The 52247-nt window shown below is 46.5% G+C and overlaps 1 protein-coding gene across 1 annotated transcript; it reads right to left on the reverse strand.

Moving 5' to 3' along the window:
* Nucleotides 1-4162: 4162 nt before the first annotated feature.
* GAD1 (glutamate decarboxylase 1) lies at nucleotides 4163-46233 on the reverse strand. The gene is made up of 17 exons (XM_055308208.1): nucleotides 46128-46233; nucleotides 44552-44696; nucleotides 40978-41040; nucleotides 35259-35417; nucleotides 33609-33851; nucleotides 27799-27889; nucleotides 20289-20401; nucleotides 18791-18906; nucleotides 18634-18713; nucleotides 18356-18410; nucleotides 16524-16640; nucleotides 15297-15361; nucleotides 11850-11928; nucleotides 10570-10719; nucleotides 8573-8680; nucleotides 6351-6440; nucleotides 4163-5560 (listed from the first exon to the last, which is right to left on the reverse strand). The coding sequence occupies exons 2-17, from the start codon at nucleotides 44631-44633 to the stop codon at nucleotides 5387-5389; spliced, it is 1785 nt and encodes a 594-aa protein (XP_055164183.1). The 5' UTR covers nucleotides 44634-44696; nucleotides 46128-46233; the 3' UTR covers nucleotides 4163-5386.
* Between the last annotated feature and the right edge of the window lie 6014 nt (nucleotides 46234-52247).

The raw sequence follows: 52247 nt of genomic DNA on the forward strand, positions 1-52247 counted from the left end.
ATTAGGACTTGGAATGTATGAAGAACTTCTAAATATTATAAGAAAAAGACAAACAACTCAATTGAAAATTGGACAAAGGGCATGATTTAGGCATTTCATAGATGAGGGAACACAAATGATTCATAAAAACAAGAAAAGATGCCTCATTTTAAATCAGGCTAAGACAAATTAAAACCACAATGAGATACTATTTCATACCCACTAGACTGGCAAAATTATTAAGCCAAGTGATGGTGAGGTTAGGGAACAATGTGCTGTTGGTTGATGTGCTACTTGGTATGACCACACTGCTTTACTTAATAAAGTTCAACAATATGACCCAGTGATTTCACTTCTAGATATAATCCTTAGAAAAATAATTTTTACATGTGCACCAGCCAACAAGTGCAAGAATGCTCATAGCAACACTGACCCTACAGGCAGGAAAATTCATACACCCACCCCCAATACAATGGATAAACCAATTGAAGTATATTCATGCAGTGAAGTCACCATTCAAATGAATGAATCCCAGCTGGAACTATCATCAAAGGTAAATCTCAAGAACATGAGACTACCACGTATGACTGTGATTGCAGGCTGTGGCAATGGGTTCAGTAGGCACTGAGATCTATTCCATGTTCCATGTGCCAAGCCTTGCACACTGGCACAGGGATGCCTGTCCCTGAAGGGAGGGGTGCTTTTTAAATTTTTAAAAACTGCATGAAGACCCTCTATAGGTTAGCTCTGGTCCTACAAAATCATAATGTTGAATAGAAAGATCACAGAAGTACATATATTCTGTATTACTATATTTCTAGGAAGTGTGAAACCAAATAAAGGGCAGCCTGGGTGGCTCAGCGGTTTAGAGCCACCTTCAGCCCAGGGCCTGATCCTGGAGATCCGGGATCGAGTCCCATGTCGGGCTCCCTGCATGGAGCCTGCTTCTCCCTCTGCCTGTGTCTCTGCCCCCCTCTTTCTCTCTGTGTCTCTCATTAATAAATAAAATATTTTTTAAAAGAAGAAGAAACCAGGTAAAACTAAAGAATAATGACTAATATATATGTCGTAAAACTATATAGAAAAACAAGAGAATGATTAACACAAAATTCAGTAGAGTGATTATTTCTTGGTAAAGGGGAAGTGTCCAGTTAGGAAGGGCTCATGATGGGTTGGACAGCTCTAAGGTACTGATAATATTCTATTTCTTTGGCTGAGTAGTGGGTACTCAAATACTATGTTGTCCTGCTTTATCCTTTACATGCCTGTTCTAAAACAAACAAACAAACAAACAAACCAAAAAACAAAAAACTCCTCCTTATATATTCCACATAATGATTTTAAATCAAAGGGACTCTACTCAAGGCTACTGACTGAAGACAAGGGCTTCCAACATAAGGTTTGGACAGGGTAGATTGCCAAGAGGCCCAGAGCTGAGGGTCAGAGTCCTAAGGGGGGGGTCACAGAAGAGACACTGACTGCCTCATGTGCGATGAGGTGGGAGGACCTCAATGGGATGAGCCAAAGGTGCTTCATGTAAAAGCAAATTAAAGTTACAGTAGGATACCACTATTAGAATGAAAACATATGTTCATTTAAAAACTTGTAGCCGAAAGCTCTTAGTAGTATTATTTGTTAATAATCAAAAAATGGAAACAATGCCAATGTCCATTAACTGATGAATGGGTAAATAAAATATATCTCCAAATGGAATATTATTCAGTCATAAAGGCAATGGGGTATCGATAAATGCTATAGCATAGATGAACTTTGAAAACTTGCTCAGTGAAAGAGGGCAGTCACAAAAGACCACATATTGTGTTATTTCATTTCTATGAAGTGTCTAGAAAAGGCAGATTTGTAGACAGAAAGATTAGTGGTTTCCAGGGGCTGGAGGAGTGTTTGTGTGGGAATGAAGAGTGACTGCTAATGGGTATAAGATTTCTTTTTAGGACGATGAAAATGTTCTAAAATTGATTGTGGTAATGGATATACAGCTCTGTGAATATACTACGAGCCAGGGAGTTGTACACCTTAAGTGGATGAATTATATGGCCATGTAAATTATATCTCAATTAAACTATAACCAGAAAAAAAAGAAAGCCTAAAAGTCTTTAAAAAATTTTTAAATACCAACTATCAGTGAGAGTACAGAGCAACTGGAAAATTTGTACATTGTTGGTGAGAATGCAAAATGGTACGGCCACCTTGAAAACAGTATAGGAGGGATCCCTGGGTGGCGCAGCGGTTTGGCGCCTGCCTTTGGCCCAGGGCGCGATCCTGGAGACCCGGGATCGAGTCCCACATCGGGCTCCCGATGCATGGAGCCTGCTTCTCCCTCTGCCTGTGTCTCTGCCTCTCTCTCTCTGTGACTATCATAAATAAATAAATAAAAATTAAAAAAAGAAAACAGTATAGGAGTTTCTTATAAAGTTAAAGACAATACCATATGATCTAGCAATCCTGTACATAGGGGTTTACTTGGTTAAATGAAAGCCTATGTTCACATGCAAGTGAAAAAAAGAAAAAAAAAACATTTCCCCAAAATGCAAACAACCCAAATTTCTCTCTGTGGGGAAATGGATAAACACACTGGTACATCCATACAAATAGAACGCTATGCAGTAACAAAAGGAACCAACAACTGATGCAGACAACAGCAAGGATGAATTTCACAGGCATTGCAATAAGTGAAACAAACCAGACTCAAAAGGTTGCATAGTATATGATTCCATTTACATGATGGTAAAGGCAAAATTCTAGGGACAGAAAACAAACCAGAAGTTGCCTGGAATTAGGGATTGGGAGAGGTGTTTCATATAAGGGGACATGGGGAAATGTATTGTTGTGATGGACTGTTCTAGATCTTGATTGACTCATGACTGAATGACTTCATCAGAACTCACAGAATACTATACACAGTATACTATAAAGAATGAATTTCATTGTATCTTAGACTTACCTTAATAAAAGAAAAAGCCCCATCCCCCTTATCCCCAAATGGTCCCATTAGAAAAAAAAATCTCATGGACTAGAGGCCCTAATGCTAGATGAGAATTTATCAGCTACCCAAATTGTTCCTTTCTTGCTTAAACCTCTCTACCCCTTGGGGAAATGGAGTAGCTAGGGAACAGAGATGAGCTGAAAGAGTAAAAAAAAAAAAAAAAAAAAAAAGCTGACCTCGTCCTACTGCCAGCCTATCTCCCCCTACCACCATAGGACTGCAGCCTCAAACAGTGCCCGACCCAGGGAGGGCAGAGACTCTCTGTTGTATAAAAACTTAGTCTTCCTTATTACACTGAGCTGGACATTTGACTGCTCAAATGAAACTGTTCTTGTAACAGAGAGACCAGAAAAGCTATGGGATTAACCTGAATTCAAACTGGGCATGGAAAGAATCAAACCACAGAGGGGATTGGAAGGGACAGCGGCAGAAAGAATAAAGTGACTTTATGATCATCTCCCTGTGGAACCTGCTCTGTATACTATAACAGCTATGTGTGCAATTAGCACACTTATTACAAAGGACTAATCCCTCCACATGCTGAATAGAGAGCTCCTTGTATTCCAAATGAGTGAAATAATATTTTTATAACTTAATAGAATGTTGTAGAAAGTGGGACCTATTTCCCAATGATCCAGCACCAAGACATACGTCCTGAAAAAGTGAATCAGGCCCACTGTGCAAGCATGAGCAGCAGCGGCAAGGCACGATTCCATGATCTTAGAGGTATTCAGACACCACGGAGGCCAAATGCTGCAAGATCCCCATCAGAAGGAAAATTTGTCTGCCATGCACATCGCTGTAACCCCAGGGCCCAGGACAGTGCCTGTGACAGAGGAAGAAGACAGGTTTTGAATGGCTGCATGAATGGAACTCCACAAAGCAAATAGGAAATTATAAACAAGGATGGTTTCCCACCGCCCCCCACCCCCCAGCTTGAATTGCAAATTTTATTTAATTGCAATTATAATGATTTTACAGGTCAGGGGTTTGGGCACCTGTAACAGTGGGGTAAGTCTCAGCTTAAGAAGGGTAGTTCCCATCACCTAAAGGCAGCTGGTGGAAAGGGGAATCTGTAACCATCCCTGGAAGGCTCTGTGTCTGAAACACAAACTAGAAGAAAAGTTTGTTCAAATTCTCCATGGAGAATATTTTTTATTTATTTATATTCTTCTTGCATACTCTAAAACGCACAGTGTGAATTTCCTTTCCTCAGAAACAGTTGTGAGCCTGGTCAATTTATCGGAGCTCTTCAGAAGGTCTTCGGAAACGGTGCCTTAGGTGTGAGCTAAGCGAGTCACAGAGATTGGTCATGAACTACTACAAAATTACAGGAGATCTAATTATTATCCAACGGTTACTAGAAAAGCATTGAGAACACCGGACATACAGCCAGACAGAGAGGGTAATAGAAGAGCAGATGCTATTTAAGTCAGGGATTTCCATATAGATGACTCTATGTACAGTATCAGAATTCTCTTACAGACAGTAAACTGATGCTTGGGTCATTATTTTAAGGGTACTCTAATATAAATACAAGTCTCACTAATTTTAATCTTTTTTCTTTGGCTCACAAATGCACGAAAATACCATAAACAGTTTTCTGAACTTACTGCATTAATATATATAAATAAGATACATTACAAATGGGAAGAAAATACAAGACGCCTCTTTAACATGGTAAATCTCTGAATATAAATAAGGAATTATTTCATTTGCCTACAATTTAAACAGTCCTTGAAATCATTACATGTGTTCTTCCCCTACCCCCAAAAGGTCAGACAACAGAAATATACACAATTCTGCACAAATTAGTCTCTAAAAATACAACAACAGTATACCTGTAGCAATGACTCTGCTATGATTTTCCCTTAACAGGGTACTAATGGAGAGGGTGTGACTCTTGTCAGCTAGTGGTACTTTGTCTCATCTGTCATCACCTCAGGCAGGAGAAACACTGACAACGAGGTCAACTCTCCCCAACAGTATGTTCCTTGGTCCCTGTGACAATGTCTTGAAAAACATCTTTCCTGGGATTGTTGGGCAAGCTGGTTTACAGCATGTTTGGCCCTCAGTAACTGCTGAAGGTAAAGTTAATTTTCTTGGAGTGGGAGACATGCTGTGATCTATCACCAAGCCACACTCACTATACATACATATACATATATAGAGAGAGGTATATATAACTGTACATATATACTGTGTTCCTAATGTGCAACTTTTTAAAAAGAACGTTATTTCCTACTAACTATAACAAGCTTAAGTAAGGTTTAAACAGTATTCTTCAAGATATTATATTTTCCCTCAGTGAGATAGCCTATGTGTTTCAGCAATTTATGGAGGTTGTCCTAGAGTGCCGGAAGGAAAGGGGACTCCCATAAACTTGTGTTCTGTAGAGGCCAATTACAGATCCTGGCCCAGTCTTTCTATCTCCTCAATGAGGAAGTCAATATCAGACTGTGTAGCAGCTGGGTTCGAGATGACCATCCGGAAAAAGTTGGCCTTGTCCCCCTGAGGCTGGTAGCCAACCATCGTTGTGCCAGACTCCATCATCAGGGCTTTGATTTTGGGAGCCACCTTGTGATGGAAAACATAAAACAAAACTCAAGACCAGTATTAACACCACTCTCTTTTCAACAACGCAACCCATTTCTTAGTTGAAAGAAAGAGCAATTGGCTTCACTCTCTGCATTTATACTGGCATAAAGGCAAATATTTTATACAAGTTTCTTTTGTGGTTAATATCCAATGACTGAGTCTATCTACCCAATCATAAATTCCCTCAGAAACTACAGTGTGACTGAATTTTGAAAGCCAGTCATAGAACAATGATAAAATGAAAAACAAAAACAAAAACTTCTTATGGGCTACAACACAAATTAAGTCTTCTGAATAATCCAGAGCCCAGGATACTGCCTGGCACACAGACTATGCTCAGTGAATATTTTGTTAGATGAATGAGATATTATATAAATTAAATACTAATACCAACATCTACAAATAATAAACTGGATATAGAAATCAATGGCTAGAATGAATCAGCATTAGAGTGGACTTGACCTTAGTAAAAGACATTTTAATAGACAAACTTAATTTGGAAGTTCCTAGGAATAGGTATATCATTCAATTGCCCCACATACAGCCCCATCAACTTAAGGCAGGGATGCGTCCTTTAGAGGTTCCCCCTATGTCTGAATCTCAGTAAAGGGATAATCCAGATTCAGAGAGAATATAACAAGATGGCTCCCTACCACCCCAAGTCTTTATTTTGTTATTTCTCCTCCATAAGAAGGACACATTAAAGTATGGATGTTCTGACCAGTCAGAAATTGTAGAGGGTTAGATGAGACAAGGAGAGATTCCATACCCTGTGTAGTTTTTCCCGTCGTTCAGGGCTATCTGGAATGCCCCTGAGGCTTTGTGGAATATACCAGAAACAGACGTTTGTATGCTCAGGCTGCAGAGATTTTCAGAAACAAACCAGAAAATTATGAGAACTTGAAAGAAATCTGTTCCCAAACCCTTATGTACCTTTGGTGGGAGGCTCTCAGATCAAAAATATATATGTGTTTTAAAAAGGGCTTCAAGGGGCGCCTGGGAGGCTTAGATGGTTAACTATCTGCCTTCAGCTCAGGTCATGATCTCATGGTCCTGGGATCGAGTCCCACGTCATCTTCCCTGCTCAGCAGGGAGTCTGCTTCTCCCTCTGCCCCTACCCTGATCATGTTCGCTAATAAATAAATAAAATCTTAAAAAAAGGGGAGGGGCTTCAAGTTCATCTTGAAGGCAATGTTACTTCTATACTAGGGAGAAAAATGCCTAGTTACCCAGTCATATCTGACAAGACAGCTGTTTCCTATAGCCAATTTTCTAGATGACCAAAGACCACATTTTTTTTTAAAAAAGATTTCATTTATCTACTTTAGAGAGAGAAAGAAAGTATGAGCAAGTGGGGATAGAGGCAGGGGGGCAGAGAGGGGAGGGGCAGCGGGGGAGGAAGGAGGACAAGCCCACTGGGCTGAGCACAGAGCCAGATGCACAGCTCACTCTCACACTCCAAGACTATGACCTGGATCTCAGGACCATGAGACATGACCTGAGCCAAAACCAAGAGACGGCTGCTCAACTGACTGAGCCACCCAGACACCCCATTCAGGGTCTCAAAATTACCACCTTTAAGCACTGAAGTGTTAAAAAAACTATTACATTTGGGTAGTTTTTTAAAAAAGAGTGTCATCCATCTTGCCATTTTGTAGTGCCTCTTATATGGACGATGCTCGGCTGAGCATAGTAAATATTTTATGAGAGTATTATTTTGATATTGAGTCTTCTCTTGATGACTCAGGATTACTATAATGAACTTTAATACGACATCTAAACCGTAAGACAGTCTCACTGAGATGCCTAGAACTGTTTAGTGTCCTTGCTCTAAAAACTCCTATCCTTTTCGAGTTCTTCTGTATTCTTGCCATAATTTTTCAATTTCCTTCCTAGCTGCTGTTTGCCATCACTCTGCCTGCCTCTAACTGGCTGGACATATCACATTTATCTCTAATCTGCTAGAATGTTTAAAATAGTGTAAATGATCCAAGTTTGGTCCCATAGGTGAAAGGCATGACCACCGTATCATTAAGTTGAACTGCTCAGGGCTTTTTCTTCCTCATTTCGTAACTCTCTAGTGTGTTCCTGATAGTTCAGGTTGCCTGATGAATAGACCAAACTGAATGTAGGTGGTGTTATATTATACTGGTTTATGAATGGATTTTCTTTTATTGAACGCTGGCTCCTATTCCAACTTTCTTTGTCCAACTGTGAGCTCTATTAGGGCAGAGACAGTGTCAGTTTTGGTCACTAATATATAACCCAGTTTATGGCCTGGAATCCGGCACATGGCAAGCATTCAGTCAATAGTAGTAAGACAAGGTCCTTATTGTGTGCAATATGGATATGAACTCAGGGCTGAAACAACAAAAAATTTTTTGAGGTGAGGGGAGGAGGGGAAGGGCAGAGGGAGAGGGAGAGAGATCTTAAACAGGCTTCACGCCCAGCAGGTGAGCCAGATGCGGGGCTTGAACTCACAGCTCTGAGATCATGACCTGAACTGAAATTAAGAGTAGGATGCTTAACCAGCTGAGCCACCCAGGTGCCCCAGGGCAGAAACAATTTTATCTTGCTCTCCTCATAATGAATTTATGTAAAGTAGAACTTCATTTTAGATCCAGTCTTGGGAGACAAAGATACATGTGTCTTATGAACTTCCTGGAACTGAGAAATAATTTATCATGCAGGTTCAACATAATAATAAGACATACCCAGGAAAAATAAAGGATTCAAATACGCCAAGCAAGGGCCTCTTGTCTGCAAAGGGCTGGTCAAGAGCTGTACCATTTTAGAAAAGACCAAGGGCAAATGTCATCCCAATGCTATCAAAAGAGAAGCTCATAGACACAGAGGGAATTAAATGAAGAGTACATAAAAAAATAAAAATTCAGAAGCAGCTTCTGGCAATGTGGGTAAATATGGCTTCGGGAGCATCCCTCACGAGATTTTCTGGAAATTCTGTGCATCTAGTCTATGATGACAACTTACCTCACCGTCAAAAACCATCTCAAATTCTTCTCTGTTTTTAATCTTGGCATAGAGGTATTCAGCCAATTCCAAGCATTTGTTGATTTGATTTTCAAATCCCACTGTGCCCTGGTTTAGGAAAAGAAAAGTCATGTGTGTTGGTAATGGGTTGCATTTTCCTGTGAAGAGCATTTGAGAAAGCTACGCTGACCCTGTCTATTGGAAATACCTACCAGAGTATCCTTGAAGATGGTTAGAAGAGCTACCTAATTCAATGAGTGCAGTTTCTTCAGGCCTTGCAAACGAGAAGATGAAGTACGTCTATTCTCTTTTGAAGGTGCTCTAGTCTCTGGGCAGTAAGTCTCAATAAGGCTTGTAGCTTCCCTCTACTTACCCACAGCATGGGCCTGAAGCCTATTGTTAGTTTGCTTTAGGATAGTGCTGCTCAAAGTGTGACCTATGGAATGAGGCCAGTCCATAAATTACGACTGGCGCATGCATGATAATTTGAGAACAGAAATTGAGATTAAGCAGTAAAAATCTTTAACAGCATTTGACAGTAATTTTATGTCTACGGATTCTAGTTTAAAAAATTAATGTTTAAGCTTTAATGTTTCTGTCAATTCCTCATCATCTATTGTATTGGTCCATGATTGGTTAAAAAAAAAAACAACTGGTTCTTCACCATGGAGTTTGTGAAATACTGCTTTAGCACCCACCTTCCCCAGCAGTAAGTCCTAGCCGAGCATGTCCCCATCCTCCCTGGGAGGCTACCTTCCACATAATACAGTATTATCCCTTTCTGGTGTCAAGCAGGCAGGCAGGTGGGGAAGCCACCAGTCTCAGGACATGCCCTAAGATTGCAATAGCTCCAGCTATTGACAAACTGGTTGAGCATGAGTTTCAAAAGCCAGCATGGCTGATTAATAACAACAGCATGGGGTTGTTGAATGGGTTGGTGTTAACAAGGCGAGCAGATGCGCAAGGCTGGTTTGTAGGTTGTTAATGGGCCAGGGCAGGGTCCAACATAGGCAAAGCATGAGCCTCCCCAAGTAGTCACTGCTGAGTGTGATTCCTTGGCTAGTCCACTTTCCACTTGAGAAAGAAGCCAGCACCAGGGCCCCACCTCAGCCATCAATTCACTATGAGCCAAACTCCTGGCAGATGGTTCAAGAGGTTATTTTGGGCAAAATGAATTCATGCTATTTATATGTGTAAAATACCCACAATTGCTTTGTGCTAGAAATCAGGCTATATCTATATTAAGACAAAATGACTTAATGAGGAAAAAAACTAATAATCCATCAAATCCTTCCTACAGAAAAAACATCTGACTAGATATATTGCTGGAAAACCTTGTTGTTTTGGTATTAGTAGATACAATCTTAAATGTGGAAATTATTAAAATTTACAGGAGGTGAATCAAAACAATGGTTGCAATATAAAGCCGTGAAATCAAAATTGCCTTAATTGATTGCATACAAATACTTTTGAAACAACAGTCAAAATCCTCTCCCCTACCCATATTTAGAGGGAAATTTCAATCGTCTGCTTTTTTTTTCTAGATACAGAAATGCACCCCAAAAGATTGATAAATATAGATGTGGCATGCCTTAGTCTAGCAGTAGGATTTCTCAGCATAAAGCATGCGATTTTCCAAAATAGCATATAAAGTACAAATAATCTTACATTCTCTGTATCTGCGCTATATAATTTCAGCATTCCTAAGGATTACAGAGGAAGTCTCTATCTTGGCAAAAGTTTTAGTTGTTATAAGAGAAAGTTACAAGAAAACTTCATGTTAATTCAAATTGAGGAGACTGAATGGAAGGAGGGAGATTTTGACATAAAGGATAAAGTGATCTCATTTGCAAACAAAGAAAATATAGTTAACTCAATTATCTAGATATTGATTGCACACATATTAAATTATCTGTGATATATCTTTGCCTCTCTTTTGCCAGGCAGCCTGTGCAGATTGCATTTCTGTTCTATTTCCTGAATTCTCTCCTTCATACCTTTGCTTTCCACATCAGCCAGAACTTGAAAATGTCCACATGGCGACCACACTGGATTGCCTTGTCCCCAGTGTCGTAAGAGACATCATACTGCTTGTCTGGCTGAAAAAGGTATCCTGCACACATCTGGTTGCATCCTTGGAGTATACCCTATTGTGAAAATCAAGATGAGTTTGCATCTGTATTCATAGCAGAGATGTAAATGACTTTGAAACAGGGCTGGTGGAAGGAGGGACTTGGGATCACATGTGACCTTTCTTCTCATGTCTTTAGGGGCCTTCCATTTGTTCTGATGTCTTTCTTGAAAACCACCCCTGGAAAACACCTTTGCCCCTTTCTCTCCGGTTACTCTGATTAGAAAATGATTTTTTGTTTCAGATGCTTACAACAAGGGATCCACTGTCCCTCTAGGGGGCATTTAGAAATGTGTGTGGGAGTGTTGGGTTGTTTCCAAGACCAGGAAGTGCTATGGCATTCAGTGGACAGGGGCTGGGGATATAAAATTCCTGCAGTGGCTGGAGATAGTCTCACGCTGTGAAAAATTTTCCTCCCTCCAAGCACTGCCCCACCACCCCACCTAAAGTCTTCTAGTCTTTTCCAGGATCTCCTGTACTGTTAACAAACACTCTATTAGGAAAGTAGTAAAGAGTTTGGGCAGGTTCCGGCTCCTACAAATTGGAGACAGATTTTTGGAATAGCCTCAGTGCACAAACATTTTACCAGAGCAACAGTGCTTTTGAGAGCAGGGTCCCATTACTAGATGCTTAAAGAACTAACTCATTTACAGAAGCTTTTTAGCCAACATTCCTTGTTGCTCTAAGTTGACATTTGCAGTTATTCCACCCAACCGACCTCAGCTCTTCGGACCACAAATTCATGCTAAGGACCTATAGTATGTTCCAGGGAGAGCTCTTTGTATTCACTGAGATGAGAGTTGGTGGCTCACCCAATGGCTTTCACTTTTGCCTGTCCAAACACGAAGGAATGAGCAATGAAATGATGCCCTTATAGTTTTGGTCACAGGCAGGGCCCTGAGACTGAACAGTAGTAGGAAGGGCAGTGGAGGGCGAGAGCCCAGAGGAGGCAGGAGCTGGCTGGAGGCTGAGAGGCAAGGGCAGGAAGGACAGCAATGGTAGTCTCAGTGGGGCTGTCAACCTCAGTGTCTGGCAAGTACAGTAAGAAAGCAAAAAAAAAAAAACCCCCAAACCCTATGCTCTTCTCTTCTTGTGCCTCAAAAAGGACATTCAGGCTGCCGGCTCATCTTTGGAGGGAGCACAGACCTTTTCCTTGACAAGAATGGCAGAGCACTGCAACAGCACACCCATCATCTTGTGAGGGTTCCAGGTGACTGAGTTGGCCCTGAAAGAAGCACATGATATGCTCTGAGGAGAAGGCGCAGGAGTCAGCAAGACGCAACTGTCCTCTTGAGGAAAATGCAACCCGTTGCAACTGGAGCCAGTGTATGTTTTCGATGCCTCGCCCCCTAGATTGGCTAGTCTCAGGGTCCTGGGTTGCAGACTGCCTCTTCTAAATAACAGCTATTAATAACAGCTAACATTTATGAAGAGTGTTTATGACGTGTCCTGTTGTCCTGAGAGCTTTGCAGGCATGATCTCAGTGGTTAGGAACTCAGGCTTTGGAGCCAGACTGTCCAAGTGTGAATGCTGGCTCTGCCATTTGCTAGTTTGGGCAAGTAACATAACTTCTCTGTGCCTCGGTTTTCCCATCTGCAAAATGGGGAGAATAGCGTCTGCCTCACAGAAGTTGATAAAGGATAAATACAAAATGCTAATAACCATTCTTGGAATATCTAATTCTCACAACAACCCTGTGAGGCAGGGACTACCATTACCTCTATTTTATGTGGAGAAACAGAAGCATGAAAGGGTTAAATACCCAAAGTCAAACAGCTGGGAAGTGCCAGAGCCAATATTCAAGTCTAGGGAGTATGACTACAGGGCCAGTGCTCACAACTCTTCTGCTAGCCTGCCTCCCTCTAGGAGCCAGGCCCTGGCTTCTTTCTATCTTCCTGTTCTTATTTATAAAATGGGCTGGCAATGCTGACCTACCTGCTTATGAGGTGGTATGAAGAGTGACACCTAAAAGCAAGGATCATTTAGGTAATTCAAGGTTTTGACTACTTAGCAGCATTGTTTAAGTGCCAAATGAACCTGATATTGCCAGTGTAGGCTGCAGTGGTAGCTGAACAAACATGGTTTCCTAGCAACCACAGCAGTCGTTCAGACACAATAAAAGGGTTAAGGAGCAGGCTAGCTAAGCCATCACAGAGACAAGTCGGTACAGTCTATGATGACAGGAACGGGGGTAACTTGCTCCAGTGGTTTCCAGACTCCTCCCAATATGGGCCGGCCCACAGCTGGCCTCTGCACCTTAATACCTGTGAAGGATGTTTTCCCCAGGCACAGCAATTGGCTCTGAACTATACTGCCTCTGTCCTCCCTAGAGCTAAATCCTTGCTGTGAATTTTTAACCTCTTCATTCTGCTGAGGTCCTTTAGGCAAGAAAATAATTTAGTTGTCTATGTGACTCTAGGGTGTGTACTGTGTTTCGAGAATAAGTAAGGCCTGAAGTACTTTCGCCCCTTTGCACATAGTAGAATAACCTTTGTGAAAGAGCCCTGTGAAGAATTCTTTGAAAAGGTGACTAAATGTTTATCTCAGTAAAAATCATCAGTGTCAAGTCATATTTAAAAGGCAGGGCATTTCATCAATTTTCTCATAGCTATCATTCACTGACTCTTTAAAAAAATGTATTTAGGTCTCAAAAAATGTCTTAAATGGTTTTTTGAATGTCCTAGAGGACTGAAGCAAATGATTCTTGGCTGTTACAAATGTAAAATCATAAAGACATGATATGGATTCAATTTCTTTCAGAAGACATATGTGCTTTAAGATGTTAGAAAAAGCTAAACCTTTCAAGTTTTCCTAGACTCAAAAGATGGAAAATGAAAATGGCCTGAAAAATCTAAAGTACAGTTGGATTGGCTCATCTCCATTTCCTATATTATCTGATGATTATGCTTCAGAGAGTCAGCTCCACTCACCTTGACACTGGCCTTTCAAGACCGAGCCAGAAGGAAAGAGGCAGAGTAGAGGCACCTAAGACTCAAGCTGGAGTCCTCGCTGTGAGAGAAGCCACTGGTGCACTTTCCCTGCCCCCCCCCACCTCTTCCCTCCGTCTGCTCTCACCTCTCTCTACTTTGCTCCAGCCACACCGGCCTCTTTGATGGTCCTCCAACTTGCCAAGAACAGCCCTACTTCAGGGCCTTTGCACTTGCCCTTTTACCATCTGGAATGCTCTTTTATGTATCCTTGCTTCCTGTCCCCCTTTATCCCAGGATCTGCTGAAATGTCACATCCTCAGGAAGGCCTCTGACTACCCCGTCTCAGATAGCATGCCTTTGTCCGCACTGTTACCCTAACTCTGCTTTGTTTTTCTTTACTATGAGACAGACTAAATATCTGTTCATGGATAAACACTGATGTGTAACTTTAAACAAGTTACCCCCGTTTCTGTCATCATCCTTCCACTGGACAGGAAGCTTCAGGAAGGTAAATCCCTTCGTTGATAATGCTTTTTAGAAACTGCCTTATTTTTCCTACATGTACCAGATACATATTTTTTCTTAGAAAAGTGCCACAGGTGGCTGGACTGAAGGCAGGTAACTGAGTATTCACATTCATGGCTGCCTGGCTCGTGATAGGTGCTCAGGAAATATTTGCTAAATGAATGAATGAATCAAGGTGAGTTCATTCTGGATCAATATTTTGGAGCCAGGTTAAAGTCATATTTGGCTTATGACTGCATTCTCTCTAATCAGAAGCTTCTGTTCCTGATATGAAATGTGCCAGGTTAGCAAGTGAACACAAGAAATGATCCTTCTTCTAGCTGGCGGGGTAGGGGCCTGGTTCTTCTGGGTGGAGGTGGGAGTGTTGTGGCAGCAGTGAGTGTCTTGGGAAAAGCCCAGATGGGTTTTGATGCCTCAGTGCTCCTCTGGGTAACCTTCTTTGCCTCCTCAGCCACTGTAGGTGACAGCAGAGGGGACTGCCATTTGCAATGGGTGCAAGATCCAAACATGCCAGAGGATTTGACCACCCACCAAGTAAACTCAGTAATTGAGGACAGGAAACAAAGGGGTGGGGGTGAGGGTTTCATGTTGGGAGCTTGTGCAGAAATGGCTCAGGTACTGGGCCAGAAAAAATAAAAAGTAGAACTAGAAAAAACAATCATATTTGGCTTAGAACCACCTGCTAAACTTAAACAGTGAGCAAAGAAAATAAATTAGTTAGATCAACTGAGTGTCCTATCGCGTTCTCAGCAGTAAATTAAATGAGAAAGAAGAGTGGACTGAACCAGTGCCCATTTCTGTGCCCTTGGCTAACTCTCATTTAGCCCCTAGGTCCCCTCCTACCTTCTCTTCTCTACCACCCGGCTTCCTAGCAATCACACCTGTCATTGTGCTTATCACGTTGTGTTGTAACTGTTTTTCCTCTATTGTGAGCTCACTGAAGACTCCTTTGACTGGGAATCATGTTTGGTTCCCCATTGCCTCGAATACAGTAATTGCTCAATAAATGCCTACTGAACTAAAGTGGACTTAGATTGAAATATGACGTTGGGAGTCGGGGTAGAGAACATCAGTGGACTGGGCCGCGCAGCATGTTTGATGGCCTGAATGGAAGGCAGCCCTGAGCTCAGGCCCTTACCTTTCTATGCCGCTGAGTTTGTGGCGGTGCTTCCGGGACATGAGCAGCCCACCGCCCCAGGCAGCCTGTGGGGGCAGAGACAGGAGGGGGAGGGGGAGCAGTGACATTTTAGAATCCCCAAACAATCACTCCACACCCCTAGTGAAATGAGAGAGAAGGGAAATGGTGAAAAACGTTGAGTTTGTTTGACAAAGGGCACCCACACTGATGGTTCAACCAGGGGCAGTTCTATTTATCATCTGTCACTTCTTCTCCAAAAGTTCCTCCAGGTTAACCTCAGAGCAGTGGTGTGAATGATGCAGGTAAATCGGGCCTGAGCCTATGGTACCAAGACCCAAAGGCCCAGAGTACTGCGGAAAGCCAGGGGCACTCAGTGAGCCCCAGCATGGCTCTGGAAGTGACACAAAGGACACAAAGGACAGGGCGCACCATCTGATTCTCCCTGGGGTAGAATTCTAAGGGCTCCTGATAAAACTCAGAAGGCAGCAGCTATGCCGGGCTTGGGGGTCTCTCCACAAGAGTTAGACATTTTTGTGGGTGCCCTGATGCTAGTTGACTGAATAGCTTGGGATGCCACATGACACAAGAGCAGCCTTTGGTGATCATGTGCTCAACAGTTGGGCAGATTACCCAACTGTCCAGTTATGAGAAGTTATAGCCATAAGATCATGGAGAGAGAAAAAGGAAAAAATACACCCAGTCTCTATGTTCCTGGGAAAATTTGGGACTAAATCTCTTGGTTGATAACACTTTCCTCATAGGACTTTTTTTTTTTATATGTACCAGATACATGTTTTTTGCTTTGTTTTGTTTTGTTTTTGAGAAGTGTCATAGATGACTGGATTGAAGGCAGGTAGATGAGTTTCTGGATTCATGGCTACTTTGTCTACATCGTATCTCAGACATTTTTCGCTCTGAAACCAGCTAAATTCCACTCTGCAGCTATTTTCTAGACAAAAGCTTCCTGGAAAGGTGGTGGGGACTGTATTCTCACAAGAACCACAGAAGACGGTGGCGGGCCAGTGAGCAGCTAGGTGAGTCCTAGAAGATGTACAGGCTCGTAGTATGTACTTGTCATGGATGGCCAGCTAGAGGCCACAGAAGGGCTGAGCTAACGTGATGTGTAGAGAGCACCGGCTGGGGCACTGGGAGAAGCTTGTGGCAAATCATAAAGCAGAGCTGTTGCCACCCCCAAATGGACTGGCTACTCTGAGTTCCAGCACTTACATCGACATGCAGCCATAGGTTATATTTCTCACATATATCTGCAATCTCCTGTATCGGATCGAAAGCCCCATACACAGTCGTGCCAGCAGTTGCATTGACGTAAAGAGGAACATATCCCTGTAAGGGAAGAGAGACAGGCTGATTAGTCTTTCCAACCCTCTCCTTTCCACATGAAGTAGAAGAACTGCCATGGCATTTCTTTCTGACAGAGATCAGCTAAACTGACGTGATGTCAGACACTGTCTCTGGGAAAATGCTTTGTTGGTCCATTTACTCATTCATTCAACAAACAGATTTTGAGGAACATTTATGTGCCAGGCCCTGTTGTGGAGCTGCAAGGGAATTCAGCCGTCAGCACTACAGAAGGAGATTTCTGTCCTGTGGAGTTAACATTCTAGTCAGTGTGTGTGTGTGTGTGTGTGTGTGTGTGAAACAACAAACAAAATTAAATAAGCAAAATACACAGCATGTTCAATAGTGATAAGTTTCATGGCAAACAGTAAAGCAGGAAAGAGTAATAATAAATGTTTGGGGGCAGCCCAGGTGGCCCAGCGGTTTAGCGCCACCTTCGGCCCAGGGCATGATCCTGGAGACCCGGGATCGAGTCCCTCATCGGGCTCCCTGCGCAAAGCCTGCTTCTCCCTCTGCCTGTGTCTCTGCCTCTCTCTGTGTGTCTCTCATGAATAAATAAATTAAACCTTTAAAGAAAAAATAAATGTTTGGAGTGATGGGCAGATAGCTCTGAACATCATCCGGGTATTACAAAGCTCTGTTGCTCTAAGTGTACTGGTGTAATCATTATACTGAAGCATTATTTATTTTTTATTTTTTACAAGATTTTATTTATTTATTTGACAGAGAGAGTGAGAGAACACAAGTAGGAGGAGCTGCAGAGGGAGACGGAGAAGCAGACTCACCACTGAGCAGGGAAGCAAGGAGCCGGATGCTGGACTGAATCCCAGGACCCTGGATCATAACCTGAGCCAAAGGCAGAAGCTTAGGTGACTGAGCCACCCAGGCGTCCCTAGCATTGTTCGTTTATTTAAAACATGGTAGAAGCAGAAACATTCATAAATAATGGACACAGTAAAATTTTGATGTGAACAAGAAATACATAAATAAGTGGAGTAACAGGGCTAATACAGGCTTAAGGGACTCTAGCAGTCCTGGGTTTTTTCAAGCTCAGCTTCACCCATGCCCCTTGCTCCATCCTAGTGGAATTTCCATCCATCTCCTCTACCGACCAGCAAACAGCTATAGCTAGAGAATGAGGTACAAGGATGTAACCAAAACAAGGAGTTGGGAAATGCCTGACAGCTACCTGGCAGCATCTTGTGGATACATCTGTTCTGTGATATTTTTTTTTGTTTAATAGAATTTATTGAGGCTGGATTCACCAAGTACCATGGGCCATCTGCCAGGGCATGGAAGCATTTTGCCAAACAGAAGCCTAAGCTAAAATGGTATTTGTTAAAATGAGATTATACCTAACAAGTAGCAAGTAAAAAGCTCAATTAGGCTGTATCTTCATGATGCTTGGGTAGTGGATTTATTGAAGTACACCAAACTAATCACTTGGCATAATAAAGATAGGACAAGTGGCTTAATTAAGACTGAATTTCTCATTTTTCTACAAAAAAGACATTGTATAGACAGAGCTTTAAAGTGCAATCATCTCATAAGTTGGAAATAAGCAAATACCTGAGAATATAATTTTAGAAACATAATAAAATTACCTCTTATATTATCAAAGACTTTTATTGGCAGAAAGAAGATATTTGTAAAAATTTGTATTCACTAGAGTTTACGTGCACCACAGAGTACATACATACCTTTTGCTTGGCTTCAAGAATTTTTGCCTCTAAATCAGCTGGAATTATCTTCCCCCTGTAATTATTATAAAGGAAGAGAAATTAAAATGAAGAATCAATGAGATTGCACATGAAAAAAACTTCAGCAGCAGCAAAAAGTAATTTAATCGGATATTTTCAACAGACCATTAGCAGCTTGGCACACTGTACTGAGTCAGTGCTTAAGCACAATAAAACAAATTTAACAGATGAACACATTTAATACATCAAGAACCTAATATTCACTTTCCTCTGCCTACCTTTCATTGCACTTTATCAAAATCACATTGTCAGTTCCAAAGCCAAGTGCAGCTCCAGCCTTCTTTATGGAATAGTGACTCTGCAACAAACAGAGGATGGAGGTTAGAAATCAGTCCCTTGTAAAACACCATAAACATGCGAGAGCACCTAACTCACGTGTTCTGAGGTGAAGAGGACCAGTTTGGGAACGGCCGCCATGCCCTTTGTCTTAACTTCCGGGAAGAACTTGTAGCGAGCAGCCATGATGCTGTACATGTTGGAGATGGCTCCCCCTATGAGCAAGCAGATACACTGGGAGGTGTGAAGCTCCATCATGGTTGTTTCTAATAACAAAAGCTGAGCTGGTGTCTTAAAAGACAAGGGATGCAGAAAGGGGAGGGACAATATCCTGATAGATCTTGCTGGCTTCTCTATTGCCAGGGCTTCCCTCTGGCCCCTTTGCCTTGAGAATACTAGTAGTCACACTCATTAGCAAAGCCATCTAGGCAATCTGGCTAGAGGTGATTCGTGTACTCCAATACCCATGCCACCTGGAGCCTAGACAGAAATATAAGCGGTGGCAATGGCAGTGGCTGCAAAGAGACAGGTGAGTTACAACTTTCCTGCTTTCACTTTCTGCTCCATCTATTTACTGAACAAAGATGAATCTATTCTCTGAATCAGAAAGACAGAAAAAGAGAGAGTAATGGAGCCTACAGAAGGAAACAGTGACATTGCCTGGATACTTTCCTCAAAGAATAGGTCAACTGAGTTATTGATTCATTTAAGGGAGCTCTAAGTTTATTAAAATAAAACCAAACTCGTGTTTACTTAAATAAAGGTCAGAGGGAGAACAGAGGTAACTAAGTAGGTATGTCTGGCCAACACAAACTAATCACTTTTGCATCAACTCCTCAACAATTAAACAGGCAAGTTCATGGTCAACTTGGGGATGCCTGGGTGGCTCAGGGGTTGAGCACATGCCCTTGGCTCAGACTGTGATCCTGGGGTCCTGGGGTAGACTTCCGCATCAGGCCCCCTGCAGAGAACCTGCTTCTCCCTCTGCCTATATCTCTGCCTCTCTCTCTAGGTCTCTCATGAATAAATAAATAAAAACTAAAAACTAAAAAAAAAAAAACAAAAAACAAAAACAAAAACAAAAAACATGGTCAACTTGAATTGCCTGGACAATTGTAATTCTTATTTCTTCTCTTCCCCTTGTATACAATCATACTCTCTCTGACACCATCCCACAGTGCTTCTTACTTCCAAGAATATCTGTCCTTGTTTTAAAGATTCTTATTGTATCCACATCAAACTGGAGATTCAAAGTAGATGCACTATTTTGGCTGAAATCAATTAGTCAATTGATAATGCTGATTCACTGATCCCCAGACTAAGCCAATTGTTGTTGACAGACTAGAGTTGTTTAGCATGATTTGAACACAACCTTTGTCCGTTTTTACAGGTGAGGCACAGGCTCTGTTAGATACTACACATAGAATGCAGCATTCTTGCTAGCCTTCACCTTGACAAAGATAGGGCAGGAGTATTGAAAAAAATATTTTTTAAGGTCATTATTCTTCCACAAACTCACTTCATGTTTAGGATAAGGAGCTCAATGATCTATACCACAAATCTGGAGGACAGTCAGGGAAAGAAAAGAGAAACATACCAGGAGAAAATATCCCATCACCATCTTTACTTGACCATCCAACTATCTCTCTCATCTTCTTAAGTGTTATTTGCTCCATGAGGACAAATACTGGTGCAATTTCATATGTAAACCTGAAAAGGTGGTGAGAAAAAAAAATGAACGTAAACAAGTCAAACCATTTGTCCAGGGAACACAGATGACTGGTTTAGTATTTGTACTTGGGTTCTAAAAAAACGTATTCAAAACCGCTAAAACATTTATTGGAAATGCATTAAGTCACCAACCATAAAATATCAGAAACCAGCCTGGGTTACCTAGAGAGGTGGTGGAAGTTTCTGCTCTGTGCTTTCTCACCAACAAAATAGATTTTTATCTGAATGGAATGTCTTAGATGTGGTCCACCCAGAGAAATAGAAGAAGAAAAAATGACTTTCCTGGGTCTCCTTCACCTCTAAGATCTAAGATGATGCAAATGTTAATTGAAAAAAATGTATTCTAAGTTCTACATAAAATTGGTTTGCAACTGACTGAAACTGCCAGTTTCATACTTGCAGAATCTAAAACTCAGAGCCAAAATCTGTTTTTTAAAAACAATGTAAACATCTGAAAGCTAACTGTGAATCTAATTGGAAATATTGAGCCACGTTTTAAAGATCTCAATATAATTATCTACATGGTTTTTCTACTGATAATCCTCAAGGACAGCTATGTTTCTATAATTCTCTGAAGTCAATATCTGTCAAGAATAATTATAAGTGATGATTTTCTAATTACCAATTATAAATAATAAGAAGATAGTCAACTGGCTTCCACAGCTAACTGCAGGCACCAGATATCCTGATAGGCTAGCTTTGTCTTCTAACAAACTGATTTAGAAGTAGCAAGCCATACTTCTCTCAAAGCAATTGAGAACAGAAGCACAGTCAAGTAGACCAGTCATTGAAACAAGATTGTGGTACCAAGGATAGGGCTTAAGAGAAATCAAAGAAGGTCCATCCATAGAAAATTAGGCCAGAAAACCAAAAGATATTTACTGACTCTGAGGATCTCTGTCTTTCTTCTTTTTGCTTGGTCTTCTTAAGCACTAGAGCCTGTGGGCTCAGCTCCGACCATGCTTGCTGAAGAGAGATTCCTAGATTGACTCAGCCAAGTGATATGGGGGGACTTTAACATTGAGTAGGGTGTTTGGGCTGAACGCCAATGCTGAGGACTAATGGGAATTCTTGCTGGCTTAATGATTTAGAAAAGCTATTTGCAAGGATGAGATAACAATTGTACAATAAGACACAGGTGAAGCTACTAAGTTTTAATCATGGGGTGGGGGGAGCAATTAAATTAATCACTTGTGGTAAAAGAGGACAAAGAGATCCTGGAGGATCTCCAGGAATATCTGTTGGTAGAAGAATTTTGTTTCCAAAAAGAATATGTCCATTTTCCTTGGGAGGACCCTTGAAATTTAGGAAGAAGACCCTTGGAAATCATGTGTTCAGTTACCATCACCTCTGGAGGTCACAATCATGCTTTGGTTCTGCTCTGAGCCCCATCACCGTAGCAACCAACACTCCCTCATGTCTGATGGCCTGATAAAGGAAGAAGAAGAGAAGGATTCCTGGTTTAGCCTGTGCTGCTAAGTGTACCGAGAGGCAAACTCATGATGTGCTTCCAACCATTCTTGAACAAATGTGGTATCAATAGTGCCACTGAGTTTTGGAAATGTGGAATGGCAAAAATGTCTGCATGGTGGAGGGGTATTGGTGGCAGTGTATGTGCTGTGTATGTGCTGGAGTTTCATGATACCAAGTGAGAAGTTTCTCTGGGAAAAGGCAAGGAACAAATGGAATCACACATCATAATATCAGAACCTTATCAAGGATTAGATGAGAGCTGAGTTGGAGTCAAGTCAGTGTTAGATGGCCAGGCCAGGAACCACATGGGAAAGGGAGAAGGGATGGCACTGAAGGACAAAGGGTTGGTCCACTTCATGATTCAAATCAATTTAGGTCCCAGGTTTGTATGAACTAGTGATTCTTCTTAAGGACCAGGAACATGGCCATTACTCTCAGGACTATGAGGAAGAGTCTAGAGAGTTTGATCATCTAGAGACTATTCGATCTCATCTCTTTCAGTTTCCTTATCTGTACCAGGTGCCCAGTTCCTAAAATCGTCTTTCAGTTTCGTTCAATGAATACATATGGAATGACTATTCTCTGCCAGGTGGCATCTTATGTCCTGAGGAGACAAAGATGTTATCAGACACCATTCCCAACTTGAGGAGGAAGCTTTCTAGAATGAACCCAGCATCTGTTTCTTGGCCTTGCTGCATCCTGTTTGACAGTACCTGCTGGGGTCTGAAGGACCAGTTTTCCCACAGCTAACACCAAACTTATCCTGATTCATTACTTTAGTCCTGACATCCTCTGCTGGAAGCTGATACATTGGTCCATGGCTGCAGATCCTCAGCCAAGCCTGACAAATGGGCTAACGTAGCGTTCCCTGTTTCTGACACTTCTCTGATCCTGCCTTCTCATCCTGGACCGTGGAGTCTAGGAGTCTAGGACTCTAGGAGTCTGCCTAGACACAAAGCCTTATAGAAGGCCTAGAAGTTAACCCTGGAGCAGTTGTTCTTAACTGGGGTCATGGAATCCTCTGGGAATCCTAGCAAGCTATGGTCCCTCTCTCCAGGAAGAAAATGAGGATATGAATATCATTTTTGTATACAATTATAGGAGATTCTCCTCTTGTAACCTGGACTCCAAGTTAGGTGCTCCTCCCCTAAATGACAGATAAAAGTAAATAAAGCCAAGAGATCAAAGGTCAAATATGGATTCAAAAGACCTGGTTAGATGCTAAAGTCAGAGTACAAGATGACATTTCCGAACCGGAGAACAAGAAGCTGAGACTGCAAAAGGCTCTGGGGTGAAGAACAGGGGATAGGAGGTAAGGGTTCAAAACAGGACGGTGATGATCACAGTGACACTAGTTCAGAGCCGTTCTGTGTTCTGTGTAGGGTAGTGAGTCAGCCCCTTTTTAGTCGTTCAACCCAACTTCCTAGTGGGATTTACTCCAAATCAAGGCAAATTGGTTGTTAAGAGGCTCTATTTCTCTTGTGGCAGAGTCCACTGGTTGTTAACCAGTATTGATTTTCCCCTGCTTCATTCAGTTTTATTCAGGGTTGCAATTCACCTAGATCAAAGACTAGACTTTCTAGCCTCCCTAGGTATGGCCATGGGACTAAGTTCTGGCTAAAGAGATGCTATGGCAACTGCTGCTTGGTGCTTCTGAAAAGGTTTCTTAGAAGGAAAGAGCATGTTCCCCTTTTGACTGCTTACCCTCCCTCTCTCCCCTCCTTTCTTTCTTCTTCCTTCCTTCCTTCCTTCCTTCCTTCCTTCCTTCCTTCCTTCCTTCCTTCCTTCCTTCTTCCTTCCTTCCTTCCTCTCTCATTCCTAATTCTGGAACACATAAGTGATGGCTGGAACTCCAGCAGCCAGCCTGCACTGTGAGGTGACTCTGAGTATGAGAGTCACGTGCTACAATATGGATTGGAAAGTCACAAGGACCCTGGATCCTTGGTGACTGTCAAACTGGGAACTTCTTTAATGAGAGAAATAAATAATTTTCTATGGTGACCCTCTCGCTTTACAGTCCTCTTAGAGTTCTCCTCCTCACAATGGCTGGTGGCCCATCTTCACTTTAAAAGAGAACATGTCAAAGGGGAAGCTTAGTGAGCCCCTCTGGTGACCAGAGATGATGAGATACAGAAACCAAAGAGCTGGGAGGCATCTCAAATGGTGATAGTGACCTATGTCATGGCTGCCTCTGCTAGTGTGTTCACTGCAGGTACACACACTGGGCACTAACCCCTGGTGCCTTCAGTTTTCAGAGCCACTCTGTAGGATGGATATTATTATTTCCCATTTTCTGAAGATGTAAATGAGGCTCAGAGAAATTCAGTGATTGCTTTAAGATCTCAGTGTGTTTCAGAGGCAGAGTTCTCAGGCTTCTTTACCTCACAGCTGCTTTCCTATGACAAATGAGAACTGCTCCCTGCAAGTTCTCTCTAACAACCTGCCTAGCAGTATAAAATGACTGATAACTCCCACTGAAAATGTCTCCTGTGTAATTTCTATGAAAATAAAGCCCTGGATACTTGAAACCATCACCTCATAACAAAGGGCTGTGATAGATCTTTGCCATTAAGATTATGAATTGTCATCAGGTGCTTGAGGCAAGGCTGTTGTGTGCGCTTGGGCACTGCTCAGCCTGCACAGTTGGGTGTGGGAGCCCTGTTTTGGAAGAAAAGAGCTGGACATGCCATGGACAACTACATATTTGTGAAGTCTCCTTTGGGTCTTCATTGGGTCCTTGCTTGGAAGAATATATCTCAAAGCTACATGCACAGGCAGGTGTAAAAGCATGACCATCGGCGTTCTTTCTTTTCTTTCTATTATCTGTTAGCACCAGATACCTTATACTTTGCCACTTGAATTAGGAGACCAAAGAGTTCTTTTTGAAAGACTACACTGAGGAATATAGTTATTATTCTCTATTACCAGTTCCACCGAAATGCAATGATAGGGCAGGTCATCAAAATGAGTATATCACTAATTAAGTCCTACTTTGCCAAAGAACAATCCTTTTGTCATTCTTTCCCATGGTTATTTTGATTTTTTTTTTGTTTGTTTGTTTATGATAGTTACAGAGAGAGAGAGAGAGAGAGGCAGAGACACAGGCAGAGGGAGAAGCAGGCTCCATGCACCGGGAGCCCGACGTGGGATTCGATCCCGGGTCTCCAGGATCGCGCCCCGGGCCAAAGGCAGGCGCCAAACCGCTGCGCCACCCAGGGATCCCCTCCCATGGTTATTTTGAACACTGTCCCCAGTTGGAGAAGCAAGTGTCCCAAGGGAACACATTTCTACATAAGCCTCTGACAGTGCTGCCACATTTCATGATCTCGGGGAAACTGACTTAGAACAATTTCCAGATAATAGTTATTGCTTCTTCAGACAATGCCTTGTCTCTAGAGCTGACAGAAATTATTTCACTGTTTTAAATAACCTTCTCTATTGATCTGTTGGAATCGGTCATATTTTATAAATATCCACTGTGTTCAGTACAGCTGCAATTACTATGTGCCATTTAGGTGGACTGGCCTTGACCTCAGATGGCTGGGACATATTTTAGTGTTTCATGGCTGAGCTGAGGTAAGGAAAGATAAGGGACTTGATTTTATGAACACACACAAAAAGGAGAATTTGTGAGATCTCTCTGATGGAAGAAAAGCCTCTTAGGAGAATATCTGGTTATGAACAGCTCAAAAGAGTGAGTTCCTTTTATTTACCTTGAGATTGGGCTATATAAATATATATGGAAACTGCAGCTGAGAATCCTATGGAATACACACTTAGAGACCGCTGGGTGAATTCAGTGTCTATGTCAATATGAGTGCCTATGTTAATATTGATTAATATGGGCCTTAATGGATATATACCTCTTGCTCTATTTTTCTCATTCCAAAAAAAATTTTTAAAAGCTGTACTACCTAATTTAAAATCATTCCTTAGCATGAGATGCTCCAATTAAGCATTAGTGTCTTCTTTCGAGTTATAATTAGCACATTATGATGTCTGGGTTTGCTGATATATTTTTATCTCACAAATCATACCACAGTAAAAATTGCAAAGGTAAGGTTTTTGTTAGAGGAGGCCATATAAGCAATTGTATCTTTGACCCCAATTCCTCTGGGCTCTTCATAGCTTCGATGTACCAATACAGACACCCCGTGAAGCTAATCATGACTTGCAAACAGGGAGCATGGAAATCATTTTTGTTTTCAATCAATTTAATCTTTTGTGCCTTTTAGCTCTGAAGGCTTCACTTGTCACATTTGCTTTTAAAAATTTGCGACTGTTGTTTTAAATTAACAAAGCAGGAATCCTTAATTAATAGAAACTTTTCTGAATGTAGTTAGATATTTTGAGTTATAGCATTAAATAGCCTTGGAACATACATGTATCAATGTATAATTTTTAAAAAGATTTATTTGAGAGAGAGGATGCATGTGAGGGGAGGGGGAGAGGGAAAGACAGTCTTAAGCAGACTCTGCACTGAGCGTGGAGTCTAACTTGGGGCTCGACCTCATGACCCTGGGATCATGACCTGAACCAAAACCAAGAGTCGGATGCTCAACCAACTGGGTCACTCAGGCACCCTACTATATAATTTTATAGTGCCTTTTCAGGTTTTGTGGCTGGTAGTAGTTTGTTTAAGAACTTGATCCTTGGGGCAGCCCCGGTGGCGCAGCGGTTAAGCGCCGCCTGCAGCCCAGGGCGTGATCCTGGAGACCCGGGATCGAGTCCCACGTCAGGCTCTCTGCATGGGGCCTGCTTCTCCCTCTGCCTGTGTCTCTGCCTCTCTCTCTCTCTCTCTCTCTCTCTCTCTCTGCTCTCTGTCTCTATAAATAAATAAAATCTTTAAAAAAAAACTTGATCCTTAATAACTTACATTCTATCTTGATGTCAAGTGGAATTTCTCATTTTAAACAACACCCCACTTTCACCTAAATTCACTTTTCAAATCTACTTTACCATGAACTTTAAAAGTGGATGGTTATTTTCTAAGTATTTCTACAGTAACTAAAACCCATATCATTCTTACACAGTTATTTAAAAATTATTGTTAGAAACTTGTGTTATTATTTTCCCCTGGAAACTTTAATAGAATGTGGTGCCATGGACTGGGTGTATAGATAGAGCTAAAACATTATCACGGTGTTGAGAAAAAAGACAGTACACTATAGTGACCCTCCATCAACCTGTAACCTGTCCTTGTCTCCAAAGAGGGCATGTGTATATAGAGTAAAACGTGGGTTGACTGCAAGACTACCCAAGGAGAACTTGTATCCCAGAACCTTAGAGTCAGTTTCATATAAATTTATAAGAAATTGGAAACAAACGAAGGCTTTGCTGACTCAAACAAGTATGGGGAAAAAATGTCAAATTCAGAAAAACAAGGAGTTATTTTGAAAGGACTATATATCACTACCAGATCAATTTTGTTTTAGAATTTTTAGGTAAGCAATAGGTTGATCAGACTGGCCTGTGTCTTTCTGGCAGCTTTAGCTGTGAAGGAAATATGCCCTAAATGATGAGGACCAGTGGGCTTAGATGGGAAAATGGACCAAGATCATATTTCAAAATGTGACCTCTTTAGACACATCATTAGGAGACAGTGAGTTTTTTAACATGAAATTTCATACTTAAAAAAAAAAAGAAATTTCATACTTAATTCTGAAAGCTAGAATTATTCTATCTCTTGACCATGCTCTCATTAAATTGCATTATTCATTAAAAATAGCTTGAGTATCTACTATTAAATCAGAACTCTGATAAACCTAAAAGACTTTAAGAGAAAAGATGATTAGGACAACTGTAATAAGGTTATTATAGAACCATTGGAAGTGGACTTTTAAAGCAACAAGCCATAATCATACATCATGGTTGCTCGTATGAAAATAATATATGGAACTTACATATTGGTATTGGCAGTTGACGTCAGCCATTCGCCAGCTAAACCAATGATATCCAATCCAGTGGAGAGCTGGTTGAAAAATCGAGGATGACCTGGAGAGATAAGTAACAAGCAGGCATCAAAGCAAACCCAAATTTTTCAAGCTGTCTTCAAAGCAAAAGGCTGGCCATATTGATGGTGCCTCCATCCCAATAGTCTAACAGGACTGCCCAAGGATATTAGGGAAGGAAGGGCAGGTTGACCCACACTATACTAACCTTTAGCATTAATGATGTTCCTCAAACTTATGCTTCTGAAGAATGCTCTTAAAGTTAAAAAAAATCTTATGTCATGAAACTAATAATCTTCCCAGTGTCTAGTGTCTAATCTATTAATTTTCAGATGAACTTCTCTGTCACAATAATTTTTTTAATTACAAATCAAGATGTGGTGGTCCTAGTTTCATCTATAAATGTTTCAGTGTTTAACATCTCAAGGATTCAAGATCAAGTGAATCAACATTTATTGATGGAGGAGAGCTTGCAGCCCTCAGAGAGGGTTTGTGGCTCTGTGGACCAAACCAAGCTCAGGGAAAGTGCCAACTCCGATGCTGATGCTGATGGCATACCATCTCTGGATCCCTGTGTCACTTGAATATGATGTCAAGCATTGGTATGTTTTGTCCATATATAGTCAGGTGACCATTAAATCAAATTTATTGCTTAGATGACCTCGCATCTCCTCTGTGAAAGAGGCAAATACAGCCTCCTTCCACTCATGAAATTGTTGGTAAAATAATTGTTGTTACTATATAACTAAAACCCCTTGCAACACACAGTATGCTTTAACAGGCTTTGTTCTCAGCAAATTCAGGACTGTTGCCAAGTTTTGGCCAACTTGGCGTTCACAGGAAAACTCAATCCCACATCAGCAGGCTTGGCTAGGCTGTCATGAAGGTGTCAATGCAATAGATCATCTAAGGGTGTGTGACAGAGAACTGGTGTTAGAGAGATATGCTGACTGTTGTGTTTCCAGTAGAAATTGCTTTTGCCTCTGAAATAATTGTCAGAGAGCTAGTGTTTGAATGTTCCTGGTCTGAGCCCCCTCTCTGAAAATGTCTATTCTTCCTTGGGTGTGATGGAGACTCATTTAGAACATCCACACTATGACTTCTTATATCAGAATATTCCAATCACTGTATCTAAAGAGTCCTCAGAAAATAATACTGATCTTCAGGGGAAAAAATGAAAATGCATAAACAGTAAACTTAGTGTATTTATGGGACCAGATTCCAGACATTCATGTAGATTACTCTAAATAGCTTAAACTAGCTCACTTTATTCTATTTTGCTCAGTGCCAACAGAATCTACGCAATCTCCTGCAACGTAACAAATTTTGTTGATATCCATTAAAAATATGCAATATCCATTTGAAAGCTTTTAAAAATAACCATTTCAAGACAAGACTGAATATATATATTTTTTTCATAAATAAACGGAACCACACGTTGATAATATATCAAAACCACCCAATATGGTGGAGACAAAGGTGGACAAAGATAGGTAGAATGATAGAAATGCCCTCAAGTAAATGTGAGATAGTATCTTTTTGTCCAGTGAGTATATAAAAGAAACAAAGTTGTCTAAAACCTTACTTTTATCTTATGACTACAGCCTTATGCCTCCAAAATCTTATACCAGAATTTCTACCAAGTAACAAAATGACCTATTTTAAATTTCAGCTTCAACTCTCTATATTCAATGAAATAACAGATGAGAGAGGTAGTACTAAGCAGCACATGGCCTAAAGTCACGTAGGGAGAAAAAGAGTTGTTTTTCAATAAATAAACTGGAAGGAAAAAAAATGGAGGGGGAAATGTATTAAGAGACATACCAAGCAATTACAATGTTGGAGACTTGCTTGGATCCTGACTCAAATGAATTATAACATTCATGAAACCATTGGGAATTTGAACACTGACTATTTGATATTAAGGAAGTGTAAATTTCAGATTTTTTTGATTTAACAATATTGTGGTTATTTATTTTTTTAAGATTTATTTTTTATTTTAGAGAGACAGAGCACTTGCACAAGCAGGGGAGGTGGGGGCAGAGGCAGAGGGAGAGAGAATCTCAAGCAGACTCTCCATTGATCATGGAGCCTACCTCATGCTAGATCTCAAAACCCTGAGATCACGATTTGAGCTGAAATCAAGAGTCGGAGGCTTAACTGAGCTACCCAGGTGACCCGAGTGCTAACTTATTTTTTAAAGAGTTCTTGAGGCAGTAACTGGGTGGCTCAGTTAGTTAAGCCTCTGACTCTTGATTTCAACTCAGATCATGATCTCAGGGTTGTGAGATTGAGCCCATGGTGGACTCCCTGCTCAGCCGGAGTCTGCTTGAGATTCTCTCTCTCTCTTCCTCTGTCTCTGCCCCCCTCCTCTAAAAACAAAAAGTTCTTGAGAATGAAGAATATTTGTGGATGACATAGTATGTCTGAGATCTCCTTCTATACAATTGAGATGAGGCGAGAGGGGGACGGGTCTAAGTGAAACAAAGTTGTTAGCAGTTGATAAAAGTTGATGCTGAGTGTCTGTTATATAGAGTTCATTATACTATTTACTTTTGTTTAAGTTTAAACTTTTCCATAATAAAAAGTTTAAAAAAGAAAGACAAAAATGTTGGTATATCTACTGTGACTGAGGGCTGACCAGTCTCTCTCTCAGGTCATGAAGAATCTATATATACTGGTTCCTTTTTCAGAAATATTTAATTAATTTGTAAAAAGATTTCCAAATACCATCATCATCTCTTCAAAATTGCACCAAGTTCAGTATGTTTTCACTATTAAAACCTAATTCATTGGGCACTTAAGTGACCCAGTACTTGAGTGTCTCCTTTGGCTCAAGGCATGATCCCGGGGTCCTGGGGTCGAGTCTCACATCAGGCTCACCACAAGGAGCCTGCTTCTCCCTCTACCTATGTCTCTGCCTCTGTGTGTTTCTCATGATTAAATAAATAAAATCTTTAAAAAACAAAAACAAAACAGGACAGCCTGGGTGGCTCAGCGGTTTAGTGCTGCCTTCAGCCCAGGGAGTGATCCTGGGGACCCGGGATCGAGTCCCACATTGGTATCCCTGAGTGGAGCCTGCTTCTCCCTTGGCCTGTGTCTCTGTCTCTCATGAATAAATAAATAAAATCTTTTAAAAACATTTTTTAAATAAAATAAAAAAAAACCTAATCAGGATGACTGGGTGGCTTAGCGGTTGAGTATCTGCCTTTGGCTCAGGGCGTGATCCCAGGGTCCTAGGATCAAGTCCCACATCAGGCTTCCTGCATGGAGCCTGCTTCTCCCTCTGCATATGTCTCTGCCTCTCTTTCTGTGTCTCTCATGAATAAATAAATAAAATCTTAAAAAAAAAACCCTAATCATTATTTTGGGTGAGTATTCATATCCAAAAAAAAAAAAAAAAACCCCACAACCTTCCAATGTTTGTAGCTACCTGTGGGATTTACCCTTTGCCTTGATCCACATCTAAATGATAGCTCAGCAACCAGGAGCTGTGTTTTCATAGGGCAGCAACAATATATTTTCCCAGGGTCAACACCCTGGGATGCAGCAGAAGGTTTCACATGGCCTGAGAGATTATGAACTCTGTAAATGTAAATATTTGCTCCCAGCAGCTGCTCTGAAGAACAGGGATGGATGGCTACAGGCTAACTATCCAAGTGGAGGGGTACTCTAGACTAGTAAGAGTCCACGCTTCTACGACAATGTGATGCTTCAGTTTTTGTTTTTGTTTTTTTTTAAGATTTTATTTATTTATTCATGAGAGACACAGAGAGAGAGGCAGGTAGACATAGGCAGAGGGAGAAGCAGGCTCCATGCAGGGAGCCCAATGTGGGACTTGATCCCGAGACCGTGGGATCACACCCTGAGCCAAAGACAGACACTCAACTGCTGAGCCACCCAGGCATCCTGATGCTTCAGTTTTGTAGGCAATATGAGCTGCTATTTATGGCAAACCCATGCAGTTTTCTTTGAGGGACAACACTATTCTGAGCTTGATAAAAGTACACGGTCTCATCTCTCTAAGAAAGTGTATACAGAGTGACCCGACAAAATAAAAAACACTGGACTAAAGCAAGTCCAGCTAACACATATAAGGAGAATTCGGACTCTTTTTTTTAAAAAAAAATTCAGCTATATAACACTACTTGATCTCCACCAGGAATAGGTTAGCCATCAGACCAAGGTGAGCTGCAAGTAAATTGATGAGCATGCTTCTCTTTAAAAATCAAACACAGACCTTATAATATAATTAAGTCTTGTCCATCCTGCAGTTATTCAAGGAAGCTACACTTATTTCAGTGGCATTGGCAGACCTTAAAAGCTGTTTGGGATCCCTTATTTAAAAATGCCTCTTTGGCTGGCCTCATTATTTCATTATAACACTTCGTTTTTGACACCCAATAGTTCTTATTCAGCTCTATCACCACCAAGCTTTAATCTCGGTCTTAAATCTATCTTCAAGTGACTGGGAAGAGTGAGAGTGATAACAAAGGAGAGGGAGAGAGAAAGAAGAAAAAAGAACACGGGGCCACCAGGGGCTCCCCTGTGGTGGCATTGGTGGCTCCCCAATGCCATGGATGGTCTGTTCCTGGAGAATGTGTGCCCAAGAGCTCAGGAAAGCCAGGCTGCTGTGGGGAAAGATAGCAGGGAGAAGAAGCCATTGCTTTACTCCTAGGCTTAGAAACAGCCAGAAGAGATCCAAGAAGTCCTTGAACTTGAAGCACCTGAGAAGTAATCACTTTGGCCAGGATCACTGATTAGAAAGGGTGCCTGTAACATGAAAAGGGCCCCCTGTTAGAGATAGGAGTTAGTGACTCAGAGTGTCTAAACTCCAGACGTTGGAGTAGGATGCAAATGGTCTGTATGTATGTGACGTTTTTGCCCAGCCAACAGAAGGTGTTGTGGTTGAGTCGTATCCCTCAAAAAGATATAATCAAGTCCTAACCCCTGATTTCTATGAGTTTGGAAAGAGGGTCTTTGCAGACCCTTAATCAAGTTAAGATGAGGCCATAATGGTTTGGAATAGGCATAATTCAAAGATTGGTGTCCTTATAAGAAAACTTTGGACACATCCAGAGGGAGAAGGCCATGTGAAGGTGAAGGCAGAGATGAGAGTGATGCATACCAACCAAGGAATGTCTTTAATCACTAGAAGCTGGAAGAGGCAAGGACAGACCCTCCCCAAGAGTCTTCAGAGACAGCATGGCCCTGGACACCTAAATCTCAAACTTCTAGCCTCCAGAACTGTGAGAGAATAAATTTCTGTTGTTTTGAGTGACCCCATTTGTGGTAACTTGCTATGGCAGCCCTAGAAAACTAACACAGAGACAGAGGGAAATGAGCCCAATTCTCCCCAGTTTTAGGGAGAGGCCGGTGCAGGATTTATCAGAATGAAGTAGACATGAAATGGAGGAGAGAAAAAAAGTAGGGGGCAGGTCATTCTTTGGATTCATACAGTCTAAAAGGAGTGTAAATAAAGCCAAAGGATGAAAACTCTTTATACAGAATTTGACATAGCACCGTGTGTCTGTATCTTTAAATGTATCTTTATAACATAGATGTTTGTAACAATAAATAATGATGAGCTTTTGCCAGGGTTGGGCCTTCTACCGACTGCCACTGCCCCAGGTTGTCCTGTGGCCACTGAGCACAATGCCGCCTTCATTCACCACGGTTTGTGCTTCACCTCCAACATGGGTTTGCTATCATCAGCTGGCAAGGGTGTGATGGGGGGCAAGGTTCCTGCCTCACGCCCTTACCTGTACGGACTCCATACTTCAGAGTGTCTCTGCAGTCAACCAAGATCTGCTCCAGGGACTCGGGGTGGTCAGACAGCTCCAAGTTGAAGCCTTCCATGCCTTCCAGCAGCTGGTGCGGGTGATGGAAGTCCAGTACCTTGGTGGAACGATCAAATGTCTTGCGGACATAGTTGAGGAGTATGTCTACCACTTCCAGGAGGAACTGCACGGTTTGCTCCTCCCCATTCTTAGCTGGAAGCAGATCTGAGGGAGGAAAGTCCCCAAGAAGTTACCGCCTGGCTCATGTCTAGATTTCCTCAGCCCAGAAATCCCTAATATCAGCCACAATATCTTACAGACTTCATTTGTTCCAGGTTATGTATATACATTGAGAATCTGATGTACCGTCTCCCCAGAAAAATACACATATGCCTATACAAAGAAGTTCTGCATATACTTTCTGAAGTTTTACAGACTTTCTGATAGTTAGGCTGCTCATAAATGGAGCATTTTGAGAAGCCGTGAGCAGCCTGTCACAGCTATTGTCCATGTGCAGGCTGACCAGGCACCTGTCATGAATGTGATGGAGGAGGCCTCTGTCTTGCTCCTTGGGACCATGAGTCTCTCTCTCCATCTGGTTCAGACACTGGCCTTTTGGTTGGCATTATGATATGCTTGTTCTTGTGAGAGCTCTGTGGGTAGAGGCTGAGGTCCCCTCTTCAGGGGACCCCTGAAGTGTGGTCCTCCGCAGTGTCCTTAGAAAACAAGAGCTAGAAGATGGGGCTCAGAAAGGCGGGAGAGAGAACTCCCATATCCCTCCCTCATCCTTTGGGCTTGGACTTTGGGATGCCTGGGAGTGATTTTGGGTTCCAGTCTCTGGTAGGCAGAGTCAGGCTGGGTCAGCCAGGGAGGAAAACTGTAGGGGGCCCCAACTGAAGTTGTCAGCCAGAGCTCAAGAGCAGATTGACTGTGTAGATTCCTTGGATTTACCTCTGAGGTTTAGTGAAGTCTTATTGACTGTTTGGGTCTGGCCTCTATGGCCGTGGAGAGTTGATGGAAGGGAGTAGTGGGGGGTTTACCTTCAAGCTGTTCAGGAGAGACAGTACCTCCTGAGACCAGAGTTGTGGGGACAGCAATAATAGTGAAAGATCTCCAAAACAAAAATGAGTTTTAGAACAGTGCTTGATCACTAGGCCCAGCCACACAGTTTCCCACAGAGTGATTTTGTCATTGTTGATGACCTTGGAGGATAAATGCTATTACGGGACTCACCGGATTGTCTTACGTGTAAAGATTCCCTCAGATTCTGAGAGTCTATGCAACCATATATGTCCCTGCAAGTGTCTTTAGAACTGACTGTTTTTATTGACTTCTTTCATCTAGCTTCCAAAACGAAGTCCTGGGCAGTAGGGAAGGAGGGGGTATATTATATTTAAATACTGACACATAGTTTCATGACAGTTCAGAAAGTAATGATAGTTTTGATAAAAGAAGTAAAGTTTCAGGAAGAAATCAAGACACTCAAATGAGGAGCCTACTGGATAGTACTGGCTGTGACCGGGAAGGGTAGGGAGGTGTGGGGAGGATAGGGAGCTGGGGAGGGGGTGTGGGGAGGGTAGGGGGTGTGTGGGGACAGGAATGGGGTGGCAAAGGTAGGCTGGCGGGGACTACCTCGAGCAAAGAGGTTGGAGAAATCAGTCTCTGTGCGCCGGAAACGGCCATCCCTGTCACTGTTTTCACAGGAAAGCAGGTTCTTGGAGGATTGCCTCTCCTTGAAGGCGCTCACAAGCCGGCTCTTCTCTTCCAGGCTGTTGGTCCTTTGCAAGAAGCCTGTGGCACAAGATGCTGGGTCAGAGGGGACGCACTGAATTCCTAGCCTCACAGGGTCAGCTGCCAGGCCAGGTCCACTCTCCCAGCAGGGTTCTTGCTTCTCCTGAGAAGCTGAGTCTCTGCATTTTATATATAAAGGCTTTGGCACTTCTGGCCTTCGGGCGGGGAAGGGGCAGTGCCAAGTGTCATCAGTGGCACAGACCCAGTCGTGCAAGAGAGGGAAACAGTAAGCAAAGCCCATTCTCCTCTCTGAACGTGACACTGAACTCAGAATTAAGTCAATTGGACAGCTTCCACTCCAGTAATCAGCCCCAGGATGGGGTTCTAAGGGGAAGGACACAATCGGAGAGGCTGCTGCTGGCACTGGGTATATGGGCTGTGCAACCAGAGGAGGGAGGGGGTGAGGACCAGCACTGAGGGCTAGGGAAGATGCTTTCCTCGGGCACCAGGTAATGCTCACGGGGTTGAATGTGTCATTTTTCTGACTCAGACCTGAAGAGCAGCTCTCTCCATACCACCTGCTGTCCTTGATAAAGGTATTGGGGAAAGAGCCAAGGAAGCCTAAAACTTTATGTGTGGCGACACTCACTTCTGTAAATACTGAGCACCTATTGCGGAAAAGCACGTTGCCAAACATCGAGGACAGGGGACAGATAAAGGCAAATGAGACAGATCTCCTACCCTCTAGGAACTTAGAGTTTGGCAGATGAGGTGGTGACCAATGTTGTAATAAAGCTAGAAAGCCATCCCAGAGCTCCAAAGAGCTGAACCCCGAGCCCAGGGCGGGACACAAGGCACCTCGCCTCTGCCCCTCAGAAGGTGTAGGAATCTCTCCTACCCGAGGTGAGCAGCGCCAACACCACCAGTGGCAAACAGAGAAGCAGATTGAGGCAAAACGGCTAGAGACACTGCCACCTGGGAGCATACTCCTTAGTATCCACACCCCTCCCCACCGGGGCTCAGGGCCTGCTGACCCCTTCCTTCCCTCAACCTCTCCTCCAGTTCTGCCTCAATCTTAGCCCAACAAGCCACACACTGAAAAGAAAAAGTTCGAAGCTTCTTAGTGATCCCACAGCTGTCTTTGTAGATACCAGAATCCTTGGGGGGTCATGCAAATCACAAGACAGGAGTGGAGGAAAGTCCTGAGAGGTTGGAGGAGAGGCAAGTTGACCTGGGGGAGATTCAGCTTTGCTTCCCCAGGACTGCAATTCAGTGGCAAGGGGTGGAGGAAGGAGGGATGCAGGGGGAAGGCTGCAGTGATTGGAATCCTCCCACACGCAGGCACAGGGTCTATTTTTGGAGGGAAGAATAGAAAGGTAGAGTCACCAGGCCTTTTATTGTTGCCAGCATCTTACAAACTTATCCCTAAAGCCCCAAGGACATCAGGATGGGGGTAAAACACTATACCAGAGCTCCACACTGGATAGAAAAGTAGGGGTTGTATCCCTTCCCTCACCTCTCCCTCTACTTTCTGAATTTCCCATACAAACACCAGGATTTGAAACCAGGAGCCAGAAGGATGTAGGAGCACCTGCCTCCTGAATTCCAAGACTGCTCCCCTGCTCCTGGAACAGCGAGCTATAGAATTTGCCAGGCTGAACAGACCAAATCCATGTGACCTAATGGAGATGAGGTCCTGCCAGCTGAACTCCTACTCTCTCGGTCTCTCACCTCTGGTTGCTCGGACTCACTCCTTTGGGAAAGCCTTAAGTCTCTACCTTGAAAGCCTTCAGGGATGCCTTCCCTCTGGGCAGCAGCAGGACCTATGACCTGGATTTAGGCTTTGGAAACCATCTCCAAATCTGATATGGGCATTCCCAGAGGTGTCCTGATAGGATTGAGGGATGGTAATTAAGACACAACTTTAATTCTGCATCTCATCCCTGGACCGCACTTCCTGGAGCACACTAGGAATCAGTATTTTCGATAAATCCTATATTTATCTCTCGAATAGCATACTTACATTGCACTATTGTGTTTAAAAGCATTAATTTGCTAATATAAACACCTAACGCATATTGTTATCAGAATAACAATTTCTAAAAAAAAAAGAATAACAATTTCTTGGAAGGTATTTGTTTTCTAAAATATTGGCAGTCTCAAAAAAGGTTAAAATGACTGAGGCCTTTCATGGCTCTGAGAGGCTCTGGGAAGAAATGTATGCTTCCCCAAGGATGACCAAAGATGACATTGAAGTCAGTGCTCTGACAACTTCCCTGGCTAGCAAGGGGTCCTGGAAGCAGGGGTCCCCGAGACTGAAGCAGACGTATTCCCTCTCACTCTGCATACCACCAGTGAGGACCTAGCTTAAGCAGGAAGTGACCACCGAGCTCAACATTCCGAAGTGGCAAAAAGAAGAGCAGAAGCAAGCCAAAGCTGCACTTGACTTTGGTCAGCTTGTAGCACCCCCTGCTAGCTTTAGGGGCAGAACAGGAGGCAGACCCTGTCATGACTCCTCTGGGCAGTGGGGAGTTACTGAGGCCGGTTCTACACTCCTGCCCCTAAACTCAAAGGCCTAGGAGACCCATTGAGTGGGGAGGAGTGTAGAGAACTAGGGAGCACTTGGCCTGAGCGAGTTGCTACCAAATGTGCCTGTGAGCTGTGCATCATAGAAGGGCACACGGGGTGGGGGTGGGTGGGGGGTGGAGGCTAAAGCCCATTCCCCCTGGCTCTTGTTCAGCAAGCTGTAGAATGGAATTGCATCAACCTAGAGGAAGGAAGGAGCTTTCTCCCCTGATTTTTATGGGCTGAAAGTACTTTGCCAAATGTCCACCCCCCAACTTCTTTTTATTTCAAGAAAAGCTAGAAATTCAGAATATTTGAAGTCTTTCTCTGTTTAAAAGTTGTATGGCAGCTGGCACAAAATTGAACACACGCACGCATACACACACACTGCGTGTGCTAAATAAAACTGCTCTCAGGCTGTGTAGCTGGCAGCCAGTTTGGGACCTCTGCACCTCTAAGTGATGGAGGGCCAAGGACCCACTGGGAAGTTAGCAGAACTCAGAGCTCCTGCGTCTCCTTCTACTTAAGTCATACCCCATGCTTGTAGCTATTCCCACTGGTGGGAATCTAGAGCCTTCTCTGCAGCTTTATTTCTTCACGGCTTCTGGGGAAGGGAGGTAGGAGAGGGGGTGGGAGCTGAATCTTGGCAAGGCACTGAAGATGTTTTGGGGGGTCACACAGGGCAGTGGATTTGGAGGTGGGAAGAGGACAATTAATTCCTCTGCTGCCTTAATGTGAAAGATCAAACCAACCTGGATAGTGTGTCAACAAGGCACCCTCCAGGCTCATGAATGTCAGGGATGAAGGGAGTTGGGGTGTCTGGGAGCAGAGGTGGGGGCGGCGGCTCTGGATTCAGGTTCAAACCAAAGACTGCACTTCGGAAAGCCAGAGTTGGCCCAAAGTATGGAAAATAAATCCGCCTGGTATTTTGTTTCCTTTCAGAATGAAGCCTAATTGTGAGGCCTCCTAACCCGTGGCCTCCAGAGCGTGCATTTTAGCAGAAGGCACTTTCCCCTCAACAGCTTACAGCCCTTTGCTCCTGTCAAACGGGTGGCGACTTTCCTGAAATTACTGTTGGGGTGTCTGTGTGTGTATAGAAACAGGGAAGAAACTCTCTGAGGATGGTAGCCCCCAAACGTTCAAGAAGTTGATGCATCCTCCGGGATCCCTCTTCCCGGACCCAACGAAGCTCAACTCTCCTGCCCCCTTACCCTTTAGGGACACTCCTGGGACGCGTCTGCGGAAGGGAAGGGGCAGTGAGGTCTCTCCTTCCCCTGACTCGGAGAGGGGCCGCCAGGGGACCCGGCCTGCGGCGCGAGGGATGCGGGGGACGAAGGTCGCGGGCCCGGCGGGCGGGCGGGCGGAGGGGGGGGGGTCCAGGACCTCGGGGAAGGCAGCCCTCGGCCCAGGTCTCCCTCACCCTGCACCCTGCGGGCTCCGTTCTGCTCGCCCGGCCGCAGGACAATGCCGGCTGCAGAAGCTGAGCGCGGTGGCCGCCGAAGGGACCCGGCGCGAGACGGGCCATTAAGCCGGGGCTGGCGGCGGGGGGAGCGGGCTATTCATAGAACAAAGCTCGGCGGCCGCAGCTGCCCTCGCCCGCCGACGCCGCCCCGACCGCGGCCTGGTCCCCGGCCTGGTCCCCGCGTGCTGGGGCGAGGGCCAGAGCCGGGGCCGCCCCCGGCAGGGCTGGGCTTCCCCGGGAGCCTGCGGGGCCCAGGACTGGAGCAACGCTCCGCGCCGTGAATGCCGCCTCCCGGGTCAAGGGGACGGAGCCCCAGAAACGCAGGGAGGGCGCCTCGCGGCCAAGCGGGAAGGGCGGATGGCTCCCAGCAGCCGCTAATACCCGCGGTCTGCTCCTGCCCCAGCTGCCGCCGGCCTCGGGCCCCGCACGCACAGGAGCGCGGAGAGCAGGCCCAGGGAACGCGCGGGCGCGCGGGGGCCGGGAGGGCGCGCGGGGACCCGGGGAGGGCCGAGGAGGGCGCGCGGGGACCCGGGGAGGGCGTGCCCCGCGGCCGCCCCGCCGCTATCTCCCGCGCGCAGCCGCTGACGGATGGCTCTTTAATAAGCCCCTCGTTAATCTTCCCCCGCCCCTCCACCCCTGCCCGGGGACGTCCGTATTTTCTGGTCCGATAAGACTAGAGATTTTAGACGGTGAAATGTAGCAAGGAAAGCAGGTCCTCATTGTTCAGCCGGAGCCACTCAGCTGTGTCCCTTCGAACAAATCTCCTTTTTTCCTTAAAAAAAAAAATGACATCCCTTGGGCGTTTTCCTTTCAGACCCTCATGTCTCCCGGAGAACGGTTCATTCTCCTCTCCAGCTCCCAGATCTATTTTTCTTCCTCACTGGCAAATCGTGCCCGACACCCCCTTTCTGCTCCTGCGGCCCCACGCCTCCGCCCGCCCCCTCTTCCTTCCCTCTCTTTCAAGGGCAAGCTCGGCAAACGCCCCGGCCTGCGCCGCCCGCACCTCCCCCCCCGGCAGGCCACCGAGGGCTTCGGGCAAAGCCTGAACAACGACCTGGGAATCCGTTGTGATGCCTCGGGGGCAAATTCTCCAGCTGGGGAGGCCACTTTCAACGTACGCCAGCGGGGGGCAAGGGGAACGGCGACGTGCCAGCCTCCGCCTCAGGTGCAAACCGTGCCTAAGGCCTGCTCTCCAGGAAAACCAGACCCGCTCACCTTTGGTACCAGACCGTCCCCCACGCAGGTGGAGCGCTCGCTTAGGATCCCCCGGCCCACGCGGGGCGGGAAGAGCCGGGCTGCCGCGCGGGGGCGCTGTGCTCGCGCTCTGGCACCTGGACCGGGGAGGCTCCGCGGTCTCTGGGTGGTACCCGACTCCAGCAGAAAAGGTGCCCCCCCACCCCGGCCGGGTCAATGGGAGGCAGAGGAGGGTTAAGACGTGTAGAAGGACGTCTCGCCAGGCGGCGGGGCTGTAGGGAATGTAGAAAACCAAACCCAAGAGCCGGGATCTCCTTCCGCGCACCCCACTCTCCTGGGCCCCCAAAGCCCTGGAGCGCTGCGCCGTCCTGCTGGGCCCCAGCGGGCCTTTCCACTCACCGCAGATCTTGAGACCCAGTTTTCTCGTGCATCCATGGGCCACGCCGCACCAGGTGTCATACGCTAAAAAGCAAAAGAGGTGCGATCAGTGAGCTGCGGGGCCTGGTGGGACCGGGGGAGGGCAAAGGTATTCTGGGGAGGAGGCAGGTGCTTCGCCAGAGCTCCTCAATAAAAACTCCTTCCTGGAGGCACCTGGGTGGCTCAGGGGTTGAGCCTCTGCCTTTGGCTCAGGTCATGATCCCAGGGTCCTGGGATCGAGTCCCGCATCAGGCTCCCCACGAGGAGCTTCTCCCTCTACGTCTCCGTGTCGCTCATGAATAAGTAAATAAAATCTTTAAAAAAACAAAACAAAATAAAACAAAAAAACCTCTCCTTCCTGAAAGGAGCAAGAGGCTAGATCCGTTGCCCAATGGGCAGACAGACTCGTGCCCTTCGAGTGCCCGTGACACTCCCTTCCTGCTCCCGCTTTCAGGTGTAGAATGGTGTCACTGGAAGCCGGAGCACCCCCGCGGCCCGGCAGCCTTGCAAGCAGCCCGCGCGGAGGCGACATCCGAGTGGGGCAGGGCCCACCCCACGTGCGAAAGACCGGGCCAGAGCTCTCGAGTTACCCCGCACCCACCCGCCAGGCCCTGTCGCTCGGTCTCCGCCCTGCAGACTCGAAGGGCGACCACGGCAGCCCGGAAAGGGAACACAGAGGCATCTGGGACCAATACGTCTCATAATTTCTTGGCGGGTCTCCAGCCGAGTGGCAGCTTAAAATAAACTGGCATGAAATGGGGTCGCGGAAGAGTTCAGGAATTAATTGGGTGAAAAATAGTATTTGACTAGATGATCCGGCTCGCATGGCTGCTCTTCAGGCGGACCCAGAGTCGGGGAAACAATGGTACGCCTCGCGTCCTCATCCCGGACCCCCCTTCCCCAGCGCCCCTCATTAACCCTTCCCTCGGAGGTCCGGGGTCTGGAGCAGGCGAAGGCAATCAGGCGCCCTTCCTCCGGGCCCCAGTGGCAGACCCGGGCGCTGTGTTGTGCTGTCCGGGCCGCCACGCCAGGCTCATCTCAAAGTCCTCAGGGCCTCTCCTGCCCTCGGGTTCGGCCTCCAGGAGGAGCGCGGGCGGGGCGGGCCCCGCGAGCAATTCCCTTCGCATCTTCCGAAGCGAGGCGCTTCCAGTCCCTCCCATCCCCCTCCGCGGCCCGTCCGAGCTTTCCGCGGCGCGCGAATGTTGGCGGCGATAAGGAGAGTGACATCCATTAAACCCGAGGCACAACGGAGCCCCAGCGGGGAGACGACACGCACCGACGTCAGGGAGACAGCATGTCACAGATGGAGTTCCTGCCACCGACAGGAAATCGGTGCGAAAGCAAATCCCTTATACTAATACCTGGCGGGTAAAGAGCTATTTCCACTCAATAAAGTGCTTTCGCTTTAAACGCCATCCTCAGAGCCACCCTCTGAAACAAGAAGGGTGTTAACCTACGCCGCGTTGTACAAATAGAAACCTTGAGGCTCAGGGAGGTTAAGCGACTCTTCCAAGGTTACGCAGCTGGGGCTTTGGCCTTCAGACCCAAGGCACCGCCTTCCAGAGTTGGGGGTTACGGGAATAACCCGACGGAGAGATGGGGAGAAGTGAGGGATCCCCTTTGGGGTAGCCAAGCTCCAGAAGGCCGAGGGGCGAAGGGCAGGGAGAAGGGGTCGCTGGAACAAGGGGATGAGCAAGGCGGTGCGGACGGAGCAGGGCCGCGTCCCGGGAGACCCGGCGGGCCAGGGTGCGTCTGCAAGGGCGGGCGAGCGGGTGGAGAGCCCGGCGGGCGCCGGCAGCCTCGATGCCCAGGCCGCAGCTGGGCTGCCGCGGGGCGGCCGAGGGCGTCCTCACGGCGGGTGCCGCGCGCTCTTCCCGGGCAGGGCCCTCGACCATCGTCCCTCGGCCTCAGGGGCGCGCCAGGCCATGTGCTCGGCCCCAAGGTTGGGCAGATGCGCTCCACTGCAGGCTGCCAACGGCAGGTAAGGTTAACCCAGGTGGGGTGGGGTGGGGGTGGGAAGGGGGCAGGACTCTGGGGTGGGGGAACACAGTGGTCGCCTGGCCCTGTCCGGCAGCAAAAAAAGGGGGCAGAAAATGTGGAGAGGTCTGGAGAGGAAATCCATCAAGGCCAGAGCAACAGACAAAGGCTCCAGGCCTCGCGGCCTCCCGGCCTGATCCGGCCGCTCGGCCGCCCGTGCCCGGCTCACGTGCCACCGGGGCTGGCGGCTCTCCCGAGCCCCTCTTTGTTGTGTGGGTAATCGCAGCTCGCCTGGGGGGCAGGGAGCCCGAGCGGGGAAGGCAACCGCGTCGCACCCTCAGGACTTCAGGCAAGGCCTCCGCCACGGGAGCCCGCGGTGGCGCCGAGGGTTTGGACAGGGGGCTTGCCGGATAACATTCCCGTTTCCGTTGATGGGAACAATTGCCTTTTTTTTTTTCAAGCTTATGGAAAGTGCCATAAAATCATAGCGAGGAGGCTTCCTAACCACACTGCCATTCATTCCTAAACCCTTCTTATGTGGAAATTCTGGGGCTGTCACCACTGGAGCTGATAGACTGGGGGAGGGGGCGCTCATTTCAATCCAAATTGGAAAAAAATAATAACAATTCCCTCATCGCCAGTCTTCTACAGAAAGGTAGGAAATAAATCTGAATTAAAGACAGATTCCGGAAACGGGCTGAGGAACACACTGAGCCAGAGATGGGGAAGCATAAAGCCCTCTTCCCCCCTTATATTTGGTTCCCCTTTTCTTCTCTTCTGCTGACCTGTCAATTGCTGACAGATCTCCTGCCCTGGAGAAAAGAGAAGGGTGCTCTCTCTTCTCGCCCTGGCAAAGCTTCTGGCCCTTCCTGGCTCCCCACTTCTCTCCACTCAGGTTGCTGCCCGCTCCCGTTTCTCTTTTTCTTTTTTCCCCCCTTTTTCCTTTCTTTTTTTTGTGTGTCTGAGATGTAATTAATTGTCTAAAATGTCGAGGCTCAGCCTCAAACCATTTTATGCACCTTTCACGCCCCTGGCTTCTCCCTCACTCGTCAATAGCTCGACGCAAATTTGGAGCAATTAGGGACCTCGAGTTTTCTAAAAGCTGCAATTAACGTCGAAATTTCCGCTGATTATAGACTTGGAGCACAGCGCAGGGGGAGAGGAGGAGGAGGGGGTCGGGTCTCGGCTCAACGAGAGCTGGAGACAGAAAACTCTCCATTCCCGCCGAGACCACAGTCCCCCCCACACCGCCCTCTGCCCTGACCCCCGTCGTCCCACAAAGCAAAGAAACCACACACAGCAAAACAGCACTCGCCGCCCGTCCCTCCCCCGAAGCGAAGCCCCCAACGGTCGCGGCTGCGGGAACCTTGCGCGGTTCCCATCTCCCGCGCCCCAGAATCGCCCGGCGTTCCCGGCAGCCAAACGACCTCTGGCCGCGACCCAGGTCAGGGCCCCATTGCTTTCCAGCCTCCATCGTCTGCGCGCTCCCCCTTCCCTTGCCGCCGGCGCAGCCTCCTCACGTCCCAGCGCCCCCATCTTCCCCGCAGTCCATCTGCTAGCAAACTGGGGCAGAACCTACTTGTGGGGCGCAGGTTGGCAGTATTGGGGTCCGCTCCCGCATTCGAGGAGGTTGCGGACGAAGAAGGGGTCGAAGACGCCATCAGCTCGGTCGTCCCGGGGCCTCTGCTGTCCGGGGTCCTCGGCCAGTCGGGCGCAGGGACGCGCTGCAAAGAGAAGCGAGAGCAGTGCGGGGAGGGCTTCCGGGGTCCGGCGCGGGAGGCGGCTGGGCGGCCGGGGGGCGCGGACGCTCCCCCAGAAGTCTGGGCTCGGGACAGGGAGGCGGGAGGAAGGGCACCTAACGGGCTGAGTCGGGGTGCGCCGAGGGGAGGAGGGGACGTGCGCGCAAGCTCTGGGACTCCGGCGCGGGCAACGTCGCCCCGGGCTGCTCTCCAGCGTGGCGGCGGAGCGGGGTGACCTGGAGCGCAGCGCAGAGACGAGGGGAGCCCAAGGCCAGTCCGGGCCGCGGGGGCGCGGGGGGATAGGGCCAGGAGGGCCGGGGAGGCTCGGCGCGCGATTTCCCGGCCGAGCCACGACAAGCCCCATTGGGCTCCGGCAGCGGGAGGGCGGGCAGGCGGGGGGAGCGCGCACGGGGCGGGCACGTCTGGTTCGGTGTCTGGTTCCCGTTGTTGTGTCTGGATAATTCCCTGGAAAGAAGGAGGCTAACTGCTCCGAGGACGGGGGACTTTGGCGAGACAAGGCGAGAGGAAAAGAGGGTCTGTCTCTTTGCGTGCTCTCTCGGACTCGGTCGGGGAAGAAGTACAGTCACCCTGCACTCCAGACAGCCGGAAAGCAGCGGGTCGGAGCCACGTCTCCCCCTTGTCCCACCCCGCTTTGCGCCATCTGGAAGCCTAAGGACGAGGCTCGGTCCGGCTTTCCGTGCGCCCTCTCCACCCAACTCTCTGAGGTCCCCGGATTTTTCGCTGTACGGAGCCGAAGAGGTGGAGCGAGGCGAGCAAGGGGAACGTGCCCGGGGAGACGACCTCGCCCTCTGCGCGCGGGAGGCGGCCGCCTGGGACCCGTGCGCGACGGCCCGGTACTGCGCTCGGCGCTGGCGCGGTGCTGCCCGAGGCCCCGGGACGGAGCACGGGCCAGGCTGGGGAGACCCGAGACCCCGCAGAGTAACAGCCGCTCGCCCCCGCCTGCACGCGCACCCTGGCGTCCCCCGCCGGCCCCGGGCGCGCGCTCTAACGGCCACGCAGGTTGCAACCGGGGACCGCAGCTTCGGGGGGAAGTAACAGGTTACCGCTCGCAGTCGCGCCTCTGGATGCTGCTGCCCAGGAGCCCTTTGGGGAGGTGGGCGCTCAGAGCCGGGAAGCGATGAGGAAAATCCTCTCTCCCCCTGGGCGCGGGCGTCAGCCCCGGAGCATCCCCGGGCGTGAATGTCGCAGGTGGGGACGGGATGAGCGCGAGGGCGGGGGGCGCCGCGCCGCGCCCCGAGGGGGAGCCGCGAGCCGGGCCGGCGGGACGCGTTCTGCCGGGGAGGGTCGGTGGCGGTCGCGGGGCGTGCGGGGTTGGCCAAGAGACCGGGTGAAGAGGACGCGCTGCACCGCGGAAGCCGGGCGCGGGGGAGTCGGGGCGGCCGCGCGCTTACCCACCTGGGCTGGGCGACCGCCGCCGGGCGCTCCCGCCGCTCCTCTGCGCAGCGCGCGGCGATCCGCTCCCCGGGCCCGCCGCCGGCGTGCTGCCCCGGCGTCGCCTCCAGCTGCCGCCCCGCTCCCGCCAGCACCGTCCCGCACGCGAGCGCCGGGAGCAGAAGAGCTGTCGGGAGAGGCAGCTGGTAGGCTTCGGGGGAGGCGGGGGCGGAGTGGGGAGGCGGGGACGGCTCGCGGGGGGATCACGCGGCCGCAGCTCGCGGGGGCAGCTCGTCGGCGGGGCAGCGGGGCGGCGGGGCGGCGGGGCCCCTTTGCAGGTGCCTGCTGGCCTCGGGAGCTCGGAAGGCCGATTGTAAATCCCGATCACGGTTTGGGGCCCGGAAAGAACAGGCCCTGTGAGTAATCCAGAACGTACCCGGCTGGCTCTGTTTTCTCAAAGAGGGTGTCTGTCGGGTGAGACCAGGGGAAAGAGTTGTGCTTCCTCTTCCTCCCTCCCCACCTTCCCCTGCCCCTCCCGTATCTTCCAGAAGACTAGAGCAGCGGCTTTGCCTCGATTTCTTTCCTCGAGGTTCCCCTAGATCTGCGACCCCACGACTCTGATGAGTGAAAGCGGGCTCTGGCGTTGGGTCCTCGCTGGCTCTCTCTACTGAGCCAGGACGGCCGTCAGAGCAAGGGGGGCAGATTTGGGGGGGGACACTCAGACCCCGCAGGAGACCTTCTCTCCCTTCATTTCAGTTTCTTCCTCCAGCTGGGAGCCTCCCCCAAAGTACTTTCCCCGGGTCCCGCTACCCGGTGCCACCCTCAGAGCAGAGGTCCCGGCTCCCGCCCTCTGTGCACTCACTCCCTGCCGGCCTGCCAGCTCTGGCCTCCGTGGTAATGGGGGAAGAAGTCCTCCTGATGGATCACAGCTGAAGGTTAATGACACGCACGCACGAGCGCTGCTCCACACAAACGGGGAAACCCGAGCGCAGAGGTGGCCCCAGAGGGCGGGGGTGGGGGCGGGGGTACGGGGGGGGATGGGCGGCGGACCGTCCCTCCCTGCCCTGCCCACTCTCCCCCACCCCCTACAATTTTGCGCTTTTAAAGGATTCTCCCTTTGCATTATTTAAGCATATTTAATGAATTGCCACTTTCGGAAAAGCCCCTCACAATAAGAAGGCGTCCACGGAGATTTCCACCAGGGGGCGCCAGGCGCCCAGAGACCGCGAGGCCCTGCGCGAGCCGGGTCTCTGCTCCCCGCGGGATCGAACACCTGGAAGGGCTCTCCGAGCTGTTACTCTCCTGCCTGTTCAAGCCTTCCCTCGCCACCCCCGTCGCTCCTGTATCTTCTTCGCTTTCCTCTACCCCAGTTTCCTTTTTCTTTAGGGCAAAAAAAGTTGATCTCTGTGTGTGTGTGTGTGTGTGTGTGTGTGTGTGTCTGGGTGACACCGTGTGACCAGTGATTCCTGTATTCATTTCACAGGGATTTCTCCCCCCTGTTGCGGTGCAGCAGGCAGGGGTTATTTATGGACACGTCTGCGGCCTTTCTGGTCCAACGAAGCCCGTACCTTCTCTCTGAGTGTCTTATCTCCTTTCACCACGACACTGTGGGGATGCAGAAAATCTTACCAATCACCGAAAATTCCATAATAACATCGAACATTCCACCCTGAGAAGATGTGGCCCCATCAGTAAGAGGGATCGCACTCTGAGGTTTGAAATAACCGCGTTGCCCTTGATACCAAAGAAAATACTGTCGTCCTCTCTCCACCTTACGATAAAAGCTCGGGCACTTTGTTAAGGACACAAAAGCATCCTGAACGGCAGCTCTGGGCGCCAGAGATCCAGGCTGGGCAAGGTGGGCGTGCCCACTCCACGAAGGAAACATCCCTTCAAAAACCTGGCTTCGTAACGCTTGAAATGTGCAGTTTACTCTGGAATGAGGCTCGGAATTCCACCCACACCCCCTCCTCGAGCTTCCCGTAAAGAGATGGTTGCACCAATCAGAGAGCCCAGTGCGGATGCTAAATCATGGAAGACGGGAGGAGCAAGGAGACTGGCGGGAGGAGGCAGCAAATCCCCGGTGCCCCTCAGGGTCGTCGTCCCCGAAAGATGCCCGCTCGCCCTGAACCCTCGACCCTCTCCCGAGCCCTGAGATTCTCCGGAAAGGAAGGCTCGTTTTACTTTCACCTGTGGCTCAAGACTGATAAATTTCCAGCCACTCCCTCTTCTGACCCCAGTGTCCCAAAACGTTCACCTCTGACATTTTGGCCAAGAAAATGATCCCGTTGGAAAAAGAGATCTCCAAAAAGCAGGTATCACAAATTAAAGTTGAGTCCGTCCAACTGCAAGGACATCTCCGCCCCCCCCCCAACTCTTTCTCCTTTATGGAAGGGGAGGGAATGAAGTCTTGTCCTTAATTTAAAAATGTTTAACTAAATATTAGTAATTAGGTGATTAAATGAATATTTATTAACCACTTACTATGTGACAGGCGCTGTTCTCAGGGAGTTTTACACTGTCCCAGCCACTTATATTATCCCTGCACTCGCGGAGTTGACATTCCAGACAGGCAGGGACCTGGGGACATATGATTTTGGTTTAATTTCCACTTATCTCCCATTCTAAGCCAGACTCTCGGGCTCAGCGAGATGTTAAGGAGCTAAGGGCCTGGAATTACAGCCAGTTCCCACGCGCGAAGTTGGGAGACGCGGCACAGCTCCTTCAGCACCAAGGACAGCGCCCGCCCTTCGGTCCCTTAAGGCCTCCCTTTAGTGCGCTTCAGTCCCCAGTTCCCGGCCACCCCGCCCCACGCACCCTGCCCGCCTACCTCCCTGCTGTGACTGCTGTGTTTTTCCCTCGTTAGAGTGGGGGTTGGGGGAATAGAGTATTTCGTTCTCTCCCTCTCAGTAAGGATTTGTCGTGAGGGTGGTTGTGGTTGTCTTTTGGCTCTTTAGAACATTTGGAATCCATATTTTTGTGTGTTTTTCGCTATTCTTTTTATCTTTTATTACTCCCGGGGTGGTGGTGTGGGAGCTGCTCTGGACAATGGGGGCGGAAAATGGATATCCTCTACGGGGACTCGAACCGGTGGTGAGGGGTGGTCCGGAAGGGAGTGGCGTCCGCCCAGCTGTTTCGTTTGCATTTGATGTAAGGTTTAGGGCTTTGAAGAAATGGGAACCCGGCGCCCAGAGGCGGAAGGAGTGGGCGAGCGCGAGCCCTCGGGGCTCCCCCGGGTGTTAGGGGTTTCCGAGCCTGCAGCCCCCGCTACTCGATCCTGTCCACCCAGGACAACCTTCCTTTAGGTCAGCGACGGCTGGGACTTGGGAACACGACCCTCCGCCCACAATGCCCTTTCCCAGGGATGTTTAAAGATATTCCAATGGATTTCGAGCCGAGCCTTTCAGCAAAAGAAAAAAGGGAACGGGTGGGAGGAGACTAAGGCGTGGAAGGGGCCCCAAAACAGGCTGCGGGGGGAGATTTTTTATGCGTAAAATATGGTCCACGTCAAGGTGAGTAAATAAGAAATGTCAATCTTTTTTTTTTTCTTCTTCTTTTGACGCATTTGGCATTTTTAGCTTCCAGGAAAGGTAATTTGGAGCCACTGTGTTGGTTCATGTCAGCTGGCTCTTTAAGGTCTATTTTAAGTATCTAATTTATGACCAAAAAAGAGGGGGCGGGGGAAACGGCAGGGCTCACCGTTTAAACGTCTGTCTCTTGAGACGAGGGCTGTGGGAAGCGTTGTTAACCTTACGCTCGGCTTTTCTTAAGTAGAAGCTCAAGCCTATTCGGTGTGTTTGTGTACTTTAAAGATAGTTCCTAAATCATTCTGGACTTTCTTTGGGGATCATCGCTTAGAGGACCCCTACCTCAGCAGACCCCACCTCTCACTCCTGAGAGGCAGGAAAGGGTTAAAAGGGTGGCGAGGAAGGCCGAATTTCAGCCAGAACCCTGGAAGGGACTCCGGAAATTAGAATCTCTCCTCCTAACGAAGAGAGCTGAGTTCCTCAGATAATCGTCAAATGGTCCCTTCCTGCTTGGTATTCGAAAGATGAAAATATTCTAATATTAAAGAAATTAATCAAGGAGGACAGAGTGATTTGTATCTGGGCAAAATCTCGTGTTAATCTTAAACTCCATTCCGGCTATTCCAAACCCGGGGACAGCGGGACCAGCAGGTGGCGATAGATTACAATTTCTGAGAGGAAACAACAACCCTCCCCACAGGAGAGCAGTTCTTCAAGGAAAACTGCAGGCCCTTCCCCGTTCACAGTCATACCCTGCCATATTTCACAAAGCAGGGCTGCTTAAAATGCTGAGAGATGCTGCTGGAAGTGGCCTGAGACACCCAGGGTCTCTGTCCCTTTGGTGAAAGAGGAGGGGATGTGAATAGCCATTGCTTTCCCACAGAGCTTTACCCCCAAAGTAGCCTTAGGAAAGGAACTCTTTGATATTAGGCAAGGTATTTCCCTGCAAAAGTGGAGACCAAGGAAATAACAGATCTGAATAGAAATTCTGACGGAGAGCTTTTAAGATATATCTATGTTTTCTGGTCTTCTCTTAACAAAAACTAAGGCAAAATCAGCCTTTTCCCAAAAGAGTGGGATGCAAGAAAGTTGGTTTCCCCACATGAGATGCTTTGGTGAACTGTTATGGAATGGGAGAGTGGCAAGAATAATATTTTATCCATTTCTTTCAGTGTAAAAGCCTTTAACTGTTTAAAATAACAGGTAGTTAGCCTTTGTTTTTAGATGTAGGTGACTATTGCTTATGAGAAGGTTCTAGAAGGTTCTGACTCCGTGATGAATCTGAGAACTTAAACTTCTGTTTAAGATTGGGTTCCTTCCCAGTTACTCAGGGAAGAAAACTGGAAATTTAATGGAATTCATCTGACCTGCTGTAGCTCAATCCCTTTTATGTCAAAAACTTACATGTAAGAAACACAGCCAATGTACTTACAGAATGTGAGCCAAGGTTCTCGCCTGTAACATCTGCAAATCAGTACCATGCGTTTCTCCAAGAAGTTAGTCACCTTGAGCTCATTCTTTCTATCTTACTCTCAGTTCCAAGCCTGAGGGCCTGTTTTCTTTGCCTTTGGGTAAGTCAAGGATCCTTTACATATGCACAACCTGAAATCTCAAACGATCCCTAAATATGTAAGTTAAATGATAATATCTTCTCACTGGGGCAATTATCTCAACTTCAAAGTCAGGGAAAGCCACAGAGAAGCACTGAAGCAGCTGAATAGACAATATATTCCTAAAATCTTCAGGTGGCCATCTGAAAGGTGCCTAGCAACTGAAGAAGAAGTGTGTGGGGTCATTTTTTTTTCTTGTTATATCTGGATTCAGATGAATTGAAAAGAAAATGTAAAGAAGGAAGAAATAAGTCTCATAAGTTAGAGCCATCTACAGGATCTCAACTAGCCTATGAACGAACAGCCAGTTACACTAGTATTTAAGCCATTGCTTTAACAAGTTGTTAAAAGTCTCAATTTGGCAAGTTTTACTTTGAGACAACTTTCTCAAAGTATTCTTGTAATTCTGTTTAGTACATGATTTTTAACACTTTTCTTCTTATTTCATTGGTGGGTTACAAACTAAGAGAAGGTGACTTTAGGATAATGATGCTGCCTATTGATTTGTGTATTCTGACCCAACTTTGGTTGAGTTCTTCTGATGCCAATAGGAAGAAACTGAATTTGGTGCCTGTTATGACGAGGAAGAGATTTTCCTCCTAACACACTATCTAGTGGTAGACAGGAAACTGTGAAATCTATCATCTTTACAGAGTGATCATTTTCAAATAATCTTTTTTTATGGAAAGACATTTAAAATAATTTATTAGAGATGAAGATACAGTTTAGGGACCTGAGAGCATGAAACACACACAAAAAAACTTCATTCCAGAGTAGAAGAGGAGGCAAGTTAAAGTATTAAAAAAGTAGGAAAGGAGCTCATGAAAGTTAACCAGCTATTTGTTGGGGAGAAATAATTTACTGTGCTCTTCAAGATCCTTCTAGCTGAAGGAAGAATCAAATTGACATTAGACAGATTAACAGGAAAAAATTAAATTTCATTTTGTGGATTTCAGGAAATCCACACAAACATGAAATTCCAAAGATAGGCAGGCCAAATGAGGAAT

Source organism: Nyctereutes procyonoides, unplaced genomic scaffold (assembly GCF_905146905.1).
Source record: "Nyctereutes procyonoides isolate TBG_1078 unplaced genomic scaffold, NYPRO_anot_genome, whole genome shotgun sequence".
Classification (NCBI taxonomy): Eukaryota; Metazoa; Chordata; class Mammalia; order Carnivora; family Canidae; genus Nyctereutes; species Nyctereutes procyonoides.

Coding starts and splice junctions, on each gene's coding strand:
- GAD1 (XM_055308208.1), bottom strand. CDS start 44,633: ATGGCGTCTTCGACCCCTTCTTCGTCCGCAACCTCCTCGAATGCGGGA. Junction 8,681..10,569: donor GGCTGATGTGGAAAGCAAAG/GTATGAAGGAGA, acceptor TTCCTAAACCAG/GGCACAGTGGGATTTGAAAA. Junction 6,441..8,572: donor AGATGGTTTTTGACGGTGAG/GTAAGTTGTCAT, acceptor AAATCTCTGCAG/CCTGAGCATACAAACGTCTG.